Source organism: Blastomyces dermatitidis (genome assembly GCF_000003525.1).
Source record: "Blastomyces dermatitidis ER-3 genomic scaffold supercont1.2, whole genome shotgun sequence".
Taxonomy (NCBI): Eukaryota; Fungi; Ascomycota; class Eurotiomycetes; order Onygenales; family Ajellomycetaceae; genus Blastomyces; species Blastomyces dermatitidis.
Genome location: NW_025544775.1, coordinates 7428623 through 7500711, shown reverse-complemented (window position 1 = coordinate 7500711; position 72089 = coordinate 7428623). Strand labels below are relative to the sequence as shown.

Sequence of the window (72089 nt, the reverse complement as noted above, 5' to 3'; positions counted from 1 at the left end):
CACTCTCTTTTAATAATTTGTTTTATTATAGTCTCTCTTTACTTTATCTTTTTCTGTATCTTTTTCTTTCAATTTCTTTCTATCTATCTATTTAATGTGTCTATCTTTGAGACTGTGTTCTTTCTCTCTTTTCTTTTGTCATGATATTGTCAAATGATTTCAAAGTATCAAAAGATGTTAAAACACTGCAATTTGTAAACAGTTTTTGTATTCTGAGCTGGAATTTTCTGATTTTGCATATCTGAAATTGATGAATGTACAATAGTTAACTTTACAGACATAGAAAAAACCCTGAGAACTAAAGTTCTCAGGTAGATGTCATAGTCTCTGACTGCATACATCTATAATTGAAGAATAATAATAATAATAATAATGTGTAGAGTCATCAGTTTCTGACATTTCAGAATAATACTCATTCATCATATCTTTATAGAGAGTTCTAAGTCTGTCATTTCTCTATTATATATTAACACTGTGCATCAATCAGTTTCAATTTCATGAAGACATTTCATGTGATGTAATTAAATGTATCAGTTAGACTATTTAATCTCATAGTATTCTTAACATCTTTCTTGAATTGAGAGATTGCCTTGTCAACATGACTATTTAATTTATAAAGATTGAATTTCAATCTTTTATCAAGATTAGAATTTCATGTAGCTGTACAGACTGTTGAGATAATAACAGAATAATTGTTAAAATTCTGTAATCAATTCATAGAGAATCTCTGTTAACAGAGTTTTTTCAGTTGTAGTTTGAGTTCTAGAACTCTACATCTCTTCTTCTTTATCTCAAATATCATCTTAAGATGTTTTATCTGTTGATCTGATATTATCTTATCTAAACAGTAGATATCTAAATGTTTATTATTCTTATCAAGAGAATCAGCTTCATTAAGCTGTTAAGTAAATCAAAGAATCAGCCTGACTGTGTCAGAAGCTGTATTTAAATCAGCTTCAAATCAAGAGAGTGTTTCAGAGTTTTTATCAATGAAGCTTTCAAAAGCTTTAGAAGAATATTCACTGATAGAGTATAAGTATAAAGAATTATCATTATCAACTGCAACTGACTCAGTGAAAAGAATGTAAGATTGTAAATATATATATGAATGAGATTATGTTGAATCTGTTATTCTAATATTTGTTTATTGAATTTTTGTCAATATTATTCTCTTTTTCTTGCTTTTTTACAATGTGATACATTTTCTGCAAGCCTCTTTTTTTAAGTAAGTAGTAGTATTATTGATCATCAAGATCTTAAACACATTAATACTAATAGAATAAGATGATTTTAACATCTGATAGATGTATCAAATGAAGCAGTAGTTAAAATAATAATTATATTAACAAGAAATCTCAAATTGGCAGTAATTTTATACAAAACAGATCTCATAACCTGTCACGCTTCCGGCCGCGCCAAGGCCCTGTTGCAGTTTCACACGGCTCATCACTTCTATGTGAATGATTTCATCTCATCTGAACCGGTTTTCAACCACTCTATGACATCATTTGAATATATCATAGAAAGATCCGATTGATGAATATAAGAACTCTGCTTCTATATGAGGTCAGCAGATTACTCTTTCTTGATAATGAGATGCTGCTGAGGTATCACTCTGACTATTCTCACTTATGAAATGAGAGAAGGGTATTCACTCATTATCTATATAGAATAGCTAGATGCTGACTTCTTATTAAAGAAGTCAGTGATTTATTTTTCTTCTACTGAAATATGTACAAGAGTTACTGCATATCTTATACAATCTTCTTAGTATACTAAGTATCATATCTGTGATATTCTTGTAATAACTCTGTAGTCTACAAGCTCACTATTCAAGCAAGATAGTTAAGCCTACTTATACAGCTTCTCAAAACAACTATCTCTACATAACATCACTGACTAGTCACTGCTTCAGTTCTGTCATGTTACAATTCAAATCACTCAACCTGATTACATGTTTAAATCAGTTGAGCTCTAACAGACTGATATAATCTTATATACCTGCACTGAAACTGATCTGACCTCACTCTCTGAGAGAAATACTACATCATTCTCTAGAGTGTGTACATCTCTACTCTGACAGAAATCTGAGATTTCTGAACTCACTGTATATTTTGATATGAGCTCTTCAACTGCTCTGTCACTGCTGTGACCTCTACATATCTACATCTATCATGAAGATAGAGAGATTAAGGTCAGAGATTCTCTGAGATATAAGAGAAATATCTTGTCTGAATTTCACAGCTTTATCTGTACTCTTGAATGAAAATTCCACCTTAACCTGAGTCAGTATAATACTTATAAGATATAAGTAATCTACACTGTCAACCTTCTTGAAGGCATCTCTGTGACTACTTGAGTCATCAAGAAGAGAGAGCTTGAGTATATTAATACTATCATGACTTGAAAAGAATTCAAGAACTTTCTACTGAATCAAATTGAAGATCACTGCAATCACAGCTTTACAGCAGTGCAGTGATTCAACTTATTATATTAATAAGATAATAAGAATTCTTTTAATTTTAATATAAGATTTAAAGAATATTGAAAGAAATTGACTGATGATTTGAATCAATTAAAAACACAGCTTTATCTCACAAAGCTGACTCACAAGATGCAGACAATGATATTATAATATCAGAGTTCATTAATTAATTATACTGAGCTTGTCAATCTGACTTCTCAGATCTATTTGAATAATCAATTCTCTGAGAAAAAGGTTAATAAGATCTCTTCTAAGTAATTAATAACAGAATTTAAACAGTACTGTGACAGCTTCAGTGCAGAGAAAGTAAAGAAGAATTTCAAGTATTCTGATTCTTCACTCACTGTGAAGAAATATTAAAAAAGATTTGACAAAGATCTCTATTTCAACTGCAGAGCTGATGATCACTATATCAGTGATTACAAGAAGTTGAAGAAGAGAAGAAATCAAGAAGATATCTTCTCAAAGTTAACTCCTCTTCTGATAAATGTATTCACAGAAGATAAAGAAGAGAAAGAAATAAAGAATTAATAATTCTCACATCTTCAAGTTCATAGTACAATCACAATACATATCTCAAATAAGAAGATATCAGTGAGATGTCTACTCAACTTCAGAGTGAATACTAACTTCATATTCTATTTCTTTTCTTTAATGAAGAGTTGAAAGAAGATAGATTCATCAGATCATGTAAAATTTACTGATGAAATGAAATGTCATTATTTTAACATAATTTAAGCAAAGTATGTAATCACAGACTCACAATAAATCTTTAAGAAGAGCAGTATGCTTCTTCATATAGTCAATATTATAGATAAGAATATTATTCTAGATTCTCTGTGATTGAGAGAAAACAATTCTCTCATTAACTAAGTCATTCAGATGTGACAGTATCATCTCACTAATGAAGAGACAGTAATAGAGGAATCTGAAGAGTTTCATCAGAAGAATCTTGAGAAAAAGATTGAGTCAATATACTGCATAGCAGGTGATTGAGACTTAGAAATAGATGAAGAAGTCATCACTCTCACTACAAGATTAGCAGCAGTATTTATCATTGAAGACAGACATACACAACATCTCTTTACAGATTTTAAGAATATCTTTTCAGAAAGAGAAGCAGTGAAGTTTTCTGACATCAAGATATGATATAAGATTTATCTTAAAGACAGTGCAACAGCACTGTACAGGCCTCTTTACAACTTATCTGTAAAGAAATTGAATATTCTGTGCAAATATCTTGAAGAAGTGCAATCAAAAAACTGAATACATTTATCAAAGAGTCTGACAGAGATGTCTATACTCTTTATACTTAAGAAGAATAATAGACTACATCTATGCATAGACTACAGAGGCCTTAATAAGATAATAATTAAGAATCACTATTCATTATCATTGATTGATAAGATGATTAATTGATTATCTGAAGTAAAGATATTCTCAAAGATTGATATACAGAATATCTATCATAGAATCAGAGTTAACAAAGACCACATTTAAAAAACAGCTTTTCATACCAAGTATGACAATTTTGAATATCTTGTTTTACCTTTTAATCTTTGTAACACTTCAGTTATCTTTCAGATCTATATAAATAAGATACTGTGAGACCTTGTCAACATCTTCTGTATAGTATATCTGAACAATATTCTAATCTTGTTGAAATCAGAGAAAGAATATGATATTCATATTCAAGAAATATTGAGTCATGTGAGACAGTATCAACTCTATACAAACACTGAAAAATGCTCATTCTATATACAGAAGATTGATTTCTTAGATTATATTATTGAGATGAATAACATTTCAATGAACAGAAGCTGAATCTTCATTATTAAGAACTGACCAGCACTGTGAATATACTGCAAGATACAGATGTTTCTAGAATTTATGAATTTCTACAGATAATTCATCTATACATATTCACAGATTACTGTCTCTCTTACAGATCTGTTAAAGAAAAGTGTGAAAGACAGAAAAACAGAATCATTTACTCTCACTCAAGGCATTATACAGGCATTCGCAGAATTGAAACAAGCTTTCACAGAGATCACAATACTGAATCACTTTAATCTCAACTTACTCAGTCAGTGTGAGACTGATATATCTGAGAATGAGATCTGTGAAATCTTTTCACAGTTGATATCAGAGATCTTCTAACATTGAAAGAATCAGAGAATAATCATTTCTGAAGAAATAGATAATGAATTATCTATGAGAGAAGACTTTTTTATAAAGTCTATAAGATGCTGTGAATGAAGATCAGTGATCTTCTTCTTCAAGAAGTTATTACTCATGCAGAGAAGATATGATATTCATGATCAGAAGATGTTAGTAATTATCAAATTCTTTAAAATCTGATGATATTATCTTCAGAGTAGTAAGTACTCAGTGCAAGTTCTCACTGATCATACAAATCTGTGTTACTTCTTGACAATAAAGAGCTTGACAGAACATCAAGCCAGGTGAGTAAAACTGCTTTCAGAGTATGATTTCTATATCTGATACTATTCAGATCAGCTTAATCTCACTGACACACTGTTTAAACAGCCTGATTATAATATTATTAATACAGAGAAGAATTCTATAAAAGAATCTCTGTCATCACTACAGAAGAAGCTGACTGCAGAGAGTTGAGATTCTCTGAAGCTCAGAAACAGTGCTGAAGAGACAGCTGTGTGACTCAGTATAGAAGATGAAAGAAAACTCAGATTCTCACAGAGAACTGATACTGAAGATTATAAGCTTCTCATATTATATCTTACAATTATTGAATTGATAAAGAATGAAACAGTCTACAATCTTTTAATCTAATTACTTTTAAAATTTATTAATAAGTTACAGAAGAGAGATATCTTCACCACAGCTTGAATTCAGAAGTTGAAGAAGAAAGAGTTCAGTTTAAACTTGAAAGAGATAAACTCTGAGTGAGATAATGCTGCTAAGAAATCAAGTCACTGATAATGAGAAGAATGTGAACTTCTACTACTGAATAATTCAGTCTTCATTTCTTATAGTAGAATAGTGCATCAGAAGTTATTGAGAATTTATTATAATAATTCTCATATGAGATACTTCAGATTAGAGAAGACTAAGAAGCTTCTAAAACATAAATACACTTGAGACAAGCTTCAGACAGATGTTAAAGAGTATATTAAGACTTATAATATCTGTTAAAGAATAAAGATTTCACAGTATAAGTAATACAGTAAGTTGATATCACTGCCTGTTTCAAAGAGCTTATAATAGAATCTATTAATGAATTTCATAGTTGATCTGTCAAAGTTGATAAGAGTCAAAGAATATGACTCAATTTTAATCATTGTTAATCACTTTATAAAGATAGTCAGATATATTTCTACTTATAAAAAGATTAAAGCCTCTGAATTGACTGATCTGTTTTTAGATATTATTATTTATAATTATAGTGCTCTGAAATCATTGATAACAGATCAAGAATCTCTCTTTATTAGCAAATACTGATCAGCTTTTTACTATTATCTTATAATAAGACATCTTCTCAGTACTGCATTTCATCTGCAGACTAATAATCAGACTGAATATCAGAATCAGACACTAGAACAGTATTTTTAAGCATTCTATTTATATTATCAGAATGATTAACTCAAATATCTTCTAATCACTGAATTTATATATAATAATACAAAGAATACAATCTTAAAGATATTTCTTTTCTATACTTATTATAAATATAATTCTTCATTACTCAGTGATGTCATGAATAACATTCTAAAGAAGAGAATGTAATTCAAAGATTGCTTAAGCCAGTGTACAATTACAGGTGTACACCGGCTTCTTATATATTGTAATATCATACACTAAATTAATTAGCAGCTGCTATGGCCTCTTTACACTCATACATGTACACTAGTAGTTCAGAAGCAGCTGTGTTATTATTCAACAGTCATACATTCTTCTGAATCACATTCTCTCTCATCAGATTCAGTCACACTTACATGATCATATCATACACTCTAGCTTCATGTGGATTAGCTCATCACTAGCATTTCACAATTATATAATCTATTCCTAATTCAGCTAGCATTCTGTGTACATTTTCACAAAGAAAGTTTCACTATATTATATTACTTATTCACTAACTTTTCTCATTCTTCAATCATCTTCTTCATTATTCATTTTCAGAGAATTATAATACAACTGCTTCATCACAAACTCACTCGATTTTTCAAATAAGAACTCACTGATAGATTCATCAAAAAGCCCTTGATCATATGAGCATTTTGACCCCATCGCCGACTGCATACCCTGTGTGATGGTGAAGTTATTCAGCCAAATGTTGAACCAGACATTGTTCAGAACTCCTGTGTGAGATTATTCCTCATTCTCCTCTATCACACCACAACCCCGGGTCAAAGTGTCATATAAATTGTAAGATGAAGAGACCTAGTCATATGCATCAATCTTCTTGATTTTGAAAGATCTTTAATCTGTAGTTGTGAAGATATCTGAGAAGCAATCTCTGTAAAAACTCTATTCATCTTTGATATTTCAAAATATCAATGCTAAGTCTCACTCTCATACTGCTCTTCTCAATCTGGCTTATCTCTGATAGAAAAATATAAAAAGATATCTCAATAATAATATCAAGTATATAATTAACAGTCACTTCTGAAGTACAATCTCTGCAGTCTGTCTTCAGTGTATCTAGACATCAACACTAAGTCTCACTCTTATATCATTTCTCTCAATCTGGCTCATTCTTAATAGAAAAGTACAAAAAGATACCTCAGTAACTATACTTAATACATAATCAGCAGATATAATAACTATAAAATCAGTATATCTCAAGATCTGACTGAGCCTTTAATCTCTGCATAGTGAGATATATTAAATCTAGTTTTAATATCTCAATATTCAATAGATTCTGCAAGAAATTGAGAACAGCAACACTAGATTTCTATTGAATTTAAGAATTAACTCTATATTAATATAATTATTAACAAAGTCTTCTATTTTGAGATATAAATAATCAGTTCCTCTACATCTCACTGACAATATTTATATTATTATATAGAAATAGACTTATATTCTCTATAATATCAAGACTCTGAAGAGAGAAAGTCTTGATAGAGAGTTAACAGTAGTACATATCTTAGCAGTTTTTATCTCATTTTTCTGCAGCAGTTAATGCAAAAAAAAAAAAAAAAAGAGATCTTAGAAATAGTTTTTTACTTCTCTTGAAAAAGTAAGGTGTTTTTCTCTGAGTTTTATATAATATTCTTACAAAAAATTAAAAACAGAGCTGTTTTCTGTTATAATTTCATATTCTTTTAAGTAAGAATTACTTTTTCAGTAGCTGAAAAGCTTTTATTAATACTTAATTCTTTTTTACACTCTTTATTAACTGATTTGAGTTGCACACTTATTGTGTGAGAAGAATTGAATGATTTAGAATAAAATTGAATAGTTTTAATCAATTTCTCTGCAAAAAATTGATTTATTTTTTATCAGTTTTTCTCTTAAAAACTGTCATATTATCTGATTTATTATCAATTGATATTATACTTTTTCTCACTATATCTCAAGAAAGAGATTGTAAAGATTTTATTGATTTATCTTAAAAATCAATTTTAGTTTATTAGATTCTCTTTAAAAATCTAACCTAGTTACTGAACTAGTGTGAAAAAATTCAGATGTTTTATATATAAAAGTCTTTTATTCTTCTTTTGAAACAGTCTGATCAACTTTTCATTGAGTGAAAATAATGAGTTTAAAAATACACTCAGTTGATGTGAAAAAAGATGCTTTCTCAAATGCTATTTCTGAGATTGAAATTCTGAAGAGAAGAAAGAAAGAAGAAATAGAGAAATAATAAGTTCTTGAAATATAGAAACTTGAAAAAGCAAGCAAGATTCTTGAAAAGCAGTGTCTGAGTGAGATAAATGAAGAAGTTCTGTTAATTCTTCATGCTCAGACTAGATAACTACAGGAGATGATTAAGTTTAAACTTGAAATCTTAAACACAGTTTAAAAAACCTTGAAAATTTCTAGTACAATCACTGACTCTTCATCTTACTCTTCTTCTTTCTTTTTTTCTACTTCTTCTTCTTCTTTGAATTAGAAGAAAACATATGCTCAAGCAGCTGAATCTGCTGTCTCTAAATCTGCTATCTCAAAATCTGCTTAAAATCCTGAGAAAACTGAGAAGAATACTGCTCATGTCTCTATTCATAGAAAAGTGAAAAAGAAAATGTAAAAAGAGAAAAACTTTCAAATCTTCAGAAATAGAAGACTTATTCTCAAAGTCTCAAATCAGAATATTCTGCAAAGAAACAAGCTAAACTTAAATCTCATTTTCAGAATCAGAAATGAAATTAATCAGCAGTTCTTTTCTCAGTTAATGACTGATATTAATGTTTAAAAATCAGTTATAGCTTCAATTGAGTTATCATTCTTTGAAAACTTCATCATTCTGACTACAATATCTGAATTCAGTACTGAATTCCTTATTCAGAATAAGAATCTCTGAAAGTCAGCAGTAGAATATTTGTTAAACATAATAATTCTATCTGAAAGAGATGAAAAGTGAGACAAATTCATTCTTTATAATATTTCAGTTGATATTTTTGACTGTGAAGAAGAAATGCTACTTCTTAAAAATGAATTGAAAGAATACAACTCTATTCAACTGAGAAAGAAGCCTGTATAACTAAATTCAATTGAGTTCAGACAAAGCAGGAGAAATGCCTCTGTTCTAGTATATATAAAAACACTTGAACAGTCAAAGATCTCTGAAGTAAGAGTAGCAGATTTGAAAATGAGAGTTCATGAATACAAAGACTCAAGAATGAATCTCAAAGCTCAAACATAGTGTTCAAACTGTCAAAGATATGAACACTTTATAATCTCATATTTTAGAGACTCAAAATGTGCATTCTGTGCTAGAGATCATAAAACTAGTGAGTATAAATGTGAAACATGCTTAAAAAGAGATGAAATTTGTCAACATACTCTGCTTAAGTACTCTAATTACAAAGAAAAACATGCATCTAGCTTAAAAGAATGTATGTTTACTTCTAGAACTCAAAAGAACTGGAGAAAAGATGAAGCTCAAAGTTAATCTAAAACTGAAGAGAAGAGTCAAGTCAGTAGACTTACAACTACAAGCTTAAAAAGAAGAAACTCTCAACTATCTAAGTCTTCAATCTTCAATTCTTCAGCTAAATGTAAATAGAATTTGAATTCTTAAACTTCTGTTAAGATTAGAGAATTGAGAAATAACTCTGATGATAAACTAGATATAATACAAGCAGTTGAGATTTCTACTTTTCAGAACAGTTATAATCTACTATCTGATAATAGTAATTAGATTCTACTCTACTCTCTTTTAGTATGAATATACAACAAAAATAACAAAAAAAGTTTAAAAACTCTTCAAAAATCATATTTATTCAAAATAATGTGAATAGAAACTTAAATTGTATTTATTCTTATCTTCAAATTGCATTTGAATAAAAAGTTGATTTTATACTGCTTCAGAAGCCGAATTTTGATGCTGAGTAAAAATATGTCATTTCTCATTCAAGCTACTACTGCTTTTTACCTCAAAAGTCTGAGATAAAGTCAAGAGTAGTAATCTATGAAAGAAAGAGATCAAGATATCAATTTAATCTAAGATTTGATATCATGTCTGACCCTGATATTCTGGTGAGTAATATTATAGATAAAGAAAATGAGTTTAATACTATATAACTCATAAATATCTATAATGAAAAGTCATTGAAGAAAAATAATAATATCTGAACAATTGATAGAGAATTTCTGAACTTAACTTTATCAAGAAACTCTATAATTGCAGAAGATTTCAATGCACATCATTTCTGATAAAATTCAGAATGTAAGAGAGCAGTGAGAGCTGATAATCTGATTGAATAAATCTTTGAGCATTCAATAGATTTGATTAATAAGTCTGATCAATAAACATTCTTTAGAAAAGACATGAAACAGAAGTCTATTATTGTGGCGGGCTGCGCCCGATCAATCATATAGACTATTCCATTACACTCCATAGATTCTTCCATTCCCGATCGCCGATCCGCGGCCGCTACGAACGCGTATGCTCCAATCCTCGGCCATTCCCGATCGCCGATCCGCGGCCGCTACGAACGCGTGTAGCATACACTCCGATTCTCAGCCATTCCTGATCACTGATCCTCGGCTGCTATGAACATGTGTATATTCTTCTGCCCTGAAGCTCCACCATGTACACCATCACATACGCGTATAAATATTCATCTTGATTGCTGATTCTCACACTTTCTCTTCTTTTCTTCTCTAACATTTTTATCTTTGTTATATAAGATCTATCAATATTATACTGATCTATTCAGTGTAGGTCTCTTACACTATAAAAACATTCATTGTCTTCTTATTAGAAATGATTATTTATCAAGAGATATCTGAACATATAATGACACATAAGAAATAGAGAAACAGTCACACAGTTAAGTGAACACTGAGTTCTTAGATAGAAGCTTACTTATCAGTCATTCTGACCCTGTAACAAGATCTTATGAAGAGAATAAGATCTTACATATAAGAGAATGTCAGTGAAAGACCTGAGAGTCCTGACACTCAGATGTATAAGAATACAATTACACTTCTTCAGATTTCACAGATATTATACATTTGACAATTAATATAATCATGTCTAACAATAATATGAAACTCTCAAATATAAGTATAGACACAGTGTCACAGTGGCTCTGAGCAATGTTGAAACTATAATAATAATAAATAGCTGATATGCATGCAACTCAACAACATCAATATGAAGAGATTCAATAATTATCACAATAAGAAACTCATACAATTTCAACATCTACAGAATTGAATATAAAAGCACTGAAAGAATGCTTAAATACTTCTGTATATTTCAATACTTCTGATCTCACTCTCTACTCATCATGAAGAATGGAAATGCTTGTGAAACTGAGTGTAGATGAAGATTTCATCAGTTCATTAACTAATCAAGATTGATATATCAATGAATGATTGAAGAATCATGTGAAACAGAAGTTTCATTCATGAATGAAAGCATATGAATCAGTGTTGTGAACTTCTGACAATATCATGAAATATCTTGATATTCTGTTTCAAGACACTGTCATACAACAGAAAGTATTAGATTGATTATAGAGTATCTGATAGAGAAACACTTCTCTTACAATATTCATCTCTGACTTCAACATCAAGATTCTAGAAGCAGGTGATCAGTCTTGAGAGAATTAAATGAAGATTAGCATGCTCAAGAAGATATTGACTTTCAAACTCTTACAGGCTCTTGTAAGTGCAGATAAAGACTCAACTTATGAAGACTTCTACACACAGCTCTGAATAATGAATGACTGTCTTATCAAGCTTAAGAACATACAGAACAGTGATAGAAGACATTACATCTCAGCAACTCATACACTCATACTGAGGAATAACAATGATGCAGATGCCATGAATTGAGTAGACTTGAATATCTACACACAAGCAAGAGTCTTCACTGTCTGAACAGGCTTCTGAGTCCCTGAGATCACTTCTGAAGAAGTTGTTAATTAATGTCAATGTAGAGTGTGCATCAACTGTAACTGATCAGAACACATTGCTTTTAACTGCTGATCAATCTATGTGTCTTCTTATTCAAAGAATGAATCAGTGTCTGTCCACATCAATTATATTGCATTAGAGAAAGATTCAGAGAATAACTATGAGAATGTCTCAGTGAAACAGAAAAAAGATTAGCTTCTGTTCAAATTCATAAATAGAAGCTTGAAGAGATCAGATGATAACAATTTGAAGAGAAGATGATAATGAATGTGATTCTTGTATTCACTGTGATTAATAATATGTATAATATAAAGGCTATGATAGACAGTGATCTATGCCACTATACAATGATAAAATCTTCAGTTGTAAGATATCATAATCTTCAGTGTATCTCTCTATCAAAACCCTGACTTCTCACAGGATTTGATGATTCAAAAGACATTTGTATCTGTTACATGGTGAAGCTGATCATAGATGTAGAAGAATATCAACATGAAGATATCTACACATATGAAGTTAATAATCTTGATTATAATCTTATATTAGAACTTGCCTGACTATCTGAACAAGACATCTTATTGAATGCTCAAAACAGAAGCTTGATATTCCCTAACAATGATAGAGTTCACAAAGATGACATTCACAAGATCATAGACCTGACACAGATCTCTGTCAATGTATACAAAATACTCTGAAAAAGAAGTCATCATTAAAATCACTGACAGAGTCACTGACAGCAAGATCATGTATCAATCTATTTCATCAGTCTGACTAATATTAAAAAGACTCTAGAAAAGTTATTTCATCTTATAATAACAGATTCTCATACAAAACTCTCTCAACAATATCATGAATATCTAGATGTCTTTCAACAAGACAATATTACAAATATATCTCTCTTATGAGATTCTGAAGTGGATCACAGTATCAAGTTAGAGAAAAAGAATGATAAGAACTCTGAACTGTCATGAGGCTCTCTTTATAACATGTTCTGAGATGAACTTCTTCTTCTTTGAAAGACACTCAATGATCTGTTGAATAAAGAATTCATATGTGTTAGCAACTCCTCCACCACAGTCTCTATTCTCTTTACAAAGAAACCAGATGAAGAACTCTGATTCTGTGTGAACTACTGAGGTCTGAACAGATTGACAAAGAAAGATTGATATCTCTTATCTCTCATCAATGAAACTCTAGCACAGATCAGATGAGCTCAATGATTTATAAAACTAGATATCATTATCACATTTCATAAGATTCATATCACTGAAGGAGATGAATGACTTACAGCATTTCAAACATATTATGACCTCTTTGAATGAATAGTCACACTCTTTGAACTGGCTAATGTTCTCAGTACATTTCAGAAGTATATCAACTGAGTGCTTTAAGACTTTCTTAATAAGTTTGTATCTACTTATCTAGATGACATTCTCATCTTCATCAATGAATTCAGAAAAGAATATCAGAAATATATACAAAAGATATTATAACAGCTACAAGAAGCAGAACTATCAATAGATATTAACAAGTATGATTTTAAAGTCAAGAGTACCAAGTATCTGAGTTTTATTATAGAAGCTGGCAAGAGAATTCAAATGAATTCTGAGAAAGTCTCTGTCATTCTTGAATGAGAAGCTCTGTATACTGTGAAAGATGTACAAAGCTTCATCAAATTTACTAACTTCTATCAGTGATTTATACAAAACTTCTCAGATATCATAAGATTACTTACAGATCTCACTAAGAAAGACTCAGTATTTCAATAATCAGTGAATGCTGAAGCTGCATTTACACAGATGAAGAAGATGTTTATCAATATCTTTCTGCTGATAACATTTGATTCTGATCATGAGATAGTTGTTGAAGCTGATTTCTCTGACTACATGACAGGAGAAGCAATATTATAATATAATAATAAAGATATTCTATAATCATATGTCTTCATGTCTAAGAAACTGAGTTCTACTGAATGCAATTATGAGATCTATGATAAGAAACTTCTTACAATTGTATACTGTTTAGAAGAATGAGACTCTGAACTCTGAAGTGTCTCTGAATTTGAGATAGTCACAGATTATAAGAATCTCAAATACTTCACAACTATCTGTAAACTTATTAAATAACAGATGTAATGATCTGAGTTTCTAAGCTGCTTTCATTTTATAATACACTATTATTCTGACAGTCAGAACTTGATAGTAGATGCTCTCTTATAATGAGAGCAAGATATGTCATCTGATATAATAGATACTTGCTGAATGAATCAAGAGCACTGACTCTTGAACCTGAAGATATTAATTAATTAAGATAGAACAGCTCATAGTATCATACATGCTTCTTCAATTAGAACTGACATTAATATCTTCACTTTCTCTACACTGAATGAACTATAGTATACAGCAGCTCAGACTGATGAACTTCTTCAGACTCTCACTGAAGCAGTATATCAAGAAGTACTCTGATTTTCTTCAGAACTATGTATCAGAACTGATATCTCAGAATACTTAATTGATGACAATAACACTCTACAATTCTATGAATGATACTGAGTCTCTCACTCTGAACTCTTATACACTCAGATAATTCAAGAGATGTATGATTCATATATAACTGATCATCTGAGTCATGAACAACTGTATAGAATAATCTCCTGAGAATTCTACTGATCTGAGATATTAAACAGCATCAGACACTTTATCTGAAACTGTAATTACTGTTCTTCTGTTATCTTATAAAAGAACTGTAGAAAAGGTCTACTGAAATCACTTAATATCTCTGATAGAATCTGATAAGATGTAGTGATTGACTTCACTGTTAATCTATCTAAGAGCAAGAGCTGCAGGAATATTCTGATCATTGTTAACTGACTGAGTAAGAGTGTAATATTGAAATCTTGTAATAAGATAAATACTGAATAAGTCACTGAAGTCTTCTTACAGAGTTCATTCTATTGAATGCATGAATTACTGAGATCAATAGTATCAGATTAAGACTATCAATTCATGAGCACTCTCTGAACAAGAATCTGTCAAGTTCTCAAGATTATACACTGTCTGTTAACTATCTATTACTCTGAGACTGATAATGCATCAGAATGAACAATTCAGACTGTAAAGAATTATCTTTATAAGTTCTGCAATCACTTATAAGATAATTGATATGACCTTCTTCTACATGCAGAGGTCACTATCAACAGTTGAGATGCTGTTTCAACAGGTGTAAGCCTGTTCTTCCTTACACATGAGTATCACATAAAAGTGTTGAATCTTCTAGAGATCACACAGTTCATACTAAATCTCTACAGTTCAATTCAGATCACTGATAATATAGTAATGAAGCTCTGAGACACTTACAACTGAGCAGAGACCTTTATGACAACTGTAAAATAAGATTAAGAAGATCAAATCAACATTTAATGAGATTTCACAGAGCAGTATAAGATAGAAGACCTTGTGTGATTAAATCTCAAGAATATATGAATCACATGTTCATCTCATATGCTAGACTACTGCCATGTCAGGTATAAAGTGATAGAAGTTCTAGATAATCATAACTATCATCTTGACACATCATCAGAGATTCATGATGTATTTCACATGAGCTTGCTCTATCACACTGTCACTGATCTGTTTCCTTCTCAGCTGACTTCTGACTGACAGCTGCCAGACATCATAGAAGAAGATAATGAGCTTGAGTGAGAGATTGAAGACATTCTTGATAAGAGATCTCACAGCTGTGACTGACAATATCTGATGAAATGAGTTGACTATGATCAACTGATCTGAACTCTGAGTTCTGTGTTATCTGAAACAGCAGTCCTTGACTGATGAGAACTGCTTCTGAAAAGAGAGAACTAATGTGGCAGGCTGCGCCTGATCAATCATATAGACTATTTTATTACACTTCATAGATTCTTTCATTCCTGATCACTGATCCGCGGCTGCTATGAACATGTACACTCTGATTCTCAGCTATTCCTGATCACTGATCCACGGCCGCTACAAACGCGTGTAGTATACACTTCAATTCTCAGCCATTCCTGATCACTGATCCTCAGCCGCTATGAACGCGCGTATATTCTTCTGCCCTGAAGCTCCACCATGTACACCATCACATACACATATAAATATCCACCTCAATTGCTGATTCTCGCACTTTCTCTTCTTTCCTTCTCTAACATTTTTATCTTTGTTATATAAGACCTATCAATATTATACCGATCTATTCGGCGTAGGTCTCTTACAATTATAGATCTAATCTTCATATTATAAAATCTAATGAAAAGAAGACTTGTAAACTGATTTATTGATTTAAATAAGACATCAGAATCAGATCATGAGATTATTCAATTTGATATTGAACTGAGTGAAAAATAAATGAGTGAAAATTCTCTTCTCTCTAATCAGTATAACTTTGAAAAAACTGATTGAAAAGCAGTTGAAGAAAGTATAAAACTGTTAAAATCTGAAAGATAGAATGAGCTATATTGAAATTCTGATCAAGATATCTCAAATGAAATGCTTGAGAATAGAGTGAAGCTTATTACATCTATTATTCTAACAAGTATTAGAGATAATATTTTAAAAAAAAAATCTTCTGAGTATTCAAAATCTTGATGAAATGAGAATATCTCATCTAAAAGAAAAGAATTAGCTACTGTTAGAAGAGATTGAAAGAATGATGTAATATCTGATGAAGAGTTCAAAGCTGTCAGAAATAAATATTTTTCAGATATTAAAAGAGCTAAAACAGACTGCTGGAATAAATTTCTTGAAGAAGCATAAGAGAAGGAAGTTTTTAAAGCTTTTAACTATATAAAAACAAGAAGTGTAGCAAAACTTCCAGCCTTAGAATATGAGTTTCAGAATGAATCATATACAGTGAACTCTTTTGAGGAAAAATGTCAATCTTTTATGAGAATTCTCTTTCAGAACTCATCAGATTCAGATTCAGATTCAGAGAAAGAGAATATATCACTTCTCAACTATATTGATGAAAATGACTGGAAATGATCTGATCTTATACAAGATGAATTAGAGTCAGCTATCTTCTCAAGTTCTGTTAAAACTGCTGCAGGTCCTGATTTAATTAATCACTTGATTATTCAAAATACATATTTCTACTTAAAAAATGAATATTTTGAGCTCTTTTTCAATCTCTTGAAAAATGAATATCATTCTGAATGCTTAAGAGAAGCTACTGAAGTGATTCTTATAAAATCTAATAGAAAAACTTCAATTCCTAAGTCATATAAAGTAATATCTCTATTGAACTGCCTAGAAAAGGTTTTAGAAAAGATAATAGCTACTCAACTATCTTTTATAAGCTCTATAGATGATTCTCTTTTATTCAGTGAATAAATGAGAGATAGAAAACAGTGTTCTACAATTAACACTGTTCTCTCAGTTGTTCATAATATTCAAATAGTAAAACATAAGAGTCTGGTCTCAACTGCAGTTTTTATTAATATAAAAGAAGCATTTGATCATGTTTCAAAGTCAAAGTTAATTCAGATATTGAAGATATTAAAACTCCTACTTTCTCTAATAAAATGAGTTAACTGTTTTATATCTAAAAGAATTATACAACTCTTCTTTGATGAAATGAAATAAGACAAGACTGAGATAAAAATAGAAGTCTCACAGAGATCTTCAATCTCACTTATTTTATTTGCAATATACACTGCATATCTATTCAAAAATAGAAATATGAGAATAGTGTGATCTCTGAGTTATGTGAATGATATTGATCTAGTCTACAGCTTAAAAACTATCAAAGAGAATTTAAAAGTGATTAAAGAAGCTGTAAAGAAAATCTTTGTTAAAGCAGATATTAATTAAATTCAATTTAATATGAATAAAACTGAGTTAATTCATTTCTTTTCTAGATTCAATGAGAAAGAACTATCTCTAACTCTTTTAAATAGAGAGATTAAACTCAGTGTAAATGTCAAATGATTAGAAGTATGATTAAACTTCAAGTTGAATTTTAAATATCATATTCAACAAAGAACTATCAAGGCAGAAAGACTATTGAACAATATAATCAGACTATCAAATACAGAGAGAGGTCTATTCTTCCAGGCTATGAGACAGTTATATATAGCCTGTATTACATCAGTAACTGATTATAAAGTTCAAGTTTAATGAAATAATCAAGAGAATTTCACTGAACTCTTTCAAAGTCTGCAAAACAGAGTCTTGAGAAGAATTCTGAAGATATTCAAATCATCTTCTATTAAAGCAATGGAAATTGAAGCCTCAATTCCCTCTCCTGCTATTAGATTTGAAAAGGCCTGTATGAACTATGCTCTGAGAGTTGTAAAGATGAGCTCAAATCATATAATCAGAGAAAGAGTCTCTTCTTCATTTTCATTAATTAACTCTGGAAATGAACTGAATTGAAATAGATTTCTTGATTGAAATGAAAATAATTCTTCAAAGAAAATGCCTTCTCAACTATACAGACTATGCTGTCTGATTAAAAATCAATTTTCTTCTTTAAATATTGAAAAAGTTGATCATGAGAAGTTATCTCTCTGAAGAGAAAAGCTTGAATCTCTTATAGACTTACAAATAAGTGAACTATTAAAAGAGAAACAATATGAACAGCATTTGAAGAGAATTTCTACAATCAATATAAAGAACTCTATTCTGATTTATTCAGATGACTTAAAAAATGAGAACTTGAATAGATTAGACACAGGCATTGCTTATATTGAAAATAATATTAATTTTATCTCAGATTTCTGAAATCTAGGCTCTGAATGTGAAGTCTTTTATACTTAACTATTTACAATAGTGAAAGCTTTCAAACTCATTGAAATAAAATCTTATAAAAGAGGAAATTGTTTGAAAGAGACATGAATATTCTCTGATAGTCAAGCTGCTTTAAAAAGACTTAGAAATAGTCAGATTCATAATAATCAAATGAATCTTGAACTGGTCTTAAACTCTGTTTTGAAAATTCAAAAGAGAAGAATATCAAAGCTGATAATTCATCTACACTGAGTTTCTGCTTATATAAATATTCATGGCAATGAATTGACTGATTCAGCTGTAAAAAAGAGTGCAGAATTAAGCAGATCTATTCAAAAAATTATGTCCTGGTCTTTTATAAAGAGAAAAATAAAAGAATCTTGTTTAGATAAGTGAAATAAAAGCTGGCAGAAACAAAAGAAGAGTATATATTATTCAAGATTTGAAATAAAACTCAAGTGAAAATCTTGTTTAATTAAATGTAAAAAGAAAATATTCTCATCTATAATACAGCTGAAACTAGGACATGACTATTTCAAATCTTATATACAAAGACTTGATGATAGATTTGACTCAATAGAATGCTCATTCTGTAATATAAATGAGAATTCTGAGTATATTATAATGCAGTGTGTATTATACAATAGTCTCATAGTCAGATTGAAAGAGAAGTATGATCTAAATCAATTAAATATGAGATTCTTATTCTCAACTGAGACAGGAATTAAATACTTAATAGACTTTCTATCAGAAACTCAAGCAGATACAAGAAAATGACTAAATTCAGAATTATCTGAATATGAAAAGAAGAAAATCAATCAGATATAGTCTGTTAAAACAGCTATACACTCTCTTTTAATAATTTGTTTTGTTATAGTCTCTCTTTACTTTATCTTTTTCTTTATCTTTTTCTTTCAATTTCTTTCTATCTATCTATTTAATGTGTCTATCTTTGAGACTGTGTTCTTTTTCTCTTTTCCTTTGTCATGATATTGTCAAATGATTTCAAAGTTTCAAAAGATGTTAAAACACTGCAATTTGTAAACAGTTTTTATATTCTGAGCTGGAATTTTCTGATTTTACATATCTGAAATTGATGAATGTATAATAGTTAACTTTACAAACATAGAAAAAACCCTGAGAACTAAAAGTTCTCAGGTAGATTTCATAGTCTCTGACTGCATACATCTATAATTGAAGAATAATAATAATAATAATCTTCATTATCATTATCATCAAACATCATCATTATTCAAGATTTCTACCTCTTCTTCTGTTCAACTCTTTCTATCTGTTCATCTATCACATCATACACATTTCTGACAATGGTCTCTTATTCTCATAACAAGCATTATCATAGTGCTTATATCAGGCAGTTCATTAGCAGTAAGTGTAATACATTGTGAAACATGATCAGAACTTGTTTATCTTCTAATAATTATCAGAACAATGTATTATTATGAATGACACATCTTCTTCATCTTCTCATACACTCTCAATTATTTCTTCTTCTCAGTGAGTTTCTGATCATGTTTCCTGGCACAATTTTACATGGACACAGATACTGATATGTTTGTTTTTATTCACATAGAATCTTCACACATTGACAGATCTGCATTCACTGATAATAGTGAACTCAATGTTGAATCATTGATCAAGAACTTGAAGAACATAATAATGAAGAAATTACTCATGTCATGTGTGACTGAGTCTTCTGTGTTTCTCTCTGCCTCTTCTGCTACTTCTTTCTCTGCTGCTTTCTCTCAATCTTCTACACTTGCCTCTGTGTCTGGTTCTCCCACTCCCGCTACCTCTGATCCCGCGATTCCTACTTTCACTGCTTCTGGTTTTGCTATCTCTGCTTTCATTATCAGCTCTCCCTGTTTCAAGAAGATATTGCATAGACTTAATGAATCATCTCTCTCAGTGTATACACTCTCATTCTTCTTATCAACTCTCAGAATAATTTATTGCATAAAGACTGTGTATGATATAACTATCTAAAGCTCAGTCACAGATGCTGATTATTACATTCATTTTCAATATTCATAATAAGATAATTATTCATTCATATCAGAGAATCACTTCTCTTCTCAACAGTGTTGAGATTGTAAGTCTTTTTCTTTTTCATCTTTTCTTTCTGATACTGATTTTCCTGTTCTTAAAGAAAATTATTATGAGTTTTACTATGCATAAAGTCATGATATTCACAGACATCAAGAAGCTTTTTATAATTATAAAGTTCAATATTATGAGAATATTCACTCTGACAAATTTCTTCAGAATGATAGATTCATATCAGTCTATTCTCTGATGTCTGTCATCTGACTTTATAATACAGATGAAAGATATCTATGTTTTCAGAAATAAGAACACAGATGTCATACTCTTTTACACTCACAGATGTGAGGCTTGTACATCTTGTCTGAGATGTCATTGTAAGAATGAGCTGTTCACACACTGTGTTCTGCTTCCTGCATTTCTCTGTGTCTCTCTCTCTCTTTCTGAGAAGTCTCATGCATGTCGTAATTACACATACAATTCTAAGATCAGCAGATGTTCATTCAGTAATTGTTACCTCTGTTTTTGCAGTTTTATATACTAATAATAGTTCTTAGTTGCTCTGGTGCCAGAGATCATTTTAATCAAAGATGATAACACTGCTGAGACTATCTTCTCTCACTCTCAAGCTTCTCTCATCACTTCTTCTCTCTCTTCTGCAGAGAAGATTGTGCGCACATCAGATTATAAGCATTCAGTCTCAGATGACTTCTGTCATTCATTCAATTCTGTATCTCTCTCTGTTATTTCTTCTATCTTCACTCTCTCTGCTCTGGCTTCTGATTCTGTGAGTTTCACACTCTTCTCTAATTTCTTTACATGTACATGTACGCATTTCTATATTGACATTCTAGTCAATCTTGCAATAAATGATATTAATGTCATACACAGAGTAATAGAGAAATCAGAGACATGTACAGTGTTGTTACAAGAGCAGCTTACAGCTCTCAAATCTCTTATAAATCTCAAGTTTTGAGATTTTCTTTGTTTTTGATGTTTTTCAGATGATATGACATTGGAAATAGATTAAACATATGACATATGAAAATGAATGAGATATATATAATAACATTTGTCTTTTACAGCTGACTCTTACAGTTGATGATTAATTCATTATTTCTTTTCTTATACTTTTTCTTTATCTGCTAGTTATCACTCTTACATAATCTCTATATAATACAGTGTTCAGTAACTAGATTCAGCAGCTTTTATCTTTTGTGATTCTGTCTTATATATTATACTGTCTCTCTTCACTCACTCAGATCACTATAGTAAACAGCTTATTAAAACTAATCTCATCTGATATCTGAGTGTTCTCAGAGATCAAGATAACTTGATCTCACATATCTGTAAATGTTTCAGATAATTCATTCTCTGTAATCTCTGCAATTGAACTGATATAAACAGTTAAATTCAACTCTGAATTTCTTTTTCTTCTGTAATCTGACTCACATGCAAATCTGCTGCTTTGAGATCACTCTTTACTATATTACACCTGCTATCTGCAGCATATTATCATACAATCAGCTACAGTCTTATCACTTATTAAAATGTGATATTCATCTGATTTCTTCATTATTTTTCATTCTTTTCTTATAATGATGAAAAGATCAGAATAAGTGAGATCATCTGATTCATAAGCATCTATGATTTCTCTTATCTCATGAGACTTTTCAATTGTAAGTCTCTTCTTTTTTAACACTGATAATAGTGCTGTGAATAATTATAATTCACTCAGATCTTGTATCTTTACTTTCATAAGTCATGAATTATTAATTAAGTTATATAAGACTCATTCCTCTGATTCTTTCAATGCATATATTCTCAGAGAATGTGATTTAAGTATCTTATATAACTCAAATTATCTAGATTGAAACTTCTCAGAACTCTCATTATATATGAGAACTCATATTCTCATCTTGAGACTTAATTTCTTAACAAGTGAGTCTCATATTCTTTTCAATTGAATTGCTCAGTTCAGAAGTAACTCATTAGCTTTTACATGTGTGTGACTGATTTCTTTCAATCTTGGTTTCATATCTGTGACTGTTGTTTCCTCTCTCACTTTTTTCAAAGCATTCTTCAGAATGCACGGATGCAATTCATATAACAGGTAGAATGATGAACACTTGAAGACTGTATACTGTCAAATTCATGTGATTAATAGCACCTGCCTGAGATACTCATTTCATAGTCTTATAGACTTACTCACTAGTTATTTTATCAGCATGTTGCTCAAGATTTCATTCAAGTGTTTCATTCTCTCATTTGTCTGTGAATGATATAATGTTGTTCTACAATGTCTTATCTATAACTGACTCATGAAATGCGTCACTGCTTCTTCTATAAGATTCACATCATTATCAGTTAGAATCTCATACAGTATTTCATAGTTGATATAGATCTTATTATATAGAAACTTTATCATCATCTTCTCTATCATCTCTGAAACTGCTTTCACAACTGGTCAGTCAGTAGTGTAATCAATAGCAGTGATTATTCATCAATTTTCATTTGATGTCTGTGGTAATATATCTATGAGATTCACTCTTCATTATTTAAATAGTTATATCATACACTTTATCTGATGTTATACTTTCTTATATTCTAATCCTTTCTTAGATTCTTTTGTGACCTGATAATTCAGACACTCATGAGCATATATCTGAATATTCTCAGTCATGCTTGGTCAGTATACTCTTGATTCAAGTACACTCATGAGTCTCAGACTTTCTAAGTGACTGAATTCTTTGTGCATGTGAGTCATCAAGTTATATTGAAATGAAGATTCTAGATAGAGAGCTTCTGTGTATTCTAAATCATGATGAAGCATAACATTATTTTTCAATTTTCTCAGCTTGAAGTTCAGAAGTATCTCTTCTACTACTTTTATAAGACACTTGTTATCTGATACCTTGTCATTCTCTAAGTGAGAGATTATGATGTTCACTTATTCTGATTTCTTACATTCTCTCAGCATGTTTAACACAAACATTTCTTGTATCTAGTTCACAGAACTCTTACTTATAAAATTGAGTCTGTAACTGATTACATCAGATATCACTGCATCTAATCTCTTTCAGTATTTAATATAAAGATTGTATGCTTGAAACTCTGAGATTCAACATACTAAGTGTTTGAAAGATTTTATTATTAATTACAGATAGATAAGGCTTTCATGATCTGTGATCACTATTGTTATATACTTATTATTAATATATCTATCTCATAACATCAGTGCATGCTTGATCACTAGCAATTTCTTTTCATACACTGAGTAATTGAGCTCAATGCCTGATAGTTTTCTATCATCATACATCACTCAGTGCAGCTTGCTGTTTTTACTCATCTGTAGAAGAGTGTCTCTGATAGCTCATTTAAATGCATTCATCTTAATGTAGAAAGATTTATCACAATCTGATTAAATAAGCATTGAGAATGTTATTACACATTTTCTCAGTGTGAGAAAAGCCTCTTCACACACAGTATTTCAGATGATTGAACAAAACTTCTTCTTTCACAGATTTGCATTCATTTGTCTTAAGAGATCTGAGAGTGATATAGATATTCATGCAAAATTCTTGATAAATCTACAGTAGTATAAGATCAACTTAAGAAACTATTATATATGATATACATTTCTCAGCTGTAGTCAATTCACTATGATATTCAATTTCTTCAGAATAAGATATATACAGTATCACTCACTACATATTCTACAAACTTCACTCTTTCATTTCAAACACATACTTGATTGATTTAATATAGAGCTTATACTCTGTCAGAGTTGTAAGCACTTCATCAAGATACTTCAGATATTCATTATATAAGTTTGAAAAGACTAGAATGTTATTGAGATATACAAGATATGAGATTTTATTCTATTTATGAAGAATTATATTCATCATCATTTGAAAGATGACAGACACATTTGTCAGATCAAATGATATTATCAGGAATTCAAACTTCTCTTATTACATATTAAACACAGTTTATGAAACTGATAGTTTATCTACACAGATCTGTCAGTATTCTGAGAGAAGATTAATCTTCAATAGATATCAGATATTTTCAATCATATTCAACTGTTATTGAATCTATAGCAGTGAATATTCATTCTTAATCATAAGCTTATTAAGTACTCAATAATAAATACACATTCATTACTCCTCATCTGTCTTTTTCACAAATAGAACTGGAAAGCCTCACGCGCTTGATGAGAATCATATGAGATTATGTTCTAGAAGGTCTGTGATCTGACACTTCTGTTCTTCAAGATGCATTTGTGACAGAAGATATGCCTTCTAGTTAACTAGTTTTGCATCTTCTGTGTCAATCTCATGTACAAATCCTCATTCTAGCAGCAATTCTGATGAAAGATCTATTCAGAAGATCTTTTCATACTTCTTCAGAAGCTTCTTCATACACTTATTCTCTCATATATCTTTTATCTTGATTTTCTTCACTTCTGAGTCCTGTATGATATACAGAATACTTTCAGATAATATCTTGCAAATCATTCTCTTTACTTGTTAATGCATAAGCAGATTTAACTCTTCTATATCAGAAACATGAAATGTTCTTCTCATATCAGTTGGTAGAATTGTATGAATCATTTTCTTTCTATCAGTCAACTGTATATAGTATGTACATTATTGAATCTGTGAATTGAATCTTTGAAACTAATTAAGTTTAAGAATAAGATTGTATTTCATGTTCTGCAGCTCTTACACTCAAATATAGCAAGATCATTCTCTGAAGTGTAAGAGAACTCTTACTCTGACAGATAATATTAAATATCAGTTATCAGATAATCTTATACATCAGAGATTCTTCACTCAGCAGACTTCTTTCAATCTTTATATTATATAATTATTAATATATTATATAGAAGCTTCTATGTTCACTAACACTTTTACAGTCATCTCTCAATTCTTACTCAAGTGCTCTCTATACATTAATATTTCAGGTCTTAAGACATTAAGATGAGTGTTTACTTCATCATTCTCATTCATATCTCATTCAGAAGCTTACTTCTTCTTTGTATTTATAGAATTCAGAGAATCATCTAACACAGATATCTCTTTCACTTTGAAAGCTTTTTATAGAATATCAGTGAGTATCTCTGAGCTCACTAATTCTACTAGTTTTTTAACTCTCTTACTTCTCTTGACTGTGCATACTGAGTGCAATCTTTTATATCATGATTTTGACATTTACAGTTGAAGCAAGCTCAATACTTATAATATCAAGATTTTCACTCAGAAGATCTCTTTTTCAGAGAATTCAGTGCTTTAGTAATGATATTCAGATCTAGATTCATTGCATTCAGATGTGTAACTTATGTTATAAAAGTCTGATTATCTGTTCTCTGCTGAGATATACTCAATTACAGTATTTTCTATCACAATTGACTTACTTATTCTCATATAATGAGAATATTGTATACTTTCTTCACTGTATCTGACTGTGAGATTAAGTATTTTCATTTCACTCTTAACTCAGATGTAAGATCATGAATGAAGATCTGTAAATAGAAAGATGTTGAAAGCTCTTCACTTAATATAAGATAGTATAAGCTGAAGTGTATGAAGTATAATGTAAGATTATTCACTTATCTACACTTAGTAAAGTATTTATAACACTTATCTCATATATTCACTTTCTCAAAGTTATGCAAGATTCATTTGAAAAACTCATTTTATATTCATAAGAATGAATATCATTTCAGATCTGTGAGATTCATCTTTTCATCAGTTATTTATAATGACTTCACTTTTCTATATAGAAATATAGTAGATCTTAACACTTGTTAAAATTTCATTAACTATCTGTCTATGAGTTCACATTTGATCTGATAATATAATCATATCTGACTTAGTCAGCTGATTACAGCATCATTTTTTCAGTCACTATTAAAGCTTGATAACTTCAGCAGATCTCTTAGCTTGATATATTTTATACTCAGATTCTCATTCTGTGCAGCAGTCTCTGATGATGTATATACTTCTAAAGAGATTATGAATCATCATGATAAGATCTTCAGATTCAGTGTAGTTATCTATCTGTATAAACATTTGATCTTCTGCTGCAGATCTAAGATCTGATTTTCTCTATTCTTATTGATAATGATAATTCCATCAGCAAAGCTCTTCATAGTGAATGCTTAATCTGCAGTGAATATCAATTGTTATTTAGCTTTCATCTCAGCCTGTCACTGTGTACATAAGATCTCAATCTCATTTAGAATTCTTGTACACATACAGAGCTTCAATTTCAGTTCAGTGATTTCAGCTACTTTTCTTACTACTTTAAGTAAACTCTCTGAGAGGTTCTGCATATCTTTCAGTTCAGATAGCAGAGAAGAGTGTTATTCATATCAACTAGAAGAGATATTCATTTCAGTGATTTCTTGTTAATTGTACAATGTCTATCATTATATCACTGTTATCATTATATTACTATATCACTGTATCACTATATCACTGTATCACTATATCATTATATGATTTCTGTTATCATTGTACAACTTCAGTAGTAGCCATTCTCTTCTTTTTATTCTTCTTTTGAGTAGAGAGCAGACTTCTTTGAATCTGATTCACTGCTTTTATTTCTTTTCTCACATCTCATTTATTCACATACATAGCATTCATCTGAGTGTGGAGTTTTTTCCTAACAAGCAAAGCAGTATCAATCAGATACTCTTTCACTCACTGCTCTTTATACACTATCTTTTGAGACATTCTAGAACCACACTGATATGATAACTATAAATCACTTTATAGATGGAATTATCATGCTCTGAAGAAGTCTGCACTTCTCACCAGTTTTTAAACATGCTATCAGATGTGATTCAAAGATTGCTTAAGCCAGTGTATGATTACAGGCATATGCTGGCTTCTTATATATTGTAATATCATACACTAAATTAATTAGCGGCCGCTATGGCCTCTTTACACTCGTACGCCTACGCTAGTAGTTCGGAAGCGGCCGCGATATTATCCGACGGTCGTACGTTCTTCCGAACCACAAGAATAGACAGTCAGAATATCAGACAGATACAGAGAATAAAGTATTTCTCAGTATCAGAAGTAAAAGTGAGATTGAAACTTTTAAATAAAATTTATAAGAAGACAGTAAAAAGTATTCACTGTGCTCAGAAGTAGTAGATAAAATACTATAATTAAAAACATCTTTCAATGAAGTTCTTAATAGAGAATCAAGTACTACTTTCAACAAAGAATATCAAGATAATAAGATTATATAAGAAGCTCAGTATGTGATAACTAGAACTTTTCTCAGTAATAAGAGTGATAAGTAAGTAGATATATAAGTTAAAATTACTCACAGAATTAAAATTAATTTATTCTATTGTTCATATTTTCTATTTAAAGTTCTATATGTAATACTCTGAGATGAAGTCATCTCAGCTAAATAACATCAAGATTGAGAATGATATCAAATATCTTATAAAGAAAATATTGAATAAGTGAACATATTACAGTAAGCTTCAATATCTTATTAAATGAGAAGAATATTCATTATCAGAGAATTTATAAGAACTGCTTAAGCATTTGAAAAATACTAAGAAAGAGATTACAAGCTATAAGACAGCTAGTAGAGACTGCTCTATTACATATCAGAGACATTGAGTAAGAAATACTGCTTAAAACTTCTTATTTTTCTCAAAAGATTTTTTAAAGATGATCTTACAGTGATAAGTCAGTATTTTATAGACTTTATAGCTCTCTTCTTCTATTTTCTCTCAAAGAGTTTTTTAGAAGTTTAATGAGACTATACAAGTGTAAAATTTCTGAAGCAGTTAGAGAGAAAAAAGATATTTAAAATTAATAAAAAAGATTAATATTATTAACTCACAGATTACTGCTATTCTAGTGAGATTACAGCTCACTGAAAAAGTAAAAAGAGAGAATTTCAGAGTCTACTTATCAATAATTACACTCTTATTAAACTCATTCTTTATCATTGAAGTCTTCAGTATCAGCATCTTTATCTGCTGAGAAGTTAGTACTGCAGTACTATAGAGAAGCATACTGTAGAAGAGTATAAGAGATACTTAAAGTATTAACTTATTAATTTATAAAGTATTTCAGTTATCTGCTTCAATTAAAGTGAGATTCTCTTCAATTAGTAATTAATTTTCACAGTACTTTTAATAGTAGTATCAGCTGATTTCTTCTTAAGATCAGTTATTCTGAGATATTTTTTCATCTCAGAGATTCATACTTTTATCTTCTTTGACAGATAAGTAAGAGAGATCTTCTCAGTCTTGACAGAATTTATTAATATTTAAAGCTCTAACACTCTCACTCTGTACTGCTTAAGCATCTGAACTTCTTGTCAGAGTAAATATAATATCTTCTTATAGAATAGATAATACTTACAGAGAGATAGAAGTTATTATTATAAGTATAATAGAAATAATAGAAATGAGAGAATAGATAAATATATAAGATCTCTCTCTTTTTCAGCTGCTTAATGCAGTGCAGATAAGTAGTAGTGCTAGTCAGAGACTGCACTAGAGCCTCTTCACAGAGAGAAGATAAAGAAATCACAGAACTCTGCAGACTCAACTCAGCAGCATTCTGAGCAGAGCTTAAGTGTGTAGAAGAGAAACTACAGATTGAACTTTTCAGAGTCACTGTCTCTGAAATCAAGCTCTTCTCAGGTTTCTCTTCAAATGATCACACAGGGTCATACACCACTGTATTGGCTGGGGGAGGGGGCGGCGTTGCAACAGCGGTGAGAAGGGCAGAGGATGAACCAGATGCAGACACATCAACTGGCAGAAGAAATGACACCTCACTACAAGACACAGCTGCTACCGCCGCGGCCGCCAGAGATGCTGGAGAAAGAGAAGATGTGACAATGAGAGCAGTGCTTTCATGACTCATTGATATCACTATCTCTGCCTTCAACTGAGCTTTCTTGACAGTCACAGAGGCTGCAGTCACATCACAAAGACATTTACTCACTAGAAAATATCAGAATAAGTTCTTGATTATTCTTCAAGAATGATACTCTCATACACTCACTGTTACAATTGAGAGAAAGAGAAGAAAAATGTTTTATAGAGAAGAAGAATCTTTTCAAAAAATCCTGTCACTACTGTTAACTTTGTCTCTAAAAATATATCACTTTTGCAGAGAATTTCATATATAGAACAGAATATATTGAAAGATCTGTAAGTCACTTATTAACTACATTTTTCACATTTCAAATTGATATATAAGAAACTCACTTATCACACATTTGATTTAAATAAAGATGAGAAAGAAAGATCTACACAGTCAGCAGAAAAACTTATCTATTTCTTTATATCATATATAGTACACACACTGTTAATCAGTTAATAACTGTTATTATACAATAAAGATAATTTCTAATTCAGTAATCTTAAGAGTATAGAGACTATACTCTTAAAGAGAAGAGTATTATCACACTCTCAGTCATATTAAGATCTCATTGCAGTTTCACACAGCTTATTACTTTTATATAGATGATTTCATCTCATCTGAACTGATTTTCAATCACTCTATGACATTATTCAGATATATTATAGAAAGATTCAATTGATGAATATGAGAATCTCACTTCTATATAAGATCAGCAGATTACTCTTTCTTAATAATAAGATATTACTGAGATATCACTCTGACTATTCTCACTTATGAAATAAGAGAAGAGTATCTACTCATTGTCTATATAAAATAGTTAGATACTGACTCTTCATTAAAGAAGTCAGTGATTTATTTTTCTTCTACTGAAATGTACACAAGAGTTACTGTGTGTCTTATACAATCTTCTTAGTATACTAAGTATTATATCTGTGATATTCTCATAATAACTCTGTAGTCTACAAGCTCACTATTTAAGCAAGATAGTTAAGCTCACTTATACAGCTTCTTAAAACAACTATCTCTACATGACACTGCTGACTAGTCACTGCTTCGGTTCCGTCATGTTACATAATCTGTAAAAGGTGTAAAGCTTGTATGATTAAAAGATTACTAGCTTGTGAAAAGTTATATGATGAAAGGATTGATAAGCAAGATCACGTGACCTGACATATTATTCTTCAATTATAGACAAGTATCAAACGCTCACTTATACTTGCTTTACTACTTACGCAGCCTCTCTAGCTCTCTCTATCACTTTCACTCTTTAATTCATCTCTATCACTCTCTACCTGCTCTCTCTACTATCACTACCTCTACAACCTCTATCACTCTCTTTCATCTTATATTACCTCTATCACTCTCTACTCTCTAATTTCTCTATTATTATTATTATCTCTACTGTCTCTATCACTCTCTCTTTTCATTATCTCTTTCATTTCTTTCACTCTTTAGTCTCTCTCTACTATCTCTATCAGCCTCTCTCTCAATCACTCTCTTTTACTCCGTATCATCTCTATCATCATTATCAGATTAATCAGAGATATACACACTGCAGAGTCAGCTGTTCATTCTCATCTGAATTCAAAGAAGTGCATATAACATCACATGAGATTATGTTACAGAGAATTTAGCAGTGCATGTTATGAATCACAGAGATTAAAAATGAATATAGAGAAAAGTATAAGAAATGTAAATAGTGTAGAGTATGTATGAAAAGAGTGGAATAAAAGAAAGAAAAATGTTTTTATATAGCATACAAGTCTTAGTTAGTGTGCTAAGTATTGCAGAGCTAGTTTATATCAGAAAAGAGCAATTCTGCACAACCGCCTCATCATGAACTCGCTCAATTTTTCGAATAAGAACCCGCTGATAGATTCATTAAAGAGCTCTCAATCATACAAGTATTTTGATCACATCACGGACTGCATACCTCGTGTGATGATAAAGTTATCCAGTCAAATATAAACAAGATGTGGTTTAAAACTCCTGTGTGAGATTATCCCCTGTTTATCCCTATCACATGACAACTTCAGGTTAAATTGCTATACAAATTGTAAAATGAAGAGATCTAGTCATATATATCAATCTTCTTAATTTTGAAAGATCTCTAATCTGTTATTATGAAGATATCTGAAGAGTAATCTCTGTGAAAACTCTGTTTATCTTTGATGTTTTGAAACATTAACACTAAGTCTCACTTATATATCACTCTTCTCAATCTGACTCATCTTCAGCAGAAAGATATAAAAAGATATCTCAATAATAGTATTTAACACATAATTAATAGACATATCTGAAGTGTAATCTGTAAAAAATAAGTCTATCTTTGATGTTTCAAGACATTAATATCAAGTCTCACTTATATATCATCTCTCTCAATCTGATTCATCTTCAGTAGAAAGATACAAAAAGATACTTTGACATCAGTATTCAGTACATAACTGACAGATTGTAAGAGGTCTACGCCGAATAGATCAGTATAATATTGATAGGTCTTATATAACAAAGAGAAAAATGTTAAAGAAGAAAAAGAAAGAGAAAGTACAAGAATCAGTGATTGAAGTGAATATTTATACATGTATGTGATAATGTATGCAGTGGAGCTTTGAGGTGGAAGAATTTACACACATTCATAGTGGCTGAGAATCAGTGATTGAGAATGACTGAGAATCGGAGCATATGTGTTCAGAAGAATATACACGCGTTTATAGCAGCTGAGAATCGGTGATCGAGAATGAAGTGGTACGAATCTATGAAGTGTAATGAAATAGTCTATATAATTGATCAGGTGCAGCTCATCACATTAGCTCTCTCTTTTCAGAAGCAGTTCTCATCAGACAAGAGTTACTGTTTCAGATAATACAGAACTCAGAGTTCAGATCAGTTGATTATAGCTGACTGATTTCATCAGATATTATCAGCTATGACTGTATAATCTCTTATCAAGAATATCTTTAATCTCTCACTCAAGCTCATTATCTGCTTCTATAATCTCTGATGATTGTCAGTCAGAAGTTAGTTGAGAAGGAAACAGATTAGTGTAGACTGACCGTGTGACCGTGTCTGAGACCAGGACCAGAATTTTTGATAGTCTTATTATCAATTTGACTAATCTCATTACACAGTTTTAACATTAGATAGTAGTTTTATACTGTCTCAGTGAGACTTACTGTCTACTCTTATCACATTTTTCAAATAAGATCATGATTTTCACTTCTCAATTTAAATTATTTTTATTGCTTTAAATAACTTTAAATCTTATTTAAGTGTTATCAAAAAGTGTTACTTTTTTAAAAATTAAAAATATTCTAAAAAAAACCTTAAAATATCTAAAAATAGTAACTTTATGTCAAGAATGAAACTAAATGAAATCAAATGAGACTACTTTCTTATTTTTTTCAAGTCGTGATTTCATTTTGAGATCTGATATATAGTCACTTTGCATGTTTTTTTAATAATTAGTCTCAGTGAGATTCACATCAAGAAATGTATGAGACTTAATTAAATAAGATCAAATGTGAAATTCATGATCTCAGCGGCCAGTCTAGATCAGTGACAGTGCAGTGAAGCAAGCTTGTATAAAAGATATTATAAATCTCTGATAATATGTTAAGACAGTAGTTGTGACTATCTAGAACTTTTATCGCTTTATATCTGATATGACAGTAATCTAGTGTACAAGATCAATGTGTGGTTCATATGTTCTTGAGATTCAATCACACAAGATGTTCTATCTTATACTGCTCTGCAGAATCTTATCAAATATTGATTTAATCTTCTTAGTCTTATTTTACAGTTATTATAAAGATCTCTGCTTAGTTGCAGGCATCTCAGAGCTGCATTACTATATTATCAGTGATCTGAATCAGACTGCAGAGATTCAGTGTGAACTGTGTAATCTCTAGAAGATTCAATACTTTCATATGATATTTATATATAAGAAAGAACAGGCTTATATTTGTTAAAATAACATCTTGACTGTTAATAGTGACCTCTGCATGTAGAAGGAGATTATATCAATTATTTTATAAATACTTACAGAACTTATAAAGATAATTCTTCACAGTCTGAATTATCTGTTCTGATACACTATCAGTCTCAGAGTGATAGACAGTTGATAAACAGTGTATAATCTTGAGAACTTGACAGATTCTTATTCAGAGAGTGCTCATGAATTGACAGTTCTGATCTGATACTACAGATCTCAGCAATTCATGCATTCAATAGAATGAGCTCTGTAGAAAAGCTTTGATAACTTATTCAGCATTCATCTTATTACAAGATTCTAATATTATATCTTTGCTTAATTAATTCATGATGATCAGAATGTTTCTATAATTCTTACTCTCAGATAAATTAACAGTGAAGTCAATTACTACATCTTATCAGATTCTATCAGAGATATTGAGTGATTTCAATAGATCTTTTCTACAGTTCTTTTATAAGATAATGAAAGAATAGTAATTGCAGTTTCAGACAAAGTGTCTGATGCTGTTTAATATCTCAGATCAGTAGAACTCTCAGAAGATCATTCTATACAGTTATTCACAGCCTGAATAATCAGTTATACATAAATCATGCATCTCTTACATTATTCAGATGTATAAGAGTTTGAAGTGAGAGACTCAGCATTGTTCATGAAATTGTAGAATTATTATTATTAATTGAACATTCTGATATAACAGTTCTTATACATAGTTCTGAGAGACATCAGAGTGCTTCTTGATAGACTGCTTCAGTGAGAGTCTGAAGAAGTTCATCAGCCTGAGCTACTAGATGTCACAGTTCATTCAGTGTAGAGAAAGTGAAGATATTAATATCAGTGTCAGTTCAGAGAGAGAATGTTCTAATCAGAGAAGTCTGTATAGTATCATGAGTTGTTCTATCTTGATTAATCAATATCTTCAGATCTAAGAGTCAGTGCTCTCAGTTCATTCTGTATGTGTCTGTTATATCAGACAGCATATCTTGATCTCATTGTAAGAGAGCATCTGTTATCAAGTTCTGGCTGCTGAGGCAGTAGTGTATCATAAAATGAAAGCAACTTAGAAATTCAGATCATCACATCTGTTATTCAGTGAGTTTATAAGTGATTGTGAAGTACTTGAGATTCTTATAATCTGTGATTATCTTAAATTCAGAGACACTTCAGAGTTCAGAGTCTCATTCTTCTAAACAGTGTATAATTGTAAGAAGTTTCTTATCATAGATCTCATAGCTGCATTCAGTGAGACTCAGTTTCTTAGACATGAAGATACATAATTATAAGATATCTTTATTATTATATTGCAATATAGCTTCTTCTGTGATATAATCAGAGAAATCACCTTTGATAACTGTCTTACAATCAGAATTGAATGATATCAGCAGAGAGATATTAATGAACATCTTCTTCATCTGTATAAATGCAGCTTCAGTATTCACTGATCATTGAAATACTGCATTCTTTTTAATAAGCTCTGTAAGTGATCTTATAATATCTGAGAAGTTTTGTATAAATCACTGATAGAAGTTAACAAATTTAATGAAGCTTTGTAAATCTTTCACAGTGTATGAAGCTTCTCATTTGAGAATGACAGAGACCTTCTCAGAATTCACTCAAATTCCCTTATCAGCTTCTATGATAAAACCTAATTATTTAGTACTCTTAACTTTGAAATCACACTTGTCAATATCAATTGTTAGTTTTGCTTCTTATAGTCATTGTAATACTCTTTGTATATACTCTTGATATTTCTTTCTGAATTTATCAGTGAAGATGAGAATGTCATCTAGATAAGTAAATGCAAATTTATCAAGAAAGTCTCAGAGTGCTTAGTTGATATACTTCTGAAATATACTGAGAGCATTGATCAGTTCAAAGAATGTGACTACTCATTCAAAGAGATTATATCATGTTCAGAATGCTGTAAGTCACTCATCTTCTTCAGTGATGCAGATCTTATGAAATATAGTGATGACATTCAACTTTGTAAATCATTGAGCTTATTTAATGTAAGCTAGAGTTTCATTGATAAGAGACAAAGAATAACAGTTCTTCTTTATTAATCTGTTCAATTCTTAATAATTCACACAGAACTGAAGTTCTTCATCTGGTTTCTTTGCAAAGAGAATAGAGGCTGCAGTGAAAGAGTTGCTAACATGTATGAATTCTTTATTTAACAGATCATTGAGTGTCTTTTAACAAAGAAGTTCATCTCAGAACATGTTATAAAGAGAGTCTCATGATGATTCAGAGTTCTTGCTGTTCTTCTTTTTCAACTTGATACTGTGATTCACTTCTGAATCTCATAAGAGAGGCAGGTTTGTAGCATTATTATCTTGTCAGAAGACATCTAGATATTTATAATATTATTAAGAGAGTTTTGTAGGAGAATCTGTTGTTATAACATGAGATAACTTTTCTAGAGCCTTTTTAATATTAGTCAGACTGATGAAATAGATTGATATATAATTCTGCTATCAGTGATTCTTTCAGCAACTTCTTTTTCTGAGCATTTCATAGATGTTGACAGAGATCTGTGTCATATTCATAGTCTTGTGAATATCATTCTTGTGAATATCATTCTTGTGAACCCTATCATTGTTAAGAAATATTAAACTCCTGTTTCAAGCATTCAATAAGATACCTTGTTCAGATAGTCAGACAAGTTCTAACATAACATTATAATTAAGATTATCAACTTCATATATGTAGATATCTTCACACTGATATTCTCTGACATCTATATTTAGTTTTATCATGCAACAGGTGCAAACATCTTTTAAATCATTGAATTCTGCAAGGAGTTGATGTTTTGATAAGAGAATATGCTGAAGGTTATAATATCTTACAATTGAAGATTTAATCATTGCATAGTAACATAGACTACTGTCTATCATGACTTTCATATTGTACATGGTATTAATCACAGTAGATACAAGAATGGCATTCATTGTCATTTTCTCTTTAAATTATTACTGTCTGATCTCTTCAAGCTTCTGTTTACAAATTTGAACAGAAGCTAATCTTTTCCCAGCTTCATTGAGACATTCTCATAGTTATTCTCTGAATCTTCATTCAATGCAATGTGATTGATGCAGACAGATGTTGATTCATTCTTTAAGTGAGAAGATATATAGACTGATTAGCAGTTGAAAGCAATGTGCTCTGATCAGTTACAGAAGATGCATACTTTATATTGATATCAATCAGCGACTTCTTCAGAAGTAATCCCAGGAACTCAGAAGTCTTTTCAAATGATGAAAACTCTTGCTTATGTATAGACATTTAAGTCTATTCAGTTCATGATATCTGCATCATTGCTGTTACTTCTCTTCAGTATAAGTGTATGAGTGACTGAGATGTAACATCTTCTGTCACTATTCTGTATACTCTTGAGCTTGATAAGATGATCATTCAATGTTTAGAGCTGTGTGCAGAAGTCTTCATAAGTCTGGTCTTCATCTACATCTATAAGAGTCTGTAAGAGTTCAAAAGTTAATATCTTTCTAAGTATACTAATCTTTATTCAATTCTTTCAAGATTGATCACCTGCTTCTAAAATCTTGATGGCAAAGTCAGGGATGAATGTTGTAAGAGAAGTGTTTCTCTGTTAAGTACTCTATAATCAATGTAATACTTTCTGTTATATGACAGTGTCTTAAAACAGGACATCAAGATATTTAATAATATTATCAGATGTTTGCAACACTGATTCATATGCTTTTATTCATGAATGAAACTTTTGTTTCATATGATTCTTCAATTGTTCATTGATATATCAATCTTGATTGATTAGTAAACTGATGATATCTTCATTCACACTCAGTTTTACAAGCATTTTCATTCTTCATAATGAGTAGAGAGTGAGATCAGAAGTCTTAAAATATACAGAAGCATCTAAGCATTCTTTCAGTGCTTTTATATTTGATTCTATAAGTGCTGAAATTGCATGAGTTTCTTGTTGAGTTAATCATTGAATTTTCTTATATTGAAGTTATTGAGTTACATGCATATCAGCTTTCTATTGCTGTTATAATTTCAACATTGCTCAGAGTCACTATAATATTACTTCTATACTCACATTTAAGAGTTCTCTCATATTGTTATTAGACATGTCATTCATTGAGTGTATGATATCTGTGAAATCTTGAAGAAGTGTAATTATATAAATATCTCATATATCTAAGTGTTAAAACTCTCAGATCTTTCACTAACATTCTCTTTATAAGATTTTATTACAGAATCAGAGTGACTGATGAGTAAGCTTCTATCTAAGAACTTAGTGTCTACTTTAACTGATTATTTCTCTTTCTTATATGTTATTACATGTTTAAATATCTCTCAATGAATAATCATTTCTAATAAGAAGATGATGTATGAATAATCATTTCTAATAAGAAGACAATGAATATTTTTCTAGTATAAGAGGCCTACACTGAATAGATTAGTATGATATTGATAGATCTTATATAACAAAGAGAAAAATGTTAAAGAAGAAAAAGAAAGAGAAAGTATGAGAATCAGTGATTGAAGTGAATATTTATACATGTATGTGGTGATGTACACAGTGGAGCTTCAGAGCAGAAGAATATACACGCGTTTGTAGCAGGCTAGCAGCTAAGAATCGGTGATTAAGAATGGCTGAGAATCAGAGCATACACATTCAGAAGAATATACACGCGTTTATAGCGGCTGAGAATCAGCGATTGAGAATGAAGCCGTAGAAATCTATGAAGTGTAACGGAATAGTCTATATAATTGATCAGGCGCAGCCGCGCTACACAGATATTATAAAATCAGTCTAACTTAAAATTTGACTGAGTCTTTAATTTCTGCATAGTAAGATATATAAAATCTAGTTTTAATATATCAATATTCAATAAATTCTGTAAGAGATTGAGAATAGTAACACTAGATTTCTATTAAACTTAAGAATTAACTCTATATTAATATAATTATTAACAAAGTCTTCTATTTTGAGATATAAATAACCAGTTTCTCTACATCTTACTGACAATATTTATATTATTATATAGAAACAGACTTATATTCTCTATAATATCAAGACTCTGAAGAGAGAAAGTCTTAATAGAGAGTATATAGTAGTGCATATCTTAGCAGTTTCTATCTCATTCTTCTGCAGCAGTTAATGCAAAAAAAAAGATCTTAGAAATAGTTTTTTACTTCTCTTGAAAAAGTAAGATGTTTTTCTCTGAGTTTTATACAATATTCTTACAAAGAATTAAAAACAGAGCTGTTTTCTGTTATAATTTCATATTCTTTTAAGTAAGAATTACTTTTTCAGTGACTGAAGAGCTTTCATTAATACTTAATTCTTTTTTACACTCTTTATTAACTGATTTGAGTTGCACACTTGTTGTGTGAGGAGAATTGAATGATTTAGAATAAAATTGAATAGTTTTAATCAATTTCTCTGTAAAAAATTGATTTATTTTTTGTCAGTTTTTCTCTCAAAAACTGTTATATTATCTGATTTATTATTAATTGATATCATACTTTTTCTCACTGTATTCTAAGAAAGAGATTGTAAAGATTTTATTGATTTATCTTAAAAATCAATTTTAGTTTATTAGATTCTCTTCAAAAATCTAACCTAGTTACTGAACTAGTGTGAAAAAAATCAGATATTTTATATATAAAAGTCTTTTATTCTTCTTTTGAAACAGTCTGATCAACTTTTCAATTGAAAACAGACTTAGAAATATCTCAATTGAAACAGTCTGATCAACTTTTCATTGAGTGAAAACAATGAGTTCAAAAATACACTCAGTTAATGTGAAAAAAGATGCTTTCTCAAATGCTATTTCTGAGATTGAAATTCTGAAGAGAAGAAAGAAAGAAGAAATAGAGAAATAACAAGTTCTTGAAATACAGAAACTTGATAAAGTAAGCAAGATTCTTGAAAAGCAGTATCTGAGTGAGATGAATAAAGAAGTTCTGTTAATTCTTCATACTCAGATTAGATAACTACAGAAGATGATCAAGTTCAAACTTAAAATCTCAAACACAGTTTAAAAAACATTGAAAATTCCTAGTATAATCACTGACTCTTCATCTTACTCTTCTTCTTTCTTTTTTCCTACTTCTTCTTCTTCTTTAAATCAGAAGAAAATATATACTCAAGCAGCTGAATCTGCTATCTCTAAATCTGCTGTCTTAAAACATGCTCAAAATTCTGAGAAAACTGAGAAGAATACTGCTCATGTCTCTATTCATAGAAAAGTGAAAAAGAAAATGTAAAAAGAGAAAAACTTTCAAATCTTCAGAAATAGAAGACTTATTCTTAAAGTCTTAAATCAGAATATTCTGCAAAGAAATAAGCTAAACTCAAATCTCATTTTCAGAATCAGAAATGAAATTAATCAGCAGTTCTTTTCTCAGTTAATGACTGATATTAAAGTTCAAAAACTAGTTATAGCTTTAATTGAGTCATTATTCTTTGAAAACTCTATTATTCTGACTACAATGTCTGAATTCAGTGCTGAATTCCTTATTCAGAATAAGAATCTCTGAAAGTCAGCAGTAGAATCTTTGCTAAATATAACAATTCTATCTGAAAGAGATGAAAAGTGAGACAAATTCATTCTTTATAATATTTCAGTTGAAATTTTTGACTGTGAAGAAGGAATACTACTTCTCAAAAATGAATTGAAAGAATACAACTCTATTTAACTGAGAAAGAAGCCTGTATGACTAAATTCAATTGAGTTCAGATAAAGCAGGAAAAATGTCTCTGTTCTAGTATGTATAAAAACACTTGAACAGTCAAAGATCTCTGAAGTAAGAGTAGCAGATTTGAAAATGAGAGTTCATGAATACAAAGACTCAAGAATGAATCTCAAAGCTTATTATTATTATTATTATTATTCTTCAATTATAGATGTATGCAGTCAGAGACTATGACATCTACCTGAGAACTTTAGTTCTCAGGGTTTTTTCTATGTCTGTAAAGTTAACTATTATACATTCATCAATTTCAGATATGCAAAATCAGAAAATTCCAGCCCAGAATACAAAAACTGTTTACAAATTGCAGTGTTTTAACATCTTTTGATACTTTGAAATCATTTGACAATATCATGACAAAAGAAAAGAGAAAAAGAACACAGTCTCAAAGATAGACACATTAAATAAATAGATAGAAAGAAATTGAAAGAAAAAGATAAAGAAAAAGATAAAGTAAAGAGAGACTATAACAAAACAAATTATTAAAAGAGAGTGTATAGCTGTTTTAACAGACTATATCTGATTTATTTCCTCCTCTTCATACTCAGATAATTCTGAATTTAGCCATTTTCTTGTAGCTGCTTGAGTTTCTGATAGAAAGTCTATTAAGTATTTAATTCCTGTCTCAGTTGAGAATAAGAATCTCATATTTAATTGATTTAGATCATACTTCTCTTTCAATCTGGCTCTGAGACTATTGTATAATGCACAGTGCATTACAATATGCTCAGGATTCTCATTTGTATTGCAGAATGAGCATTCTATTGAGTCAAATCTATCATCAAATCTTTGTATATAAGATTTGAAATAGCCATGTCCTAGTTTCAGCTGTATTATAGATGAGAATATTTTCTTTTTACATTTAATTGAACAAGATTTCCACTTGGGTTTTGTTTCAAATCTTGAATAATGTATACTCTTCTTTTGTTTCTGCCAGCTTTCATTCCACTTGTCTAAACAAGATTCTTTTATTTTTCTCTTTATAAAAGACCAGGACACAATTTTTTAAATAGATCTGCTTAATTCTGCACCCTTTTTTGCAGCTGAATCAGCCAATTCATTACCATGAATATTCATGTGAGCAGGAACCCAGTGTAGATGAATTATCAGCTTTGATGTTCTTCTCTTTTGAATTTTCAAAACAGAGTTTAAGATCAGTTCAAGATTCATTTGACCATTATGAATCTGACTATTTCTAAGTCTTTTTAAAGCAGCTTGACTATCAGAGAATATCCATGCCTCTTTCAAACAATTTCCTCTTTTATGAGATTTTATTTCAATGAGTTTGAAAGCTTTCACTATTGCAAATAGTTCAGCATCAAAGACTTCACATTCAGAGCCTAGATTCCAGAAATCTGAGATAAAATTAATATTATCTTCAGTATAAACAATGCCTGCGCCTAATCTATTCAAGTTCTCATTTTTTGAGTCATCTGAATAAACCAGAATAGAGTCTTTTATATTGATTGTAGAAATTCTCTTCAAATGCTGTTCATATTCTTTCTCTTTTGATAGTTCACTTATTTATAAGTCTATAAGAGATTCAAGCTTTTCTCTCCAGGGAGATAACTTCTCATGATCAACTTTTTCAATATTTAAAGAAGAAAATTGATTTTTAATCAGAGAGCATAGTCTGTACAGTTGAGAAGGCATTTTCTTTGAAGAATTATTTTCATTCCAATCAAGAAATCTATTCCAATCCAGTTCATTTCCAGAGTTAATTGATGGAAATGAAGAAGAGACTCTTTCTCTGATTATATGATTTAAGCTCATCTTTACAACTCTCAGAGCATAGTTCATACAGGCCTTTTCAAATCTAATAGCAGGAGGAGGAATTGAAGCTTCAATTTCCATTGCTTTAATAGGAGATGATTTGAATGCTCCCAGAATTCTTCTCAAGGCTCTGTTTTGCAGACTTTGAAAGAGTTCAGTGAAATTCCCTTGATTATTCCACCAAACTTGAACTCCATAATCAGCTACTGATGTGATACAGGCTATATATAACTGTCTCATAGCCTGAAAGGATAGACCTCTCTCTGTATTTGATAGTCTGATTATGTTGTTCAATAGTCTTTCTGCCTTGACAGTTCTTTGTTGAATGTGATATTTAAAATTCAACTTGGAGTTTAACCATACTCCTAACCATTTGACATTTACACTGGGTTTAATCTCTCTATTTAAAAGAGTTAGAGATAGTTCTTTCTCATTGAGTCTAGGAAAGAAATGAATTAACTCAGTTTTATCCATATTAAATTGAATTTGATTGATATCTGCTCTAACAAAGATTTCCTTTGCAGCTTCTTCAATTACTTTCAAATTCTCTTTGATAGTTTTTGAGCTGTAGACTAGATCAATATCATCCACATAACTCGGAGATCGCACTATTCTCATATTTCTATTTTTGAATAGATATGCAGTATATATTGCAAATAAAATGGGTGAGATTGAAGATCCCTGTGGTACTCCTATTTTTATCTCAGTCTTGTCTTGTTTCATTCCATCAAAGAAGAGTTGTATAATTCTTTTAGACATAAAACAGTTAACCCATTTTATTAGAGAAAGTGGCAGTTTTAATATCTTCAATGTCTGAATTAACTTTGACTTTGAAACATGATCAAATGCTCCCTTTATATCAATAAAAACTGCAGTTGAGACCAGACCCTCATGCTTTGCTATTTGAATATCATGAACAACTGAGAGAACAGTGTCAATTACAGAACACTGTTTTCTACCTCTCATTTGTTCACTGAATAAAAGAGAATCATCTATAGAGCTTATAAAAGATAGTCAAGTAGCTATTATCTTTTCTAAAACCTTTCCTAAACAGTTCAATAGAGATATTACTCTATATGACTTAGAAATTGAAGTTTTTCTATTAGGTTTTGCAAGAATCACTCCAGTGACTTCTCTCCAGCATTCAGGATGATATCCATTTTTCAAGAGATTGAAAAAGAGCTCAAAATATTCATTCTTTAAGTAGGAATATGTATTTTGAATAATCAAGTGATTAATTGAATCAGGACCTGCAGCAGTTTTAACAGAACTTGAGAAGATAGCTGACTCTAATTCATCTTGTGTAAGATCAGGCCATTCCCAGTCATTTTCATCAATGTAGTTGAGAAGTGATATATTCTCTTCCTCTGAATCTGAGTCTGAGTCTGATGAGTTCTGAAAGAGAATTCTCATGAAAGCTTGACATTTTTCCTCAAAAGAGTTTGCTGTATATGATTCATTCTGAAACTCATATTCTAAGGCTGGAAGTTTTGCTACACTTCTTGTTTTAGTATAGTAAAAGCTTTAAAAATTTTCCTTCCCTTGTGCTTCTTCAAGAAATTTATTCCAGCAGTCTGTTTTAGCTCTTTTGATATCTGAAAAATATTCATTTCTGACAGCTTTGAACTCTTCATCAGATATTACATCATTTTTCCAATCTCTTCTAGCAGTAGCTAATTCTTTTCTTTTAGATGAGATATTCTCATTCCACCAAGGTTTTGAATACTCAGAAGATTTTCTTTTTGAAATATTATCTCTAACACTTGTTAGAATAATAGATGTAATAAGCTTCACTCTATTCTCAAGCATTTCATTTGAGATATCTTGACCAGAATTCCAATATAGCTCATTCTGTCTTTCAGATTTTAGCAGTTTTATGCTTTCTTCAACTGCTTTCCAATCAGCTTTTTCAAAGTTATACTGATTAGAGAGAAGAGGATTTTCACTCATTTGTTTTTCACTCAGTTCAATATCAAATTGAATAATCTCATGACCTGATCCTGATGTCTCATTTGAATCAATAAACCAGTTTACAAGTCTTCTTTCCATTAGATTTTGTGACATGAAGGTTAGATCTATAATAGACTTCTGTTTCATGCCTTTTCTAAAGAATGTTTGTTGATCAGACTTATTAACCAAATCTATTGAATGCTCAAAGGTCCATTCAATCAGATTATCAGCTCTCACTGCTCTCTTGCATTCTGAATTCCACCAGGGATGATGTGCATTGAAATCTCCTGCAATTATAGAGTTTCTTGATAGAGTTATGTTCAGAAATCCTCTATCAATTGTCCAGATATTGTTATTTTCCTTCAATGACTTTTCATTATAGATATTTATGAGCTGTATAGTATCAAACTCATTTTCTTTATCTATAATATCACCCACCAGAATATCAGGGTCAGACATGATATCAAATCTTAGATTAAATTGATATCTTGATCTCTTTCTTCCATAGATCACTACTCTTGACTTTATCTCAGACTTTTGAGGTAAAAAGCAGTAGTAGCTTGAATGAGAAATAACATATTTTTGCTCAGCATCAAAATTCGGCTCCTGAAGCAGTATAAAATCAACTTTTTATTCAAATGCAATTTGAAGACAAGAATAAATACAATTTGAGTTTCTATCCACATTATTTTGAATAAATGTGATTTTTGAAGAGTTTTTAAACTTTTTTTGTTGTTTTTGTTGTATATTCATACTAAAAGAGAGTAGAGTAGAATCTAATCACTATCATCAGATAGTAGATTATAACTGTTCTGAAAAGTAGAAATCTCAACTGCTTGCATTATATCTAGTTTATCACCAGAGTCATTTCTCAATTCTCTAATCTTAACAGGAGTTTGAGGATTCAAGTTCTGTTTACATTTAGCTGGAGAGTTGAAGTTTGAAGACTTAGATAGTTGAGAGTTTCTTCTTTTTGAGCTTGCAGTTGTGAGTTTACTGGCTTGACTCTTCTCTTCAGTTCTAGATTGACTTTGAGCTTCATCTTTTCTCCAGTTCTTTTGAGTTCTAGGAGCAAACATACATTCTTTTGAGCTAGATGCATGTTTTTCTTTGCAATTAGAGCACTTAAGCAGAGTGTGTTGACAAATTTCACCTCTTTTTGAGCATGTTTCACATTTATGCTCACTAGTTTTGTGATCTCTGGCACAGAATGCACATTTTGAGTCTCTAAAACATGAGATTGCAAAGTATCCATATCTTTGACAGTTTGAACACTGTGTTTGAGCTTTGAGGTTCATCCTTGAGTCTTTGTATTCATGAACTCTCATTTTCAAACCTGCTACTCTTACTTCAGAGATCTTTGACTGTTCAAGTGTTTTTGTATATACTAGAACAGAGGCATTTCTCCTGCTTTGTCTGAACTCAATTGAATTTAGCCATACAGGCTCCTTTCTCAGTTGAATAGAGTTGTATTCTTCCAATTCATTTTTGAGAAGTAGCATTCCTTCTTCACAGTCAAAAATTTCAACTGGAATATCATGAAGAATGAATTTGCCCCACTTTTCATCTCTTTCAGATAGAATTGTTGTGTTTAACAAAGATTCTACTGCTGACTTTCAGAGATTCTCATTCTGAATAAGGAATTCAGCACTGAATTCAGGCATTGTAGTCAGAATGATGGAGTTTCTAAAGAATGATGGTTCAATTGAAGCTATAACTGGTTTTTGAACTTCAATATCAGTCATTAACTGAGAAAAGAACTGCTGGTTAATTTCATTTCTGATTCTGAAAATGAGATTTGAGTTTAGCTTGTTTCTTTGCAGAATGTCCTGATTTGAGACTTTGAGAATAAGTCTTCTATTTCTGGAGATTTGGAAGTTTTTCTCTTTTTGCATTTTCTTTTCCACTTTTCTATGAATAGAGGCATGAGCAGTATTCTTCTCAGTTTTCTCAGAATTTTGAGCAGGTTTTGAGACAGTAGGTTTAGAGACAGCAGGTTTAGAGACAGCAGATTCAGCTGCTTGAGCATATGTTTTCTTCTGATTCAAAGAAGGAGAAGAAGAAGAAGTAGAAAAGAAAGAAGAGCAAACTGAAGAGTCAGTGATTGTATTAGAAATTTTCAAAGTTTTTTGAACTGTGTTTGAAATTCCAAGTTTGAACTTGATCACTTCCTGTAGTTGTCTAGCCTGAGCATGAAGAATTAACAGAACTTCTTCATTCATCTCACTCAGACACTGCTTTCCAAGAATTTTACTTGCTTTTTCAAGTTCCTGTATTTCAAGAACTTGTTGTTTCTCTATCTCTTCTTTCTTTCTTCTCTTCAGAATTTCAATCTCAGGAATAGCATTTGAGAAAGCATCTTTTTCCACATCAACTGAGTGTACTTTTGAACTCATTGTTCTTACTCAATGAAAAGTTGGTCAGACTAATTCAATTGAGATATTTATTAAACTCTTTTGAATTGAAAAGTTGGTCAGACTGTTTCAATTAAGAGGTTTCTAAGTCTGTTTTCAATTGAAAAGTTGGTCAGACTATTTCAAAAGAAGAATCGCAGACTTTTGTGTATAAAACACCTGATTTTTTTCACACTAGTTCAGTAACTAGGTTAGATTTTTGAAGAGAATCTAATAAACTAAAATTGATTTTTAAGATAAATCAATAAAATCTTTACAATCTCTTTCTTGGGATACAGTGAGGAAAAGTATGATATCAATTGATAGTAAATCAGATGATATGACAGTTTTTGAGAGAAAAACTGATAAAAAATAAATCAATTTTTTGAAGAGAAATTGATTAAAACTATTCAATTTTATTCTAAATTATCCAATTCTCCTCGCACAACAGGTGTGCAACTCAAATCAGTTAATAAAGAGTGTAAAAAAGAATTAAGTATTAATGAAAGCTCTTCAGCCACTGAAAAAGTAATTCTTACTTAAAAGAATATGAAATTATGACAGAAAACAACTCTGTTTTTAATTCTTTGTAAGAATATTGTGTAAAACCCAGAGAAAAACACCTTACTTTTTTAAGAGAAGTAAAAAACTATTTCTAAAATCTTTTTTTTGCATTAACTGCTGCAGAAGAATGAGATAGAAACTGCTAAGATATGCACTACTGTATACCCCCTACCAAGACTTTCCCTCTTCAGGGTCTTGATATTATAGAGAATATAAGTCTGTTTCTATATGATAATATAAATATTGCCAGCGGGATGTAGAGGAACTGGTTATTTATATCTCAAAATAGAAGACTTTGTCAATGATTATATCAATATAGAGTTAATTCTCAAATTCAATAGAAACCTAGTGTTGCTGTTCTCAATCCCTTGCAGAATCTATTGAATATTGAGGTATTAAAACTAGATTTAATATATCTCACTGTGCAGGGATCAAAGGCTCAGTCAGACCTTGGGGTATACTGATTTTATAGTTGTCGTGTCTGCCGATTATGTATTGAGTACAGTTGCTGAGGTATCTTTTTGTACTTTTCTGTCGGGGATGGGCCAGATTGAGAGGGGTGGTACGAGGGCGAGACTTGGCGTTGATGTTCAGATACACTGAAGACAGACCGCGGAGGTTGCACTTCAGAAGTGGCCGTTGGTTATGTGCTTGATATTATCGCCGAGGTATCTTTTTGTATTTTTCTGCCGGGGATGGGCCAGATTAGGAAGGGCGGTACAACGGTGGGACTTGGCGTTGGTGTTTTGGAACATCAAAGATGGACAGGGTTTTCGCGGAGGTCGCTCCTCAGATATCTCCACAACTACAGATCGGGGATCTTCCAAAATCGAGAAGATTGGTGCATATGGCTAGGTCTCTTCACCTTACAATTTGTATGGCACTTTGGCCCGGGGTTGTGGTGTGGTAGGGGAGAACGGGGGATACTCCCACACAGGAGTTTTGAACAACGTCCGGTTCACGTTTGGCTGGATAACTCCACCACCACACAGGGTATGCGGTCGGCGATGGGGTCAGAATGCTCGTATGATCGAGGGCTTTTCGATGGATCTATCGGAGGGTTCTTATTCGAAAAATCGAGCGAGTTCGTGGTGGAGCGGTCGAATATTATACACTGTCCCAATCTCAAAGCTTAAACATAGTGTTTAAACTGTCAAAGATATGAATACTTTATAATCTCATGTTTTAGAGACTCAAAATATGCATTCTGTATCAGAGATCACAAAACTAGTGAGCATAAATATGAAACATGCTCAAAAAGAGATGAAATTTGTTAATATACTCTGCTTAAGTGCTCTAATTATAAAGAAAAACATGCATCTAGCTCAAAAGAATGTATATTTACATCTAGAACTCAAAAGAACTGATGAAAAGATAAAGCTTAAAGTCAATCTAGAACTGAAGTGAAGAGTCAAGTCAGTAGACTTATAACTGCAAGCTCAAAAAGAAGAAACTCTTAACTATTTAAATCTTCAAACTTCAATTCTTTAGCTAAATGTAAACAGAATTTGAATTCTCAAACTTCTGTTAAGATTAGAGAATTGAGAAATGACTCTGATAATAAACTAGATATAATGTAAGTGTAAGAAATCCCGCTCCTCGCGGATTCTTTACCTCTATTCCTATCTCTCGCATAACCAATAGGGCTAGCGGCCCTTGGCTACACACAACTATATAGACTGGAGTTCATGAATACTATTTACAACTCAGCTTGAATGCTATTATACATTTGACTTCTATATTTTATCTTTCTACTGTGAACACTTCTAGTAGTTAACAGTACATATCATGTCAAGCTGTGAACATCTGAATAATCATCTGTAAGCACTTATTCTTACATTTCAAGCTTAGTCAGTCAGCAACTGCCTGTTATGACTGAAAGAACTAGAAACTTACATGCTCTAATCCCTGCGAACCCTACTGCAGGCATCCAGGAGCAGTCATCTGAATCATGAATAACTCTTATGAAAGAAGTCTCAGAGAACTTATCAATCACTCACAGAACATCATTCTCTGCATCTCAGACAGAGAAACTCTCTGAACTCATAAACAAATCAATCTCAGTGAAGAACATTCTTGAGCATCTTTCACAGAATCAAGCTATTTTTCTACAAGAAATGCTTACTGTCTGCAAACACTCTTGAACTAAGTCTCTAGACATGATCTTCAGAGACACCTATAAACTGAAAAGAAACTTTCTTAAGCTATGATTACTTAAGGTCATCTATCAAATCACAATCTATAAAAGCTTTTATAAGTTTGTATTTAAAATTGACTCACAAGCCTGACTGTGTGATATGAAAGATGAAGAAGCTGTTATCTATGTAATAACAGGCCTCTATTACACTGAAGTCAAGAACTGACTGAATTATCTAGAGAATGATTATAAGAGATTCTAATAATCTGTTCTCAAGATCTATCTAGAGAATAAGTTAAGAGACTCTGTGAGTCAGACAGAGAACATCTGAGCTGTAATCATCAATATTAGAAAAAGAGATGAGAAATCTGATGAAGACTACTTACAGTACTTTATAAAATTATGATGTGAATTGAAATCTGTGAAAACAGAGTTCTGGAATAAGACCTGAATGATGATGTTTATAAAGAAGCTGAATAAAGACATGCAGAACAAGCTCATTGAGCAAGACTCTAAGTTCTTAACTCTGAAGAAACTGATGACTCTCATTCACTGCTTGTAGATCACTGTGAGAGTCACAGACTTACAGAGAGTGAATCACTGACTGATTCTGCAAGGATCAGAATAACAGAGAACAGATTTATCAGAAAAAGATGATAAGATATAGAGAGATTTGCATCTGACTGCTGAGCAGAGAGAAAGAGCTTCACAAGCTCTCATGAACAGAGTGTATAATAGAGAGATTAAGAAAAAGAGACTCTGCTTCATCTGTTCTAAATCAGAACATCTTTATACAAACTGTCTGAACAAATCAAAATAGAAATTTGAGAAGTCACAGACAGAGTCAGTAACAGCCTTCTTAAGAGTCTTAAAGCTGACATCTGAATCTGTTGCTCTCTCAATGAAAATGCTTACTTATAGAAAGAGACTGTGCTGCAGTACTGCTGTCTTATAAGCATGAGAAGTATTGATGAACTCAGAATCTCAAGTCACTGTGATGTTTCTAAAGCTCACAGAGTGAATGAGCTGAAAGATGAAGACTGAGAACCTGCTCTTATAATAAGCAGAGTGTGAGAACTCAGACCTGAGAGCTGAGAGACTTGTGAGAGTCATCTTTGAATTATAAGATCTCTCTGAAATCTGAAGAAGATTTGCAGAAACTGTGATTATCACAGACATCACAGATGACATATACTTGAGACTTGTATAACTTCAAAGACACAATCTGCACATAGCTGTCTGTAAGTCAGGTTTATACTTTTAATCAGTGTTGACAGACTTACTCACAGAGATAGAATCAGTTAATACTGCAGAGTTGATCAGAGAAGACAAGCTCATCTATATAATGACTTTATAAGTGTCTGAGAACCTCATGATCATGGAAACTGAGCTTCAGATATCAGAGGAATATCAAGATCTTGCAGAGATGTTCAGCTCAGCAAAGACAGCTGAGCTTTCTTCTCACTGTGAGAAGAATCTGATAATAGATTTGATAGAAGAGTAGAAACTCTTCTAAGAACTAATCTATAAGCTCTCTCATCATGAGACAGAGATCTTGCAGATCTATGTAGAGGAGAATCTGAAGAATGACTTCATCTGATCTTCACAGGCCTCTGCAGGAGCCTCTGTGATGTTCATGAAGAAGAAGAATAAAGATCTCAGATTATGTGTAGACTACTGCAACCTGAACTTCAAGATAATAAAGAGCTACTACTCTCTATCTCTGATTGAGAATGTAATTAACTGTCTCACAGAAGCTGTTATATTCATATAACTGAATGTGATCAATATATATACACAGCTGTAAATACAGTCTGAGAATGAATGAAAGACTGTCTTTAGAACTGCACTGAGATTGTTTGAATATCTAGTAATGTCTTTTGATCTGACTAATATTTCTGCAGTATTTCAGTCTTTCATTAATAAAACACTTCACATATATCTGAATGTCTTCATAATAATATATCTGAATAATGTGATGATGTACTTCATGAAGAAGAAAGAACACACTGAGTATGTGCAAAGTGTGTTGAAAGTCTTAGATGAGGCAGAACTATATATTAAGCTCATAAAGTGTAACTTCAGTGCCTGCTGAATTAATTTTCTAGAATATATAATCATCACAGATGATATTCAGATGAAATCTTCACAGATTGAGACTATTCTATCATAACTGAAGCTAACTAGTATTCATGAGATTCAGATCTTTCTGAGGTTTGTGAATTTCTATAGATAGTTTATCTTTGCATTCACAAGAATCTTCTTAGCCCTTACAGACATGCTGAAGAGTGAAAATAAGAAGAAGTCATTCTGTGAATAGAGAATAAAAAGATTGTTAAGAAGAGAGAACTGCAAGAACTTTCTTATCTCAGAAGCTCACAGAGTCTTTGTAAGATTGAAACAGATATTCATGAACACAGTGATGCTGTTTCACTTTGATCTCTTACTCTTAATCAGATTGAAGACAGATGCCTTCTTCTTTGCAATTTCAGAAATAGTCTTATAACTACAGTTAAATAAGAACTGAGTTTCAGTGATCTTTTTCTCATAGAAGATGTAATCTGTGAAGATTAACTATAGTATTCATGATCAGAAGCTTCTTATAATAGTGAAATTCTTTCATCACTGATATCACTACTTCAAGAGTCTTATGACAGTGATTACTGTTAAAACTAATCATGACAGCTTATAACAGTTTGTTTCAATTAAGAAACTCTCACAGCAGCAGGTTCACTGAGCTCAGAGACTGAGTGAGTTCTGATTCAAGATAGAATATATCAAGAGAACTAAGAACTCAGTAAACAGATTCTCTCACAGATCAGACTATATTAAGAAGATCAGAATGACAGACACAGAGAGACTAGAGAAGGCAGAAAAGCTTTGTAAGATGCTCAGACTGAGTGTTGTAAAGAGATTGACTGAAGAGTCTCTCAATTCTCTGTAAGAGAAGAGGGAGAAGAGAGAGAAGAAGCCTGCACAACTACTCTCTATAATACTGAGAGTCAACACTCTGAGAATCTTCATAAGAATTCTTGAAGAGAGTATCTATAATCTGAAGAATTTGCAGGTTTTGAGAAGCACTGTGAAAGATCTGATGTAAGAAAAAACAGAGTATAAGTCTTCACAAGATCTTCTATTCAGATTGTCTGAACTGCAACTGAAAAATGAATATACTCAGTATATTCAGAAACTGCTCATAACAGAGATCAATTCTGCAGAAATAAAGAATTAAAGAGACTTAAATAATCTCTTGTAAAGAGAGAGTCAGATTTATGTACCTGTAAATGAGTTTCTACATGTAGAACTTATTAAAAGATATCATAACTCTTCTCTAGTGAGTCATTTTACAGACACTAGAACTCATGAGTTACTTATAAGAAAATACTTCTAGCTGAAGATGTGAGAACTTATAAAGAAGATAGTGAATTCTTATACTGTTTATCAGAGTTCATGAATAGTGTGATTCAGATCATATGAAGAACTTACTCCTCTACTCATCTCACACAAACCTTGAAAACAGCTAGAAATGAATGCTCTTATAAGTCTCTCTAAAAGTAAGAACATATATAATGTCTACTTTGACAGTGTGCTGATGATAGTGAATTACTTCATCAAGATGACACACTTTATACTCACTCACAAGAACTTGAAGTCAAAGAATTTGACTTATATCTTTATTTACAATGTGATCTGATTGCATGAATTGTCTGTGAACATTATCTCAGACAGAGAATCAATCTTTGCAGAAGAGTTCTGATCTGATCTGATAACTATATTGAAGATCTCATGAGATCTAAGCATGACTTTTCATTAACAGACAGATGATCAGATAGAATATCTGATGAGTATATTGAAACAGTATCTGTGATACTTTGTTAATTACAATCAGAATGACTGAGTACATTGATTATCACTCACAGAGTTTGTATATAACAACTCAAAGTATGTTAGCACAGGTAAAACCCTCTTTAAGATGCTCACTGAGACTTATTCACAGATGATCTTGATGAATCTGTGAGAGTACACTATAGAGTGTAGTAATGCCTGTGAATGAGCTGAGAGAATTCAGAATATCTGAGAGAAAGTCTATAAATTCTTGAGAAAGACTCAAGAGTATTAGAAGAGATACTATGACTTCAAGCATATTGCAAAGAGTTTTAAGAAAGATGATAGAGTCTGACTGAGTCTAGAAAATATTATTATATAGAGATCTAGTAAGAAGCTGAATCTCTTGCAGACTGAGTCTTGTAAAATTATAAAGAAAGTTAGTTTACAGTTCTATAGATTGAAACTGTCATCTGAGTTGCAGATGCACAATGTTTTTCATGTCTCTTTACTTCATAAATATAAGAAATTCTCAGAAGAGAATTCTATGACTCATCACTCTGTTCACAAAGCACTAGAGAGTAAAAGAGAATATCAGATCAAAGAGATTATTAACTCAGAGAAGTGAGATTACAAGCTCTAGTTCAAGATTCAGTGATAAGAGTATTCTGATAAAATGAATGAGTTCACTTGAGAATCATCTGAGCAGATAAGATATCTACAGAAACTGAGACATGACTTTCATACTGTAAATTCTGATAAGTCAGAATGACACAGTCTTTGCTAAGAACCTGATTGTGATAAAGATATTAACACTGTTATTTGTAAATTCTAGTCTATAAGATAATGAGTTTCTACTGAGATGAACAGTCTGCAGTGTATATAAGAGAAGAAGAAATTATATTCTCATTAAAGCTAAAAAACAAGAAAATAAACAGGGCTGTGAACACAGTTTGAAGACTAATAAAGAAAAAACAAAGAAAACTCAAACTCACATTCTCAATATCTGTGATACTTAACTCTCTTATAATTATCAATTTCTCTCTTCAAAGAAGCAGAGAGTATTATATCTACAGTACAGACAATTGTTGCATTTGACATAAAGATTATCAGAAATGCACAGACTTCAGAAAAGTCAGATATCAGAGCATATGCAGTTGCAGCAGAGTCTTGAAGACTGATTATCTGCATGTGTGATCAGATATCTCTTATAAAGCTGTGTTCACTCTCTCAGTTATGCTGGAGTATTCAGTCTGAAAACAATGAGAATATGAAGAGAAAGCTCATCTGTTCAGATTAACTCTCATCATAAATTCATAGCATTTGCATTGCCTTGATTACCTGGATTTTACAGATACCTGGAAACTCATCTCTCATTGACAATGAAATTGTGAAAATGCGCTGTGATGTGAGAATCATTGATAGGAAATCTAGACATATTCACATATGTCTGATCAGAGATTGTGTGAGCAGAGAAGAGATGATTGTAGGCCTGTGAGACTGCAGAAGACACTGACAACACAGAGAGCTTTGTAAGAACTGTCAGCTAGAATCTGTAAGAAATTACTTATAAGAAGACTTACAGTAAAGAGAAGAACTGCACTGCTTAGAGTCAGAGGCTGGCCTGGGGAAGGCAGGGGATTAACTGCTGGCCTGAAGATCAGGTGCAGTGATAAGACTGAGAAAGATGAAGATACAATTGTAAGTAACAGTGTCCCTACTTCATCAGCTGATAAAAAGTAATCAGAGAAGTTATAAGAATACTCACAAGAAGCTCAGCAGCAGCCAGACATTGTTGTGAAGATATTGAAATTGAAAAATTTTTATTCTTGAGAAATTCTTGAATCAATATGCAGACATTGTCAGAAACACACTCTCTCTATTATCTAAGTGAAAACACTTTATGAATGAATGAGAATACTTACAGTTTGTGAGAATAAAAGCTGTTACAGAAAAAGAGAAAAGAAGATAAGGTTTTATAAACAGATCTGAGATATTTATACTACTTTAAAGAGGTTTGCTTACACTGTGAGTAATCTCATGAAATAGCTAGATCACTCTAGTAAATAAGAGTGATTGTGAATTACAGATCTGAATCTTTCTATATAACTATAAAGAGTGATTGCAGACTGCAGACATCTTAATTCTACAATTCTACAGAGTTAGTGAAAGAATGGAAAATTTCTCACAATTCTACAGTGTCAAAGAGTAATGATTTGTGAGAATGAGTGAAAGATTAACTTGTAAATATTTCTCTTTGATGAGAATGATCTCACAGAGAGTGATTCACCTGTAAGATGAATCTGTATAATAATCACACAAGAATCTCATGAAAATGATTAAGAGTCAATCAGAACTCTTCTATATAAAAGATGTGAGATGAATCTGTATGATAGTCAGAGAAGAATCTGTAGACTACAAAGAACCTCACAGAATAAGAAACTGAGTGACAGACTCTTTTCTCTTCACAGTAACAAGGGATTTTTCCTCACTGAGATTTTTTATAGATATAAAGGATTTTTAGTGAGTATTACTGCAGTGCTGAGCTGACTATGAAGTCACTCAGTGAAAGGCTTCACAGATGAAGCCTTAGAGAGGAGAAAGTATGTAAGAAATCTCACTTCTTGCAGATTCTTTATCTCTATTCCTATCTCTCACATAATCAATAGAGCTAGCGGCTCTTGGCTACACACAACTATATAGACTGAAGTTCATGAATACTATTTACAACTCAGCTTGAATACTATTATACATTTAATCCCTACATTTTATCTTTCTACCATGAACACTTCTAGTAGTTAACAGTACATATCACGCCAAGCTGCGAACACCCGAATAATCGCCTGCGAGCACTTATTCTTACAGTAAGCAGTTGAGATTTCTACTTTTCAAAATAGTTATAATCTACTATCTAATGATAGTGACTAGATTCTACTCTATCTCTACTCTCTTTTAGTATGAATATACAATAAAAATAACAAAAAAAGTTTAAAAACTCTTCAAAAGTCATATTTATTCAAAATAATGTGAATAGAAACTCAAATTGTATTTATTCTTGTCTTCAAATTACATTTGAATAGAAAGTTGATTTTATACTACTTCAGAAACTGAATTTTGATACTGAGTAAAATTATATTATTTCTCATTTAAGCTACTACTACTCTCTATCTCAAAAGTCTGAGATAAAGTCAAGAGTAGTAATCTATGAAAGAAAGAGATCAAGATATCAATTTTCATCTAAGATTTAATATCATGTCTGACTCTGATATTCTGATAGGTGATATTATAGATAAAGAAAATGAGTTTGATACTATTCAGCTTATAAATATCTATAATGAAAAGTCATTGAAGAAAAATAACAATATCTAGACAATTGATAGAGAATTTCTGAACATAACTTTATCAAGAAACTCTATAATTACAGAAGATTTCAATGCATATCATCTCTGATGAAATTCAGAATGCAAGAGAGCAGTGAGAGCTGATAATCTAGTTGAATGAATCTTTGAGCATTCAATAGATTTGATTAATAAGTCTGATTAACAAACATTCTTTAGAAAAGATATGAAACAGAAATCTATTATAGATCTAATCTTCATATTATAAAATCTAATGAAAAGAAGACTTGTAAACTGATTTATTAATTCAAATGAGACATCAGAATCAGGTCATGAGATTATTCAATTGAAGATTGAACTGAGTGAAAAACAAATGAGTGAAAATCCTCTTCTCTCTAATCAGTTTAACTTTGAAAAAGCTGATTGAAAAGCAGTTGAAGAAAGTATAAAACTGTTAAAATCTGAAAGACAGAATGAGCTATATTGAAATTCTGATCAAGATATCTCAAATGAAATGCTTAAGAATAGAGTGAAGCTTATTACATTTATTATTCTAATAAGTGTTAGAGATAATATTTTAAAGAGAAAATCTTCTGAGTATTCAAAATCTTGATAAAATGAGAATATCTCATCTAAAAAGAAAAGAATTAGCTACTGCTAGAAGAGATTAAAAGAATGATGTAATATCTGATGAAGAGTTCAAAGCTGTCAGAAATGAATATTTTTCAGATATTAAAAAAGCTAAAACAGACTGCTGAAATAAATTTCTTGAAGAAGTATAAGAGAAGAAAGTTTTTAAAGCTTTTAACTATATTAAAATAAGAAGTGTAGCAAAACTTTCAGTCTTAGAATATGAGTTTCAGAATAAATTATATACAGCAAACTCTTTTGAGAAAAAATGTTAAGCTTTCATGAGAATTCTCTTTCAGAACTCACTAGATTCAGATTCAGATTCAGAGAAAGAGAATATATCACTTCTCAACTATATTAATGAAAATGACTGAGAATGACCTGATCTTACATAAGATGAATTAGAGTCAGCTATCTTCTCAAGTTCTGTTAAAACTGCTGCAGAGCCTGATTCAATTAATCACTTAATTATTCACAAATTCACAATATATATTCATACTTAAAGAATGAGTATTTTGAGCTTTTTTTCAATCTCTTGAAAAATGAATATCATTCTGAATGCTGGAGAGAAGCCACTGAAGTGATTCTTACAAAACCTAATAGAAAAACTTTAATTTCTAAGTTATATAGAGTAATATCTCTGTTAAACTGTCTAGAAAAGATTTTGAAAAAGATAATATCTACTTAACTATCTTTTATAAGCTCTATTAATAACTCTCTTTTATTCAGTGAACAAATGAGAGATAGAAAACAATGTTATACAATTGACACTGTTCTCTTAGTTGTTCATGATATTCAAATAGTAAAGCATGAAGATCTGGTCTCAACTACAGTTTTTATTGATATAAAAGAAGCATTTGATCATGTTTCAAAGTCAAAGTTAATTCAGACTTTGAAGATGTTAAAACTGTCACTTTCTCTAATAAAATGAATTAACTGTTTTATATCTAAAAGAATCATATAACTTTTCTTTGATAGAATGAAATAAGACAAGACTGAGATAAAAATAGAAGTATCACAAGAATCTTCAATCTCATCTATTTTATTTGCAATATACACTACATATCTATTCAAAAATAGAAATATGAGAATAGTGTGATCTCTAAGTTATGTAAATGATATTAATCTAGTTTACAGCTCAAAAACTATCAAAGAGAATTTGAAACTGATTAAAGAAGCTGTAAAGAAAATCTTTATTAGAGCAGATATTAATCAAATTCAATTTAATATGAATAAAACTGAGTTAATTCATTTCTTTTCTAGATTCAATGAGAAAGAGCTATCTCTAACTCTTTTAAATAGAGAGATTAAATTCAGTGTAAATATCAAATGATTAGAAGTATGATTAAACTTCAAGTTGAATTTTAAATATCATATTTAACAAAGAACTGTCAAGGCAGAAAGACTATTAAATAATATAATCAGACTATCAAATACAGAGAGAGATCTATTCTTTCAGACTATGAGACAATTATATATAGTCTGTATTACATCAGTAGCTGATTATGAAGTTCAAGTTTAATGAAATAATCAAGAGAACTTCACTGAACTCTTTCAAAGTCTGTAAAACAGAGTCTTGAGAAGAATTCTAGAAGCATTCAAATTATCTTCTATTAAAGTAATGAAAATTAAAGCTTCAATTCTCTCTTCTACTATTAGATTTGAAAAGGCCTGTATGAACTATACTCTGAGAGTTGTAAAGATGAGCTTAAATTATATAATCAGAGAAAGAGTCTCTTCTTCATTTTCATCAATTTACTCTGAAAATGAACTGAATTGAAATAGATTTCTTGATTGAAATGAAAATGATTTTTAAAGAAAATGTCTTCTCAACTTTACAGACTACACTCTCTGATTAAAAATCAATTCTCTTCTTTAAATGTTGAAAAAGTGAATCATGAGAAGTTATCTCTCTGAAGATAAAAGCTTGAATCTCTTATAGACTTACAAATAAGTGAACTATTAAAAGAGAAAGAATATGAACAGCATTTGAAGAGAATTTTTACAATCAATATACAAGACTCTATTCTGATTTATTCAGATGACTCAAAAAATAAGAATCTGAATAGATTAAGTACAGACATTGCTTATACTGATGATAATATTAATTTTATCTCAGATTTCTGAAATCTAGGCTGTGAATCTGAAGTTCTTGATACTAAACTATTTGCAATAGTGAAAGCTTTTAAACTCATAGAAATAAAATCTTATAAAAGAGGAAATAGTTTGAAAGAGATATGAATATTCTCTGATAGTCAAGCTGTTTTGAAAAGACTTAGAAATAGTCAGATTTATAATGATCAAATGAATCTTGAACTGATCTTAAACTCTGTTTTAAAAATTCAAAAGAGAAGAATATTAAAGCTGATAATATATCTGTACTGAGTTCCTGCTCATATGAATATTCATGACAATGAACTGGCTGATTCAGCTGTAAAAAAGAGTGTAGAATTAAGCAGATCTATTCAAAAAAATATGTTCTGATCTTTTATAAAGAGAAAAATAAAAGAATCTTGTTTAGATAAGTGAAATGAGAGCTGATAGAAACAAAAGAAGAGTATACATTATTCAAGATTTGAAACAAAACTCAAGTGAAAATCTTGTTCAATTAAATGTAAAAAGAAAATATTCTCATCTATAATACAGCTGAAACTAGGACATGGCTATTTCAAATCTTATATACAAAGATTTGATGATAGATTTGACTCAATAGAATGCTTATTCTGTAATACAAATGAGAATTCTGAGTATATTGTAATGCACTGTGCATTATACAATAGTCTCAGAGTCAGATTGAAAGAGAAGTATGATCTAAATCAATTAAATATGAGATTCTTATTCTCAACTGAGACAGGAATTAAATACTTAATAGACTTTCTATCAGAAACTCAAGCAGCTACAAGAAAATGGCTAAATTCAGAATTATCTGAATATGAAGAGGAGGAAATCAATCAGATATAGTCTGTTCAAACAGCTATATACTCTCTTTTAATAATTTGTTTTATTATAGTCTCTTTTTACTTTATCTTTTTCTGTATCTTTTCCTTTCAATTTCTTTCTGTCTATCTATTTAATGTGTCTATCTTTAAGACTGTGTTCTTTCTCTCTTTTCTTTTATCATGATATTGTCAAATGGTTTCAAAGTATCAAAAGATGTTAAAACACTGCAATTTGTAAACAGTTTTTGTATTCTGGGCTGGAATTTTCTGATTTTGCATATCTGAAATTGATGAATGTACAATAGTTAACTTTACAGACATAGAAAAAACCCTGAGAACTAAAGTTCTCAGGTAGATGTCATAGTCTCTGACTGCATACATCTATAATTGAAGAATAATAATAATAATAATAAGACAGTTATACATAGCCTGTATTACCTCAGTAGCTGATTATGGAGTTCAAGTTTGATGGAACAATCAACGAAACTTCACTGAACTCTTTCAAAGTCTACAAAACAGAGCTTTGAGAAGAATTCTAGGTGCATTCAAGTCATCTCCTATTAAAGCAATGGAAATTGAAGCTTCAATTCCACCTCCTGCTATTCGATTTGAAAAGGCCTGTATGAACTATGCTCTGAGAGTCATGAAGATGAGCTCAAATCATATAATCAGAGAAAGAGTCTCTTCTTCATTTCCATCAGTTAACTCAGGAAATGAACTGGATTGGAATAGATTTCTTGATTGGAATGAGAATAATACTTTAAAGAAAATGCCCTCTCAACTGTATAGACTATGTTCACTTATTAAGAATCAATTTTCTTCATTAAATGTTGAGAAAATTGATCATGAGAAGATATCTCTCTGGAGAGAAAAGCTGAAATCTCTCATAGACTTACAAATAAGTGAACTATCTAAAAAGAGAGAATATGAACAGCATTTGAAGAAGATCTCTACAATTAATATAAAAGACTCTATTCTGATCTACTCAGATGGCTCAAAAAATGAGAATTTGAATAGATTAGGCGCAGGCATTGCTTATACTGAAGATAATATTAATTTTATCTCAGATTTTTGGAATTTAGGCTGTGAATCTGAAGTCTTTGATGCTGAACTATTTGCAATGATGAAAGCTTTCAAACTCATTGAAATAAAATCTCATAAAAGAGGAAATGATTTGAAAGAGGCATGGATATTCTCTGATAGTCAAGCTGCTTTAAAAAGACTTAGAAATAGTCAGATTCATAATAGTCAAATGAATCTTGAACTGATTTTAAACTCTGTTTTGAAAATTCAAAAGAGAAGAACATCAAAACTGATAATTCATCTGCATTGAGTTCCTGCACATATGAATATTCATGGCAATGAATTGGCTGATTCAGCTGCAAAAAAGGGTTCAGAATTAAGCAGATCTATTCAAAAAACAGTGTCCTGATCTTTCATAAAGAGAAAGATAAAAGAATCTTATTTAAACAAGTGAAATGAAAGCTGGCAGAAACAAAAGAAGAGTATACATTATTCAAGATTTGAGACAAAACCAAAGTGGAAATCTTGTTTAATTAAATGTAAAAAGAAAATATTCTCATCTATAATTCAACTGAAACTAGGACATGGTTATTTCAAATCTTATATACAAAGATTTGATGATAGATTTGATTCAACAGAGTGCTCATTCTGCAATGTGAATGAAAATTCTGAGTATATTGTAATGCATTGTGCATTATACAATAGTCTCAGAGTCAGATTAAAGAAGAAGTATGATTTAAATCAATTAAATATGAGGTTCTTATTCTCAACTGAGACAGGAACTAAATACTTAATAGACTTTCTATCAGAAACTAGAGCAGCTATAAGAAAATGACTGAATTCAGAAGTATCTGAATATGAAGAGGTGGAAATTGACTAGATATAGTCTGTTAAAACAGCTATATATCATCTTTTAATAATTTTGTTTTGTTATAGTCTCTCTTTACTGTACTTGTTTCCTTCTGTTCTTTTCTCTATCTATTTAATGTGTCTATCTTTAAGACTATGTTCTCTTTTCTTTTGTCATAATATTTCCAAATGGTTTCAAACTATCAGAAGGTGTTGAAATACTGTGATTTGTAAACAGTTTTTGTATTCTGAGCTGGAATTTTCTGATTTTGGATATTTGAAACTGATAAATGTATAATAGTTGACTCTATAGATATAGGAAAAACCCTGAGAACTAAAGATTCTCAGGTAGATGTCATAGTCTCTGACTGCATACATCTATAATTAAAGAATAATAATAATAATAACTCAAATCAGTTAATAAAGAGTGTAAAAAAGAATTAAGTATTAATAAAAGCTCTTCAGTCACTGAAAAAGTAATTCTTACTTAAAAGAATATGAAATTATGATAGAAAACAGCTCTGTTTTTAATTCTTTATAAGAATATTGTATAAAGCTCAGAGAAAAACATCTTACTTTTTCAAGAGAAGTAAAAAACTGTTTCTAAGATCTTTTTTTTTTGTATTAACTGCTGTAAAAGAATAAGATAGAAACTGCTAAGATATATACTACTGTATATCTTCTATCAAGACTTTCTCTCTTCAGAGTCTTGATATTATAGAGAATATAAGTCTGTTTCTATATAATAATATAAATATTATCAGCAGAATGTAGAGGAACTGATTATTTATATCTTAAAATAGAAGACTTTATCAATGATTATATTAATATAGAGTTAATTCTCAAATTTAATAGAAATCTAGTATTGCTGTTCTCAATCTCTTGCAGAATCTATTAAATATTGAGATATTAAAACTAGATTTAATATATCTCACTGTACAGAGATCAAAGGCTCAGTCAGATCTTAAAATATACTGATTTTATAGTTGTTGTATCTGCTGATTATGTATCAAATACAGTTGCTGAGGTATCTTTTTGTACTTTTCTACCAGGGATGAATCAGATTGAGAGAGGTGGTATGAGAGTGAGACTTGATATTAATGTCTAAATACACTGAAGACAGACTATGAAGATTGCACTTCAGACATGACTGTTGATTATATACTTGATATTATTGCTGAGATATCTTTTTGTGTTTTTCTGCTGGGGATGAGCCAGATTAGAAAGAGTGATATGAGGGTGAGACTTGATGTTGATGTTTTGAAACATCAAAGATGGACAGAGTTTTCACAGAGATCACTTCTCAGATATCTCCACAACTATAGATCAGGAATCTTTCAAAATTGAGAAGATTGATACATATGGCTAGGTCTCCTCATCTTACAATTTGTATGGCAATTTGGCCCGGGGTTGTGGTGTGATAGGGGAGAATGAGGGATAATCCCACACAGAAGTTTTGAACAATGTCTGGTTCATGTTTGGCTGGATAACTCCACTACTACACGGGGTATGCAGTCGGCGATGGGGTCAAAATGCTCATATGATCGAGGGCTTTTCGATGAGTCTATCAGCGGGTTCTTATTCAAAAAATCGAGCGAGTTCGTAGTGAAGCAGTTGCAGATATAGTCTCATTTGATCTGATCTCATTTTATTAAGCTTATTCAATGTGAGCTAGAGTTTCATTGATAAGAGATAAAGAATAGTAGTTCTTCTTGATTAATCTGTTCAATTCTTGATAGTTCACACAGAATCAGAGTTCTTTACCTAGTTTCTTTGTAAAGAGAATAGAAGCTGCAGTAGAAGAGTTACTAATATATATAAATTCCTTATTTAACAGATCATTGAGTGTCTTCTGATGAAGAAGAAGTTCATCTTAAGATATATTATAAAGAGAGTTTCATGATAACTTAGAGTTCTTATCATTCTTCTTTTCTAACTTAATACTGTGATCTACTTCTGAGTCTTGTAAGAGGAATATATTCATAGTGTTATCTTGTTAAAAGATATCTAGATATTCATGATATTATTGAAGAAGTTTTGTACAAGAATCTGTTATTATAACACAGAATAACTTTTCTAGAGCCTTTTTAATATCAGTCAGACTGATGAAATAGATTGATATATAATTCTGCTATCAGTGATTCTTTCAGTGACTTCTTTTTCTAAGCATTTCATAGACATTGATAGAGATCTGTGTCAGATTCATAGTCTTGTGAATGTCATCTTTGTGAATTCTATCATTGTTAGAGAATATCAAGCTTCTATTTTAAGTGATTAACAAGATATCTTATTCAGATAGTCAGGCAAGTTCTAATATAAGATTGTAATCAAGATTATTAACTTTATATACATAGACATCTTCATATTAATGTTCTCTCACATCTATAGTCAGCTTCATCATATAACAGGTACAAATGTCTTTTGAATTATCAAATTCTACAAGAAGTCAGAGTTTTGATAAGAGAATACACTGAAGGTTATAACATCTTATAACTGAAGATTTTATCATTATATAGTATATAGACCACTGTCTATCATGGCTTTCATATTATATATATTATTAATCACAGTAGATACAAGAATCATATTTATTATCATCTTCTCTTCAAATTATTGTCATCTGATCTCTTCAAGCTTCTGTTTACAAATTTGAACAGAAGCTAATCTTTTCTCTGTTTCACTGAGATATTCTCATAGTTATCTTCTGATTCTTTCTCTAATGTAATGTGATTAATGCGGACAGGCACTGATTCATTCTTTAAATAAGAAGATGCTGATCTTTCTCTCAAGTATGAAGATACATAGATTGATTAGTAGTTGAAAGCAATGTGTTCTGATCAGTTACAGTTGATACACACTTCATATTAACATCAATCAGCAACTTCTTCAGAAGTGATCTCAGAAACTCAGAAGCCTGTTCAGACAGTGAAGATTCTTGCTTATACATAGACATTTGAATCTATTCAATTTATAATATCTGTATCATTGCTATTCTTCAGTGTGAATATATGAGTTACTGAGATGTAACATCTTCTGTCACTGTTCTGTATACTCTTGAGCTTGATAAGACAGTTATTCAATGTTCAGAGCTGTGTGCAGAAGTCTTCATAAGTTAGGTCTTCATTTACACTTATGAGAGTCTGTAAGAGTTCAAAAGTTATTGTCTTCTTGAGCATGTTAATCTTTATTCAATTCTCTCAAGATTGATCACCTGCTTTTAAAATCTTAGTGTTGAAGTCAGGAATGAATGTTATAAGAGAAATGTTCCTCTGTCTAGACTGGCCGCCGGGACCATGAATTTCATGTTTGGTCTCATTTGGTCTGGTCTCATACATTTCTTGGCGTGAATCCCGCTGGGACTGGCTATCAAAAAAACATGCAAAGTGACTATATATCAGATTTTAAAATGGGACCATGACTTGAAAAAAATGAGAAAGTGGTCCTATTTAGTTCCATTTAGTCCCATTCTTGGCATAAAGTTACTATTTTTAGACATTTTAAGGTTTTTTTTAGACTATTTTTAATTTTTTAAAAAGTAACACTTTTTGGTAATGCTCAAATGAGATTTAAAGTCATTTAAAGCAATAAAAATAATTTAAATTGAGAAGTGGAAATCATGGTCTCATTTGGAAAATGTGACAAGAGTAGACAGTAAGTCTCACTGAAACAGTATGGGACTACTATCTAATGTTAAAACTGTGTAATGAGATCAGTCGAATTGGTAATGAGACTATCAAAAAATCTGGTCCTGATCTCAGACACGGTCACACGGTCAGTCTACCTCTGTCAGAAACTCTGTAATCAATCTAATACTTTCTATTGCATAGCAGTGTCTCAGAACAGAACATTAAGATATTTAATAATATTGTCAGGCATTTGCAATGCTGATTTACATGCTTTCATTCATGAATGAAACTTCTGTTTCATACAATTCTTCAATTATTCATTGATATATCAATCTTGATTGATTAATAAACTGATGAAATCTTCATCTACACTCAGTTTCACAAGCATTTCCATTCTTCATGATGAGTAGAGAGTGAGATTGAAAGTCTTAAAATATACAGAAGTATCTAAGCATTCTTTCAGCACTTTTGTATTCAATTCTGCAGATGTTGAAATCACATGAATTAATTATTGAATCTCTTCATATTGAAGTTGTTGAGTTGCATGCATATCAGCTATTTATTATTGTTGTAATTTCAACATTGCTTAAAGTCACTGTGATATTGTATCTATGCTCATGTTTGAGAGTTTTATATTATTGTTAGACATGATTATATCAATCATTGAATGTATGATATCTGTGAAATTTGAAGAAGTGTAATCATATTCTCATATATCTGAGTATCAGAACTCTCAAGTCTTTTACTGACATTGTCTTGTAAAATCTTATTACAGAGTCAGAGTGACTGATAAGCAAGCTTCTATCTGAAAACTCAGTATCTACTTAACTGTGTTTTCTCTTTCTTACATATTATTACATGTTCAGATATCTCTCAATGAATAATCATTTCTAATGAGAAGACAATGCATGAATAATTGGTTTCTAATAAGAAGACAATGAACATTTTTATAGTGTAAGAGATCTACACTGAATAGATTGATATTATATTGATAGATCTTATTTAACAAAGATAAAAACATTAAAGAAGGAAAGAAAGAGAAAGTGCGAGAATCAGTGATTGAGGTGAATATTTATATATGTATGTGATGGAGCTTCAGAGCGGAAGAATATACGCATGTTCATAGCAGCTAAGAATCGGTGATTGAGAATGGCTGAGAATCAGAGCATACGTGTTCGTGGCGGCCGAGGATCGGTGATCAAGAATGGCTGAGAATCGAAGTGAACATGTTCAAGAATAAAGTGATTGAAATCTGTGAAGTGTAACAGAATAGTCTATATAATTGATCGGGCGCAGCCCGTCACATCATCAGTTTGTTAATCAATCAAGATTGATATATCAAAGAATGATTGAAGAATCATGTAAAACAGAAGTTGCATTCATGAATGAAAGTATGTGAACTGATGTTGTGAATATCTGATAATATTATCAAATATCTTGATGTTCTCTTCTGAGACACTGCCATGTAACAGAAAGTATTAGATTGATTATAGAGTATCTGACAGAGAAACACTTCTCTTACAATATTCATCTCTGACTTCAACATCAAGATTCTAGAAGCAGGTGATCAATCTTGAAAGAATTGAATGAAGATTAGTATACTTAAGAAGATATTAACTTTCACACTCTTACAGACTTTTATAAGTATAGACAAAGATCAAACTTATGAAGACTTCTGCACACAGCTCTGAACATTGAATGATCATCTTATCAAGCTTAAGAGTATACAGAACAGTGATAGAAGATATTACATCTCAGTGATTTATATACTTATGCTGAAGAACAGCAATGATGCAGATGTCATGAACTGAATAGATTCAAATATCTTCACATAAGTAAGAGTTTTCACTGTTTGAACAGGCTTTTATGTCTCTAGAATCACTCTCAAGAAAGTCACTGATTGACATCAATGTGAAGTATATATCAACTGTAACTGATTAGAATACATTACTTTCAACTACTAATTAATCTATATATCTTCACACTCAAGAGAAAGATCAGCATCTTCTCAATTGAGAGAAAGATTAGTATCTTCTTATTTAAAAGATGAATCAGTGTCTGTTCATGTCAATCATATTACAGTGAAGAAAGATTCAAAAGATAACTACAAGAATATTCTGATGAAACAGGAAAAAGATTAGCTTCTATTCAAATTTGCAAACAGAAGCTTGAAGAGATCAGATGATAATAATTTAAAGAGAAAATAATAATAAATACAATTCTTATATCGACTGTGATTGATAGCATGTATAATATGAAAGTCACGATAGACAGTGGTCTATGTTACTATGCAATGATAAAATCTTTAGTCATAAGACATTATAATCTTCAGTATATTCTCTTATTAAAATCTCAACTTCTTGCAGAATTTGATGATTCAAAAGACATTTATATCTGTTACATGATAAAGCTGATCATAGATGTGAAAGAACATCAACATAAAGATATCTATGCATATAAAGTTGATAATCTTAATTATAATCTTATATTAGAACTTGTCTGACTATCTGAACAAGACATCTTATTGAATACTTGAAACAGAAGCTTGATATTCTCTAACAATGATAGAATTCACAAAGATGACATTCACAAGATCATGAATCTGACACAGATCTCTGTTAACATGTATGAAATGCTTAGAAAAAGAAGTCACTGAAAGAATTCCTGATAGCAGAACTATGTATTAATCTATTTCATCAGTCTGACTGATATTAAAAAGGCTTTAGAAAAGTTATTCTGTGTTATAATAACAGATTCTTATATGAAACTCTCTTAATAATATTATGAATATCTAGATGTCTTTTAACAAGATAGCACTATAAATATACCTCTCTTACATGACTCAGAAGTAGATCACAGTATCAAGTTAGAAAAGAAGAATCATAAGAACTCTGAGTCATCATAAGACTCTCTTTATAACATGTCTCAAGATGAACTCCTTCTTCTTCAGAAGACACTCAATAATCTGTTAAATAAGAAATTTATACATATTAGTAACTCTTCTACTACAGCTTCTATTCTCTTTGCAAAGAAATCAGATAAAGAACTCTGATTCTGTGTGAACTATTGAGAATTGAATAGATTAATCAAGAAGAATCACTATTCTTTATCTCTTATCAATGAAACTCTAGCTCATATTGAATAAGCTTAATGATTTACAAAACTAGATGTTATCACTGCATTTCATAAAATCTGTATCACTGAAGAAGATGAATAACTTACAGCATTCTAAATATGTTATAATCTCCTTGAATGAATAGTTACACTCTTTGAACTGATTAATATTCTCAGTATATTTCAGAAGTATATCAACTAAGCACTCTGAAATTTCCTTGATGAATTTGTATCTGTATATCTTGATAACATTCTCATCTTCACTGATAAATTCAGAAAAGAATATCAAGAATATATACAAAGAGTATTACAATGATTATAAAAAGCAGAACTATTAATAGTTATTGATAAGTATGACTTTGAAGTCAAGAGTACTAAATATCTAGGTTTTATGATAGAAGCTGGCAAGAGAAATCAAATGAATTCTGAGAAAGTCTCTACTATTCTTGAATGAGAAGCTTCATATACTGTGAAAGATGTACAAAGCTTCATTGAATTTACTAACTTTTATCAGCAATTTATATGAACCTTCTCAGATATCATGAGATTACTTACAGAACTTATCAAGAAGAACTCAGTATTTCAGTGATCAGCAGACAGTGAAGCTATATTTATATAGATGAAGAAGATGTTCATCAATATCTCTCTGCTAATAATATTTAACTCTGATTATGAAATAGTTGTTAAAGCTGATTTCTCTGACTATATAATAGAAGAAGTGATATTATAATATGATGATAAAGATATTCTATAATCATGTGTCTTCATGTCTAAGAAATTGAGTTCTGCTGAATGCAATTCTGAGATCTATGACAAGAAACTTCTCATGATTATACACTGTTAAGAAGAATAAGACTCTGAACTCTGAAATATCTCTGAATTTGAGATAATCATAGATTATAAGAATCTTAAATACTTTATAATTATCTGTAAACTCACTGAACAACAGATATGATAATCTGAGTTCTTAAGTCATTTTCATTTTATAATACACTACTGTTCTGACAGTCAGAACTTGATGATAGATACTCTCTCACAATGAGAGTAAGATATATTATCTGATATAACAGATACTTACTGAATGAACTGAGAGCACTGACTCTTAAATCTGAAGATACTAGTTAATTATGATGAAACAGCTCACAGTATTATATATACTTCTCTCATTTGAACTATCACTGATATCTTAACTTCTTTTAAACCTATATTAGATGAGCTATGATATACAGTAACTTAAACTGATGAACTTCTTTAAACACTTACTGAAGCAGTATATCAAGAAGTATTCTGATTTTTCTCAGAACTATATATAAGAACTGATATCTTAAAATATTCAATCAATAATAATAACACTCTACAATTTCATAAATAATGCTGAGTCTCTCACTGTGAACTCTTATATACTCAGATAATACAAGAGATGTATAATTTGTATATAACAGATTATTCAGACTGTGAATAACTGTATAGAATGATCTTCTGAGAGTTCTACTGATCTGAGATATTAAACAGTATCAGATACTTTATCTGAAACTGTAATTACTATTCTTCTATTATTTTATGAAAGAACTGTAGAAAAAATCTATTAAAATCACTCAATATTTCTAATAGAATCTGATAAGATATAGTAATTAACTTTACTATTAATCTATCTGAGAGTAAGAGTTGTAGAAACATTCTGATTATTGTGAATTAATTAAGTAAAGATATAATATTGAAATCTTATAATAAAATGAATACTGAACAAGTTACTAAAGCTTTTCTACAGAGCTTATTCTATTAAGTATATGAATTACTGAGATCTATAGTATCAGATCAGAGTTATTAATTCATAAGTACTCTCTGAACAAGAAGTGATTAAGTTCTTCAGATTATATATTATCTGTCAACTGTCTATTATTCTGAGACTGATGATATATCAGAATGAATAATTCAGACTGTGAAGAATTATCTCTGTAAGTTCTGTAATCATTTATAAGATAATTGATATGATCTTCTTCTATACACAGAGATTACTATCAATAATCAAGATACTGTTTCAATAGATATAAGCTCATTCTTTCTTATACATAGTTATCACATGAAGATGTTAAATCTTTTAAAGATTATACAGTTCACACTGAATCTCTGCAGTTCAATTCAGATCACTGATAACATAGTAATAAAGCTCTGAGATGTCTGTGATTGAGCAGAGGTCTTCATAACAACTGTAAAATAAGATTAAGAGAATTAAATCAATATCTATCAAGACTCTGCTGAATAATATAAGATAGAAGATCTGATATAATTGAATCTTAAGAATATATAAATCACATATTCATCTTATACACTGAATTACTGTTATATCAGATATAAAGTGATAGAGATTCTAGATAGTTATAACTACTATCTTAACACATTATCAGAGATTTATAATATATTTTATACAAGCTTACTTCACTGCACTATTATCAATTTATTCTCTTCTCAACTGACTTCTGACTGACAGTTATCAGACATCATAGAAGAAGATAATAAGCTTGAGTGAGAGATTGAGAATATTCTTAATAAGAGACTCTGCAGCTGCAGCTGATAATATCTTATAAAATAAGTCAGTTATAATCAACTGATCTGAACTCTGAGTTCTGTGTTATCTGAAACAGCAGTTCTTGACTGATGAGAAATGCTTCTGAAAGAAGAAGACTAATGTGACAGGCTGTATCTGATGAATTATATAGACTATTTCATTACACTTCATAAATTCTTCTACTTCACTCTTGAACACATACACTCTGATTCTCAGTCATTCTCAATCACTGATTCTCAGCTGTTATAAATGTGTATAGATTTTTTCACTCTGAAGCTTCACTGTATACATTATTATATATATGTATAAATATTCACTCTGATTACTGATTTCTACACTTTCTCTTTCTTTTCTTCTCTAACATTTTTCTCTTTATTATATAAGACTTATCAATATTATACCGATCTATTCGGCGGAGATCTCTTACAAAGATTACTTTCTCATTTTTTTCAAGTCATGATTTCATTTTAAGATCTTATATATGATCACTTTGCATGTTTTTTTAATAACTAGTTTCAGTGAAATTCATGCTAAGAAATGTATGAGATCAGATCAAATGAGATTAAACATGAAATTCATAATTTCAGCGGTCAGTCTAGTCATGATTTCATTTTAAGATTTAATATATAGTCACTTTACATGTTTTTTTAATAGCTAGTCTTAGTGAGATTCATATTAAGAAATGTATAAGATCAGATTAAATAAGATTAAATATGAAATTTATAATCTCAGTAGTTAGTCTAATTATATATAGTTACTCTGATAAGTAGAGATATTAGATTATATAATCTGAATTACTAATTCTTCTATTATATAACTTTTT

At 30.7% G+C, this 72089-nt stretch overlaps 2 protein-coding genes across 2 annotated transcripts; one reads left to right on the top strand and one right to left on the bottom strand.

Annotated features, from left to right (window-relative positions):
• Positions 1-45878: 45878 nt before the first annotated feature.
• On the bottom strand, positions 45879-46658 carry BDCG_16558 (uncharacterized protein; the record flags this gene model as incomplete). The annotated part of the gene is made up of 1 exon (XM_045425775.1): positions 45879-46658. The coding sequence occupies one exon, from the start codon at positions 46656-46658 to the stop codon at positions 45879-45881; it is 780 nt and encodes a 259-aa protein (XP_045280003.1).
• A 1256-nt stretch (positions 46659-47914) lies between these two features.
• BDCG_16557 (uncharacterized protein) lies at positions 47915-48355 on the top strand (the record flags this gene model as incomplete). Its single annotated transcript, XM_045425774.1, has 1 exon — positions 47915-48355. The coding sequence occupies one exon, from the start codon at positions 47915-47917 to the stop codon at positions 48353-48355; it is 441 nt and encodes a 146-aa protein (XP_045280002.1).
• Between the last annotated feature and the right edge of the window lie 23734 nt (positions 48356-72089).